General features: G+C 40.0%; 1 protein-coding gene and 1 pseudogene across 1 annotated transcript; both read left to right on the forward strand.

The window, feature by feature from the left end:
* Nucleotides 1–13,504: 13,504 nt before the first annotated feature.
* Nucleotides 13,505–45,746, forward strand: LOC118824492 (protocadherin alpha-C2-like). The gene is given in 6 exon segments (XM_036594714.1): nucleotides 13,505–15,859; nucleotides 15,862–16,208; nucleotides 16,210–16,305; nucleotides 20,127–20,185; nucleotides 28,451–28,539; nucleotides 42,364–45,746. Coding segments are annotated over 6 exon segments (2,955 nt in total). The 5' UTR covers nucleotides 13,505–13,806; the 3' UTR covers nucleotides 42,675–45,746.
* A 7,737-nt stretch (nucleotides 45,747–53,483) lies between these two features.
* LOC118824995 lies at nucleotides 53,484–57,099 on the forward strand (annotated as a pseudogene).
* Nucleotides 57,100–60,462: the final 3,363 nt, after the last annotated feature.

Consider the following 60,462-nt stretch of genomic DNA (forward strand, 5'->3'; position numbering starts at 1 on the left):
TTCTTTCTTTCTCACATGTTCTCTCTCACTCTCTCTCTCTCTCCTATTTTTATCTGTGTTCTCTGTCACATTGTTTATCATTGTTTATCATAGTAGTTCACTTGTTTTCTCTCACATTCGCTGCTTTTGCTCAGCTTCTCTCTCTCCTTCACTCCTCTTTGTCAGATGGAGTGATTAAGCAGCGTCTCAGTGTCTCTTTCAACTTTTCTCACTTCACATCCTGATAGTCTTAAATGTGCCAGACTTTTCTCCTGAGCTATTGACATTAAGTGGGAGCTTGAGCTATTTTTACTTTCTGAAATGTGAAAGTCAGCTTTTAAGTCTCTTCTCATGCAAATTTCACAGCGTGTGTTTGGAGTGGGATTTTTTTAAACCCTGTACTCAGAACTCGCTTTAAAACGTTTTTTCACATATTATTACTAAGGCATCACAAACTTACCACCACATACAGGGAGATACATAAAGTACTGTGCCAAAGTTTTAGGCATCTAAGTAAAACATACACACACACACACACACACACACACACACACACACATCATGATTTCAAACAGTTTGTTTAGGTGCACATGTGCTGTACATGTCATATATTTTATATTTTACTCATTTGAATGAAGTAAATTCGGTACATTGCTTTATCAGTTATTGGTTATTTGTATTCAAAATGCTCTCCTTGGTTTGTTTGTTGTGAACAGATTTCATGCTGGAAGCTCATTTTGGTCTCCAGCTCTCCTCACATTATAATTTCATTGACTTGAACAGATTGAGTTGGTTAAAGATCAGCCTCTGTGTTTGTTCCTCATTTGCATGTAATTTAGCTCCAGAATTGATTGTGATCCAGTATTTGACATGTTCAGCTTGTCCTCTTCTCCTCACCGTGTGGGAGTAAATGTCACACACCCTGCAGTACCTCACACGCACTCATCCATTATTCACTGCGGATGCTGAGGCTTGTGCGGCTGTACAGTCTTAAAGGGGAAGTCCACCAATGTTTCAAAATTTCTGCATAATTCCAACACTGAGACGTGAATGAAGTCATTCATGTCGTGATGCCTACAACAGAAATATAGGTGTTTCAGTTACTAGCTATTAGTGAAACAACACAAGTGATTTTGTGTAATGTAAATATGTGGTGATGATAAAATAGTTGCACATTTTGGAGAAATAAACAAATAAATAAAATTAGGGCACTGTTTCGCTTTAGAAAATCTCTCCCATGTGAATGGAATTCAAAAGGATTTTAAAAACATATTTATGTCAAAGATTTAAGCTATCATAAAACAACATCTCAGGCATCAGGCAGCATATTCATAACTAGTTCATGTAATAATTTTCTCTGAGGGAGCTTTTAGAGACGTCTGGTTCCTATCACCACCACTGTGAACAGTTCTGACTCTCTGGAACAGAGCATTTCACACCAATTCGCTCTGAATGACTTTGAAAAAATGGTGGAATTCCTCTTTTATAATGAAGGAGCCCAAAAAGGGTTTTTGACACCGACACCATACACTCTTAAAAGGAGTGATGCCACAGAAGAAACACTTTTAGTTCTTTAAATAGCCTTTTAATTGTGTGGCTCTTTAAAAAATTCACTCAACTACAAGATTAAGCTAGGGGTGCCCAAACTTGGAGGGCTGAAGTGCGATGTTTGTGATGGGCTGAAGGCCAAAAAGACAAAACAATGTACAAATAAATACAGTAGATAGTTTTCAAAGAGTGTTTTTTTTATGTATTTTATTATATTACACCATATTGTATTACAAAATTCTTCAAAATTATACATTTAAAAGGTAAATAAGAGTTGTATATAGCCCAAAAATGGTTTTGCTATAGTTAAATATCAAGCTTGTAACAAACGTATACCATATACAACACATTCTCCATCAATCTGAAGAGCCATTTTACAATGCAAAGAATGCTTAAATGCTTAAAGCATGCAAATAGACCCCCTTCACGGGCCAAATTTGGGTTCCTTTTGGATTTTTTGGAGACCTTTATTTTTAGGAGCATTAGAATGAAGAACCATTGGCCTCAGATGAATTCGACCTCAGCATTTAACTCCTCTGTGCAGTGAAACACCCACATACATGCACACTAGTGAACACACACACTAGGAGGCAGTGAGCACACCTGCCTGGAGCGGTGGTCAGCCCTATCCACAGCGCCTGGGGAGCAGTTGGGGGTGAGGTGCCTTGCTCAAGGGTACTTTAGTCACGTCCTGTCAGCTCAGATTGAGCCAGCGACCTTCCGGTCACAAGGCTGGTTCCCTAACCTCTAGCCCATGACTGCCCCACAGAACACTCGCTGTGACATGACCTGGCACTTTTAGATCCTTTATTTCATAACTTATATTGCGTTTTTTGTTCATGGGTAATGGAACAAGTTCACCTTAGGACAGGATTATGTGTAGCTGTATCAGTGTGCATGTTTTTTTTATCCATGGCTTGTCAGTCTCTGTGTTCTGAGTCAGTTTAGTTTGTAATGGCACAGTGAGTCATACTACACACAGGCAGAGGGAGTGTTTCACTGTTCTGAGGGACTGTGTGGTTAATGAAGCTGTGTGCAGGCAGAGAGGTACACAGTGTGTGTTTGTGCTCTGTGTTGGTGCCTTAGGTTTGTTTCTCTCCAGATATTAGCAGACTGAATGACCTAAGCCACTTTGTTAAGGTCAGTCTAGGACGTCTCTGCCTCAAGGTTGAATTCTGAAGCAGCATAAAAGCATCTGGATAGACAACCGTAAAGATCAAAAGTGAGAAATCGCTGTTATGGTTTTTACTTTATTTCTTGCATATGTCCATGCAGAGGATAATTACCCCACGGATCCTCATGTATCAAGCATGTGGGGATACTAATACTAACACTGTGTAACTTAACTAATCAATAGATGCCTATGAATCCTGATATTCATACTATTCCACATTTGAAATATTCTATTTTTGGTAAAAGCAGCATTCTTTGTCACAAATAAAACATATTACACTGTAATGTCTACAATAATGTACTATATTCACATCAAACCACTCTGGGTGACTTTGTGATTCAACCACAATGACTGAATTATGCAAAAAAAAAAAACAAAACTGGAAAATGGGTCGAATATACCTTAAACCCTTAACATCCCAGGCTTATTACATACTAAGCCTTATTATTCATTAACTACAAGGACTTCTGTGCAAACTAATGGAGCTTCTCCTAGGTTATAGAAGTGTGTAATACAGCTTTAGACCTGTCGGCAGGACCGTGGCTTGGTAAAATATTGTTGTGAGGGTACACTTAGAATTTTTTAACCCCAGTGAACAAAAATGTACCTTCATGGTGCTTCATTGTTTTGGTTTAGGATAATCCTAAGGCTTGTAAATATCCAATCATCACCTTTAAAAGTGGTGCTTACCGTACATGTGTTTGTAATGGGTGATGTTACTGGAGTTTTAGAGATCTGTGCTGCTTAACACAGATAATAAGATCCAGAAGGTACGATACTGTCACTGGGACAGTACCTCTCTTGTCTCTGGGGTGGTTTCCTCAAGGGTACATCTCAGTACCTTTAGTCAGGGAGCATAACTGTACTCCACACACCCCGTCTCGTCTCCAGGCTTTTATTTCACTGTTCTGTTTTAAAACATTCGGTTGTGAAAAGGTACAAATACAAACTTTTCACCTGGGAAAACTTATTTAAGGTTCACAATCAGACCTTAAAACCACTGTTGTACCTCTGAGGGAACATTTACATTGTTTGTACCTTGATGAATGAAAAATGTACCTGCACAGAACCTTTATTTCTAACAGTGCATGCTTTTTATGCTTCTTCTTCTTCTTCTTCTTCTTCTTCTTCTTCTTCTTCTCTTCTTCTTCTTCTTCTTTTTCTTCTTCTTCTTCTTTGTGACAGTGGGTGTGTAGACAGTCAGTAGATGTGCAGCATTAGGTAACTGCAGTGTGGCTTAGCAGCCTGGGCTGGGTTTTCTCTGCAGAGGGCTGCAGGTGGCAGACTGAGTCAAGCTGAGCAGAATACTGACTGAATGCAGAAAGTGGTCTACTGGCGCCCTCTTTCTGCTGCAGTGGTGGTGCAGCCTGCTTTTTTTAGCACAGGGTGTGGGATCCTCACTGCTGACTTCATTTCATGAGCTGTTCATTTCATGCTTCGGCCAGCAGAGGTCTGTCTGCCTTCTGTCTTTTGTCTGCTCTCTCTCTCTCTCTCTCTCTCTCTCTCTCTCTCTCTCTCTCTCTCTTTCTGTCACTCTGTATTACATGCAATATGCCTGCCCCTGTTTCCTCGCCTTACCTCTTTTGACTTTTTAAGAACAAGCTTTCTTTTCTAAGTCATTATGTTCTAACAATATATAACATTAAAACATACCACATACCACATAACAGTATTAACAGGATGAATGGATGTGAATTTTATATTTACCTTTTGGATACCAAACCATTAAAATGACATTTCCCCCAGTCATTCCCTTCAGTAGTAAGTGGTAATGAAATTGTTATATATGCATTTCTATGCATAAATATGCCGTTTTATCTTACAACCATATGCAAATATTTAGGTGCTACTCCTATCATTTTTTTTCTTTTCTTGATTTTCTAAGTAAAAATAAGCTGACACATATTCTATAGAAAGCATACAAATAAAATATGCCATAACTTTTGCTAGGGTCACATTTTATGTTTATTTTTTTTTTAATCTGCAAATGTTGTTAATTCATGAGATAAACAGTAAAATGTGCAGAAATATGTTCTATGTAGAGGATGTGTTTATTTGTTCTTGCTTAGAAAATCAACAAAATATGTAACTTTTGCCAATGTCTGGAAATACGAGGTTTTGTTCCAACAACAGCGATACACACACACACACACACACACACACACATATATATATATATATATATATATATATATATATATATATATATATGTGTGTGTGTGTGTGTGTGGACGGGTCTTTGGAGAACTCGGATTCTAAATGTGTGAGAAATGTTTTAAAAGACCCATAATGTATACACCAATCAGTGGTCTTTCATTCATCCATAGGTCCAAGAACTGTTGGGGAACTTTTATTTTGAAAGTGATACATGCTGATGTAATCTGAAATCATTCTTGAGATGAGCAAAAGTCAGAATATCTAATCAAAGATTACATTAAAACAAGATATGAAGACCTGATGTGAACTGCAAGACGAAAGGGTCAGTGTTGATTCCAGGTCAGCTTTAAAAGAGTGACCACAGACTCACTTTGCAGAGGAGATTCCTTAAAACTGTATATCTCGAGGAAAAGCTTTGCAGTGCGGCAGTTAGTCACAGTGTTGTTGTGGAGATGGGCATGAGGAGGCTGACCTTTGCGGATGGGTGACTCACAGCTGCGAGAGGAGGGACTGGTATGAGCTCATGTTTGGCAGCAGCTGGGTCATTGCTCAACCTATCTGATCCTGACCACTTCCAGGTCACTCCGCGGTGAGTGAAGAGAGAGATGTAGAGGGCCAGAAGGGGAGATCAGGTGGACTTTTGCATCTGTGCTTGGGGGACAGTGGGACAGCAGGTGTTGGTCCGTGATGGCAGCAGCAGCACGGCCAGACAGCTGTCAGATTGGGACAGAAATAGACAGTCTTAGATGTGCTGTTTATAAATGTGACAACTTATCTTCACTTTCACCTCCCGTCTTTACATTCTCTCACACTTTAGTGCCGAACTGGTGGACAGAGAGAGAGAGAGAGAGAGAGAGAGAGAGAGAAAGAGAGAGAGAGGAGGTAAATAGGGAGGTAAGAAATAAGCAGACAGACAGAGAGAGGAAGGGAGGGATGTAATATGTAGAGAGAGACGTGTTGTTTGCAGGAGAGCAAAGAAGGAGAAAGAAAATGAGAGAAAGAGAGAGAGAAAGATAGCATGAGAAAGGGAAGAAAAATGAGAGAAATAATGAGAGAAAGAGAAAAAAGGCAAGAGGGACAGTCACTAAAGAATAAATAAAGAAAGTGATGAGAAATGGAGAGAAAGACAGAGAGAAGGAGAGATAAAAGAGAGAGAAAGAAACAGAAATAATACAAGAGGGAAAATGGAATTATGAGGAGAAATGGAGGAGAGAGATAAAAGAGAAAGGGAAGAGAAAAGAGAGAAATGCACTAGATGGAAGGAAAGAGCTGAGGGAATGAGAGAGAGAAACTCACTAGAGGGGAGGAAAGAGGGGAAAACAGACAGAGAGAGGGCACATGAGGGAAGAAAAGGGAGAAGAGACATGGAGGGCATGAGAGAAAGAAAAAAGAAATACACTAGAAGGAAAGACAGACGAGCAGATAAAGACCAAGGGCGTAGAGTGAGAGAGGGAGTCGAAAAAAGGAAAGAAAGAGAGATATCAGATGAGGGCATAGAGAAACAGTGAGAGAAAGACAGAGCCAGAGAAAAAGACAGAGAGAGAGAGAGAGAGAGAGAGAGAGAGAGAGAGAGAGAGAGAGAGAGAGAGAGAGAGAGGGGTTTTCAGTGCACTCTGGAGTGCTCTGTGTGTGTCCTTGCTGAGGGCAGTGCCGGTGCAGGCTGTGAGCGCGGTCTCTCTCAGATGGGTGCACCTCCACTCAAATCCAGCACACTTATATAAGGCAGGCCAGAGACGGGGCGAGGCGCGAGTTCGCTCGATCAAAACCATCTTCAAACTCGGTCAGAGGCCAGAGACAGGAAACAGTGCACCAACAGGTTCGGTCAATGTAAAGAAACATACCAAAAATCAGGTCTTACTCAAAGGTGGGTTCTTCGCAGCAATGCCATAGAACTGTGGTTCAGGGTTCCCCAGATCCCCAATGCATAGGGATAGAGCAACAATGGAGGCCCAGTTTAAGAACAACTGCTATGGAAATGACCACTTTTGGTTCCTAAATAACCTTTAAACAGATGGTTCTACAAAGAGCCATTTTTGTGAGATACATGAGTGTGAAGAATAAGAAGTCTTTGGGTTTTTAGGGACAAACCATATTTTGATTTCCTAAGGAACCATTCAGTAGAAAGTTTTGTTCATCTTCAAAAAGTCCATATAAAGCAAAGATTCAATACCAATTCAAGATGGCTCCCACTGGCATATGTCCAAGCCAAAAAAAGGACAGAGGAAAAGTGGAGGTCTTCCACATTTGAGCTTTCCTCATCACCTTCACAGCAAGCAGGTATATTAAACTGCAATATTTCTGTTGCCATCCACGTAAAGTGGACTTTGAGGATGGAGTTGGCTTCCCAGTCCTTTGGGTCATCTGTTTGTGGGTCAGTTTATGTGGAACAGGGTTTTGTTTTTGAGGAGAGCCCGTGATGTCTTAATCCTCTTTCCCTGAGAGTGTGGACCAGATGGGAGTGGATGCCGCCTGATGAGATCGTTAAGAGAACGCAGCTACAGCGGAGGTAGTTAAAGATTTGGGCTGCATTCTGCACTGCAGGGGCCAGGTGTGTGGAGCCTGCTGGCCTGTGTAATTGATGGGATTACACCCATTTCCCTTTGCTATCGGATTCAAATAAACACAAACAGGTCCTGCAGATAAAACAGCCACACGTGGAAATGTCACCGATGCTCTTTTATCGCATACCAGCAGGCTCACGTTCACTGAAAACATCTCTAAAATGAGAACTTTACTGGAGAAGGAAAAAAACCTACTTTACTTTTAATGTAAGTCAATGGAACCAGACTTTTATCCCAAGTCATTTTGAGCCATTTCTTTTGGTCCATTCATCATGAAATTCACACACAATGTAAACAGTAACAGGCATTTTCACATTATGTCAAAAACTGAAAAATGACAAAAATGGAGATATGAGGTTTTCTTCCGACAACAGTGATTTACAAATAAAGGGCAAAATGCAAAGCAGCTAAGGTGATTGTTGTAATTGTGACTTTGTATGTTTATTTGTGGCTTTGGTGGACTTTGGTCAGTAGACGTTTTTGAAAGACTGAATGGCAGAATATTTTATTTTAGATATTAAATATGTACCATATTTGGGGTTTCTAGGTTGAAAGTAGTGTCAGACTCTTTTACTCTCTTTAATTTTTCATGTGTTATAGGGCAGAGAGCCAGAGGGGGTCACTGAGAGAGAGAGAGAGAGAGAGAGAGAGAGAGAGAGAGTAACGGTAAATTGCTGTCGCATTTGGTCTGTGTAGACCAGAACTTTGCACTTTATCTCTTTCATGTGTTGAAATTTAGGCCAAAACTGTGATTAGTTTCTCAACATTGAACTCAGGACAGACAGAAAATGTACTGTTGATAGACTTTTGATAGCACTTCTTTGAAGAAAAGCACAAAATAACACAGATTGCACTCTTAAAAGTAAAGATTATTGCTTAAAAATAAGCAATAAAAATAAATCACGATTATTGACTTGGATGCATGGTTCTAGGAAACTTTAATTGGTATAGAACTTTAGCAGTTCCTTATATTGTAGCATTCTGCTACTGGCTAGTGCTAAGCAGTGGACACCTCCCACCCAGCCATATGCACAGGCTCTTGGGAAGCTGTGGTAAGACAGACTTTAACATTGTAAGTGTGTATATGTGTTATTTGTGTTGTTTTGTGCTGGACTTTGGGACTGGTTAGATGAATTGGGTGTCTACTATCAAGTAGAGTTGTGTAGTTGGAGGTGACCTGCCTGCTGTGCCGGCCATTCAGCAGCCCTGGTGGTTCTCTCTGCTGCTGCGTTCAATAAAAGAGCATTCATTTGTGATACTGCTTCCCAATGCCAACACCACAATGTTTTGAAAAAGGTTCTTAACACTAATATATCTTGCTTACAAAAGTGGTTCTTCGAAGAACCACTGGGTGGCCAATCCTGGTCCTGGAGATCTACTACCCTAGAGAATTCAGATCCAACACACCTGACTCTAATATCAGATGCCTTCGGAAGGCCTTTGTTACCCGAATCAGGTGTGCTAGATTTGGATCGGAGCTATGGACCAAGTCTACAGGACCAGAAGTGAGCACCCTTGTTCTATGGCATCACTCTAAAGAACACTTTCTGATGCCATTTTTTTTTTTATAAGCAAGCATTTTAAATCAACTGTATTGCAAGTATATAGCTTAGATGGAAGTCATTGTGATACTGAAAGCAGGATATGTCTCTCAAATATAATCTGTCTAAACATCTAAACATTTTAGCAGAAGCCTAAAAGCTTCAGATCAGCCTGTTAATCAGTGTCTATTGTAAACCGAATGTGTAAAAGAAGATATCATGTAATCTGTAAGAGAATAATGTAAAACATCACTGCTTTTTCTTATGGACTGGTTATTTCTTGCAATAAGCAATACAAGCAAAGGACCCCTCAACTACCAGGGGTCTATAAATATGTAGTTTTTGTGTTTTGTTTGATTTTTTTAGATGTGTAGAATTCTATGGACCTGGCTCTGTCACGTTTAGCAGGCTGATGGTTATCCAGAAGGGGGCACTGTTAGCAATCCAGCTGTATAATGTCATAAGAGTGGTGCTTCGTTTCAGAGCGTTTTATTTAAAAGCATTTGGAGATAAAGTGTAACGATTCCAGTATTTCATTTTTCTTATTTTCTTTCTTAAAATGATTCTTTGTTTTATTCTCAAATGCAAAATGATATGATTAGGGTGTCCCCCGGCTAAGATGCTCATAAAGACGATTTAGTAGAAGCACACACATTAGGCTTGAGCTTTTGAACTGAGATGCTAATGATAATATTATTTTTTTTTCCCCGAACAGAACATGAGAACATCACATTTGTGTCTGATTTAATGAGTTAATGAATGATGCTCATTTGTCTACAATGTATGATTTACAAAGAACAAATTAGCCATTCTGTGGCCTTTATTTCCCCTTTCTTTCCGACTTTCTTTATTATGATGATCAGTAAAAATCAAAGAACAATGCTCCAGCGTACAAAAATGATAAGTTGTCAAAAACACTGAACACAAATCACACAAAAGAGAGAGCGAGTGCTCCATTTCTCTGATCAGAGGGTTGTGTTTCACAATCAAATGTCCTCAGTACATTTATACAAAGAAATAATTAATATTTAAGTAGGAAATGATTGCTGGTAGGGAATTACAGGCACTTTGTAGACTTACGCTTTACATTACACTGTTAGTTTGTATTATGGTGTCTTGTTTATAACATTTCAGTATATGCTGTATGACTTATAATTGAATAACACTTTTGAAAGATATTGCAAACCCACAAATGAATGCTATATGATTTTGCTTTAATACTAAGTGAATGTTTGTGAGTTCAGACCATGCCTTCATGGTGGTAGTATGAGGGAAGACTGATTGAGGAAGGGGGAGAACTCTGAGAACTCAGGCTGGAGTTCTGGGCAGCTTCTGCCTGTAGCTAGAAGGCAGAACCCCTTCATAGTTGTTGTAGGACTGAGAAACATGGAGGAGATGGGGTGGCGGTGGGGATTGTGAACGCTTTGTCACGGTAACGGAAGGTGAGGATGTGAATTTATAGGGTGTTAGATTGAAAGAAGGAGGGGTTTCAGGCGTGCTCCTGCCCCCCAAACTTCAGTTATAACATAACTACATAACATGAATCATTTATGAATGTACAGCATTGTTTTCACCAATACTGATCATTAAATCTATGATCATTATAATTTATTAGTAGTTGAACTCATTTTTTAATTATTTTGTTCCAGTTCTATTGTGATGTGTTGAGGGATTAACTGAGTGCAGACTTCAGTTTATGTCATCAGTTTCAGAGTGACAAATGAACTCACTGTGCTGATAGAGTCTGACTGGAGTCAAAGCATCGACATGATGATGATGATGATGATGGGGTTGGGGATGGCGATGATTGTAGGAAATGGGGGATTCCTTTGTGATTAATAACTTTTGACACACTTATTTGGGCTGTCACTCATTGGGACAACTGACAATGATATCCATGTTTGAGATGATAGTGGCTGACAAGGCAATAGAAGGGGTGCCTGTATGGTGCAAAAACCCACTTTACTTTTAATGTAAGTCAGTGGAACCAGACTCTTTTCCCAAAGTCCTTTTGAGTTTCTTTGAAATTTGAAAATGCCTCTTGCTCTTTACACTGTGTGTAAATGAAGAATGGACAAAAAGAAAAGGCCCAAAATGACAAAATGACTTGGAAAAAAGTCTGGTTCCATTGACTTACATCAACCCTTTAATGTTCTGCACAACCATTTGGTAGAGCACATTTTGAGTCACTATACGTGCCACAAAGTGCCATCTTAAAAATTGTGGGGTCAAAAAAACGGGGGAAAAAAATAAATAAAAAATCGTTTTTATTCTTGCCCCAAATAAATAAAAAATACAAAATATGAAATTCCATTGCTTTATTCTTGGTGAGGACATTAAAGGGTTAAAAGTAAAGTAGGATTTTTCCTTTTCCTGTAAAGTTATCATTTTGGAGATACAAGGTTTTCTTCTGACAACAGCAGCACTGTCAAACGCCAAAAATGTACAAAAATATTGTAGCATCCCTCGGCTGGTTTGCACTGTGGTGGGAGCGCAGGGAAGCGTGTCCATGCAGAGCGGCCACTCATGGAGGCTCTTAGTAGGCACCATGCTTTTTGTAGGAGAGACATCAAAAATGTGGAGTAGTTGTGTCTGTGTGACTACCATGAATGGACAATGTATGGCTAGAAGTGACCTTCCTGCTGCCTTGGCCATTTCGGTAGTGCTTAGCCGCAGCTGCCCCTTGCTGTCTGTTCAATAAAAGAGCATTCGTTTTGTTTCCCATGTCTTGTTCTACATCATTGCCATGGTATTTTGATACGACACCAAAGGAACTGATTCCACTTTTTTTGTGAAGAAAATAAAGGTGCAAAACTTGTCTTATCATCTTTGTTTCATGGCCACAGTGGTGGCAGCTTTGGGCAACTCTATGAGCCTTTCTGAGTGTCCTCTGCTGACTTCCTTTGTGACTTTACTATATTGATTGACTTCTGTGGATGGAAAAGCCAGGAAATTGCTAGGTTTTGTTACAATATGACCAATGATCTTCGGTTATCATTTGCCTTGCAGATATAATTGCATGGTGTAATATTTACGGCTGTAGTTCCAATATTTGGATGAAATCCTGCGACCAGAATGCACAATGTAAACAAATCCAAGGAAATGGATCCCAGCTGCTGCTGTGACCATGAAATGATGCTGTGCCAAATAAGGGAAAATGCAATGAACGCATTTCAGTTTCAGCGATAACGCATTAAGAGGTCAAGCCACTTCCCTTTTCGTGCCATATTTGATGGATACTGTGTTAATGAGGGTAAAGCATTAAGAAAAGCCACTGAGTCATAAATCTTTGTTGAAGGTGTTGGGAAGAAAACAGAAGGCCTCATTTGAGCAGGCTGCTCTAGAGCTTTATAAGAGCAGAGTGATGAGGAAGAGAGAGGTAGACAATAAAGGGAAGAAGAGAGAGAAAGCAAAGAGAAAGAGAAGAAAGTAGGGATGGGAGGAAGGAGAGTGATAAAGAATGAGAGAAAAGAAAGGAGAGAGAGGGATGGGTGGAAACAAAGAAATAAAAATGAAAAGAAGGAGGGGGAGAGAAAGAAAGAGATAGATGAGGCAAAGAGAAAGAAGAGTAAGATGGAAGGAAAAAGAAAGAAAGAGAGAGGGAGAGAGAAGAATGACAGAAAGGGAAAAGAGGAAGAGAGAGAGAAGGAGTGATCAAAGGAGGAAAAGAGGGAGGGTGTGTGAGACAGAACGAGAAAGAAAGAGAGAAAATGAAGAAAAAGGGAGAAAGGTGAGAGAAGAAGAAAAACAATGGGAAGGAGAGAAGAGAGTAGTGACTGTGAGAGAAAGAAAATGATAGAAAAAGAAGAAGAGAGTGGCAGAGAGAGAGAAAGAGGGAGAGAAGTGGAGGGGAAGGGGAGGGAGAGAGAGAGAGAGATAAAGGGAAAGAGAAAGGGAGAGAGAGAGATGGCGGGAAGGGAAAAAAAAACAGACAGGCAAGTGAGAAAGCGGGAATGAGAGAAAAAAAAGGAGAGAGAGAAGGAGAAGAAGAGAGAAAATAGAGGGAAAAAGGAAGAAAAAAGAATGAGAGAAGGGAGCAGTGATAAAGAGAATTACAGAAAAAGAAGAGAAGAGAGAGTGAGAAAGAAGGAGAAAGAGTAAGAGATGGGGAGGGGAAAGAGAGAGAGGAGGGGAAGAGGAGGAGAAGAGAGAAAGAGGGGTGAGAGGGGTGAGGAAGGAGTGGAAGAGAGAGAGAGAGGGGGTGATGGGAAGGAGAGAGAGAAAAGGCGATCGGAAAGAGGAGAGAAGGAGAGAGAAAAAGAAAATAGAAGAAGGAAAAAAAATGGAAAGGAGAGAAGAGAGCAGTGACAGTGATAAAGAGGGAATGGCAGAAAAAGGAGAGAGAGAGAGATGCAGAGGGTAAGGGGAGAGAGAGAGGAGGAGGAGAAGAAGAATATATAGGAATGGAAAGGGGTGAGAGAGAGAGAGAGAGAGAGAGAGAGAGAGAGGAGAAGAAAAATATAAAGGAAGGGAAAGGGGTGAGAGAGAGAGAGAGAGAGGGGGGGGCGGAGGGAGAGAGGGAGAGAGGGAGAAAGGGGAGGGGAGGGTGGTCGAGCGCGCGCACGGTGAGACGCAGCAGCACCAGTGGAAACACACCCGTCAGCGGCGCGCAGAGGGAAAAAAAAATAGAAAGAACGGAAGAGAGCGCGGACAAAGGAAACATGGACGCATCCAAGGAATATCCGCGCACATCTGAAACGGCGTTTACGAGCAGAAGCGTCGCGCACATGAGCGCGGAAAACAACAACTAGCCCCACGTTGATGCCGCGGAGGGAGGCGCGATATACTGCAGATGAAAAAGACGGAGAGCTGCTTCTAATCCGCCTGCGGATCCCATGATCTTGCGATGGCTCTCGCGGGGAAATGTAACTGCCCGGGGAGAAACGTGCCTATTTCGTTTTTGGTGATCCTATGCTGTGGCCTTGCACTCGGACAAATCCGATATTCCATTCCGGAGGAGCTGGACAACGGGGCGATTGTAGGTGACATTGTGCAGGATCTGGGGCTGGACATCAGAAAGCTCCCCGCCCGCAAGATCAAGGTAACGTCTGATGGAGGCAAACGGTACGTGGACGTGAACCCAAAGAACGGAAAGCTGTTCGTGAACGAGAGAATCGACAGGGAGGCGTTGTGCGACGCGAGCAGCTGCGTTTTGAATCTCGAGGCGCGTCTGGAAAACCCCTCCGAGGCGCACAGCGTCGAGGTGGAGGTGGTGGACGCGAATGACAACGCGCCCCAGTTCCCCAGGGACGAGTACCAGCTGGAAATCAGCGAGTCTGAGATCCCGGGAGCGCGCTATCCCATCGAGCACGCGCAGGATCCGGACGCTGGCACCAATTCAGTCCGGGTTTACCGGCTCAGTCCGAACGAGCATTTCGCGCTCGACTCCAACAAGCCGGCGTCTAACAGCAAGCACATCGAGCTCGTGCTCAAAAAGCCGCTGGATCGCGAGCAAACGCCGCATCATCAGCTGATCCTGACGGCGACGGATGGCGGCACGCCGGCCCTTACCGGAAGCACCACGATCAACGTGCGCGTTCTGGACTCGAACGACAACAACCCGGTGTTTGATAGCTCCGTGTATAAAGTGAAACTGCTCGAAAATTCGCCTAAGGACACGCTCGTGATTAAATTGAACGCCACCGATCAAGACGAGGGCACTAATGGAGAGGTATTTTATTCATTCAGCAGCTACACCCCTGAACGGGTCAGGCAGATGTTCAGCATGGACACCAACACTGGAGAAATCCGCGTCAGGAGCAACGTGGACTATGAGGACACCAACTCATATGAAATGTATATCCAAGCCATGGACAAAGGGCCAGCTGCAGTTGCAGCCCACTGCAAAGTGGTGGTGGAGGTGGTGGATGTTAACGACAACGTTCCGGAGATTGTGCTCTCTTCTTTGTCGAGCCCGGTGCGAGAAGATGCCCGTGCTGACACCGTGGTGGCCTTGATCAGCGTCACGGACCGGGACTCCGGCCCAAACAAGCAGGTATCCCTGGAGATCCCACCTGGCCTCCCTTTCAAAATCAAGTCTTTCAGGAACTACTACACGCTAGTGACCTCTGCCTTCTTGGATCGCGAGACCGTATCAGCCTATAACGTCACCCTCAGTGCCACTGATGGTGGCACCCCTCCCCTCTCCTCCCAGAAGACCATTCAGATAGATGTGGCAGATGTTAATGACAACCCACCACGCTTCGAGCAGACGTCTTACACTGTGTATGTAATGGAGAACAACGCACCTGGAGCATCTCTTTGCACCGTCAAGGCTCAGGATGCAGATGTGAACGAGAACGCCCGCATCACCTACACTGTCCTGAATGACAACAACCATGGCATTCCCGTCACTTCCTATGTGTCGATCAAGCCAGACACAGGTGTGGCCTATGCCCTCCGTTCCTTCGATTACGAGTCTCTGCGAGAATTTCACTTCCAGGTAAAAGCTCAGGATGGTGGCATTCCACCTCTTAGTCGTGTAGCCACAGTCTACATCTACGTGATGGACCAAAACGACCACCCACCAGAGATTGTGAGCCCTCCAGCTAATGGGACACGTTCTACAGAAACGGTGCTGAAGAATGCCGAAGCAGGTGCACTAGTTAGCAAGGTGGTAGCCTATGATGCGGATGCTGGGCAGAATGCCTGGCTTATCTATGTGCTGGACCAGTCCACTGATCCTGACCTGTTCAAAGTGCATGAACACACCGGGGAGATTCGCACCACGCGCCGGGTCCTGGAAGACAACTCCACCTCATTCAGTCTCACCGTGCTTGTGAAGGACCATGGTGAGCCACCACTGTCTTCCACTGCCACAATCAACATTGCAGTGATGGAGGTCCCTCCCAAGGTCACGCCAGACCCCAAGAGGATCATCAGGCCCTCACAGCACGCTGCTGTTTCTCCAATGTAACCCTCTACCTGATTGTAGCACTCAGCGCCACCACCTTTGTCTTCCTGGTCACTGTGGTGGTCCTGGCCATCGTGCGTTGCCATGCCTACTGCACTCAGCCTGGTTCATGTTCGCCCTGCTGCGTATCACAGAAGAGCTCGCAGGAGGGTGGTTCTGGAGGAGGTGGCGGTGGAGGGTCTCAACCCAACAACAATGTGGTTCTCCGCCGTGATCTCAAAGTTGAACCACACTACATTGAGGTCCGTGGAAATGGCTCTCTGACCAAAACCTACTGCTACAAAACCTGTCTGACTGCCACATCCGGCAGCGACACGTTCATGTTCTACAACACAGGGTCGGCCCATAAGCGGCACCTGGGGCTCGGAGCGCTTCTTCACGGGCGGCAGCGGCTTTGTGCGCAGACTCAGCATGCCAGATGCAGCACTACAGGTGTGTTTCACCTCAGTGTCTGTCTTTCTGTGATGGAAGGATGTAGCATACAGTGTCCTCTGCATGCAACGAGCCAAATGTTGAATCAAATCTTTATGGGTTAGAGCATATTATCCCTGTCTAATGGTTCTAGTCTCAGAGACGTGAATACCTTACTCAACTTGTAGGACCTGTCGGCAGTACTTTATAATAGATAGGAGCCTGTGTGGAGGCTTTTGACCTTGTTCTTTTCCTCTTGCAGTCTCCAACTGTGCTTTTCAGCACTCATACCGCATTAGTGTCAAATGCTAAGACTTTCTGGAGACGTGCCTCATTTCTGATGAATAAGGGATTTGCTTTTGCATTTGAACTTGTCATCAAATTTCTCTGTTGAGCTGGTTCTCTCTGCTGCCTCTCTGCCACCCAGACCTGTCTCTCTCTATTCTACTCATTCTGTCATTGTCAGTCGGTCTTTGTGTTGTATTATTATAATTCTGTTGTATTATTTGCATCCACAAAAAGGGTTCTTCGAGGATTCTTTAGTAAAGAAAATGGTTCTATATAGAACCACAAACGCTTTGCATGATCAAGGCGTTCTTTGGATCATGAAAGGTTCATCAGATTGAGGGAGAATGCGTTGTAGATGCTTGTCTATAGCACACAAAAAGGGTTCTGCTATTGTTATAAGCTTGACATTGTCACAATAGAAGAACCCTTTTTAAAATGGTTCTATATAGAACCATCTACAACACATTATCTATCAATCCGAAGAACCCTTTCATGATGCAAAGAACTCTTTAAACATAAAGGGTTCTTTGAGTGTCCATGGCTCTATGTAGAACCATTTTCTTTACTAAAGAACCATGGAAGAACCATCTTTTTTGGGAGTGTATTTTTACATGTTCTAGCTATGCTTTAATTATTTCTTGGGTTATGTACATATGCTTTAGTCTGTGCATTCTCTGTATAGGCACATTTATTGGATCTCAAGGGAGCATTAGGTAGGAACCAAATGTATTGGCACTAATTCAGAAGCTGTAAACATACTGGCATCTATATGGACAAAATATTGCCATGGATTTATATGAAACTATTGAAAGCACATAAACAACCAAGACATCAAAAAACCCTCTAATATCTGCTTTTAGCTCTCTTTTTTAGGTCTGGTTCATTGCCAGCAGTTGTAAAAGTTAAAAAAAGCGGTGCCCTAAATAGAACAGCAAGCACAGTTGTACCTTGGCAGGCAGCATTTCCGGACTGGCCTACAACAGAATGCTTTTTGTTGCACACTCATGCACACTTAAAGGGAATGTTGGTGCTGTGCTCTGCGTTTGTGTTCATCTGATACGTTTTTGTCCTTGTCTGATTGCCGTGAAGTCATTTTCAGTGGAACAGGCAGGGATACAGGAGGCCTGTTCTAACTGGCCCTTGACCCATGGAAGGTTTACATAAGGCAAAGTCTTGACAGTATTGCAGTATTAGGATAAAGAATGCACAGTCAAGGGACCAGGCTGGAGTTAAAACCACCAGTCTATAAGTAATTGTGCACTGAATCCATTGGGTAAGGCAGAAGCTTTAAGACCAGAAGCCGTCTGCCTCAGATAAGAAATTAACCTCCAGCCCTTGATTCTCTGCCTGGCAAATTAGATTGTGCGGGAGAAGGCAGTCTCTGCGCAAGCTCCCTCCCCTCTGAATTCACCTGATTAAAGAACATTATTTACCCAATTTATCTGGGGCACTCACTAAAGCCTCAGCCCAGCACATATTCCCCAACCCAGTTCTTTACTAGGACGGATAAAAAAAGACTGGCTGGATCTCCCTTATAGTCCTAGCATTGCTTGCCTGTTGCTGAAGTAATATCTAGTAATGTAATATCAAGACCTCATAAAATCTTTTCTATTTGTATTGTTTATGCTATTCAAAATGCCAGTTGACCAATAGAAATCAGGGATGCATGATGATATCACAGTCATATCAGTGCTGATTCCCAAAAAAAAGACATCCACAGCAGATTTGACTGGTGTTTTAAATTGATATTTGATGCTTATTGTCCAAAAATATCTACATTTTATTCATTTTTTCTACCATTTTAAACATGCGTTCCATTTATCTGTAATGCTAATCCAGGTGAAATGTTATAAATATTAATCAGCATCTGCAGTTATGCTCATGAAAAATACTGGATACCAGCCCACAATTCCCATAATAGATGTTGATCCAAAATATCTTGGAAAGACTTTGTGCTACAATAATTTACAGCAAAGTTTCTTCCTCCTCTTATGAAGTAACCTTTTTATAAGTGTTCTTATAACCATAACAATAATTTGTATAAGTTTGTGCACATTATGATAATGAAATGTGTTTATAGATATTTTGGACTTCAGTTCTGCCAAGAGCAGTTCAGTTCTCTACATGCTCAGTTCCTGTAAGGTCCATCGATGCTCTATGCAGTTTATTACATTATGTTAGCCCGCAGATGAAAAAGGAGTGAATTCTCACCTCACAGCTTCATAGTGGGGATGCAGTGTTGGGTTGCAGGACAAAATGCTCCTATCTGACCAGTGCCGAGTGTGGTTTCACTGGTTTCGATTGGTGGGATAGAGGATGCTAATATCACATTACAAGGGATCAGCTGGTTTCTTAAGATGATGTCATTCCATTAAGAGGGGAGTGGGGTGGCTGTTGGGTAAAGGAAGGGGGGGCTTAAAGAGCATTGTTTAGGTTGATGCTCAGATGAAGAGCAGCTTGGAAAGAGAGTGAAGAGTGGGTCATGGTGTAGGGGGGTAATAAAATATATTGGTTTTATATCTTTTAGTGTATATATATATATATATATATATATATATATATATATATAGTATATAGAGAGAGAGAGAGAGAGAGGGAGAGAGAGAGAGAGAGACAGATAGACAGAGAGAGAATGAATATCTTTAAAAACAACAAAGCAAAGGGGTTCTTGAGCATAGCAATACAACAGTGGTTTTCAAACTAGTCCTCAAGGATCCCCAAATGGTCCACATTTTTTGCTTGATCTCAACTCCTGTGGACGTCTAATAACACAAGGATTGAGGAAAAATGTGGATCATCCTGTGGTCCCTGAGAACCAGTCATAAAACCACCACCATAAAAAAATCAGTATTGGCTCTCTTAAATGTCTGGCTCTTCATGATATTGAAAGAGGAGGAATATGGCAAAAGGTGCTGGCTGGAGACAGGTTATTGTCTTGGAAGGCCCCTAGGCACAAGAGTATTTGGAGGCCCCCCTCCTATGCTATCGTATCTATGTTATAACTGTTTTGTGTAAGATTTTTTAATATTTACATATTCAAAAACCATTTGTTCATCTCACGTTTTCCACTGACCTCAGCCTTTGGGGTTTATGGCCACTGGGCACAGACCCCAAAGGCTCGGTCAATAATCCATCCCTGGCTAGAGTTAATCTGGTCCTGGCGCACAGGAGGCAGTGAAATAGATGGAGGTTAAGGATTGGATGGGTGTAAAAGGGAGGGCAGAGTAAGTGTGGAAAGAGTGGGTGATTGACTATTGGAGGTTTCAGCCCCACAAACCTCATCTGCTGGGTGACTGATGTGGCAGTTATTCACCAGAACAGCCTCTAGCTCCTTCATGAGTTTATGAGCTCTCAACACAAACACATTAACAGCAGCTCTCAGAGTCAGGGAGCACGGCTCAGAGCCTATCACCGGCTTGAGACCCCGATAGCTGCAGCTCATATCAGAATGCAGGGAGCACAGACTCACAGAGAACTCCATGATTTATTGATGAGAACCTATCTAACCCTGTCCCACCTCCCTCTCTCTCTCCCTCTCTCTCTGTCTCTCTCAGCCCAAGGGACCGAATGCTGACTGGCGGTACTCTGCATCTCTGAGGGCAGGAGTGCAAAGGTAAGCACTTTTGCTCTTCTTAGTCTTCTAAAACGGCTTCAGTCTGTACCTCCCCAGTTCTTAAACTGTATATACTTCATATCATCACTGTCAGGTAAAAAACTTTTTTAAAAATTATGGAAAAATGCTGGAAAATGCCAGCATTTAATGACTGAAAAACAATAGAGTTAATGAATGGACCAATGGAAATGAAAAAGAAGATGATAGAAATGCTTTAGGTAAGAGAGAGAGAGAGAGAGAGAGAGAGAGAGAGAGAGAGAGAGAGAGAGAGAGTAAGAGAGAGGCTAAGAGAGAGAGATAAGAGGAAGGTGGAGAGATGTTTAGTTGGCAGAGAAGATGCAGACACTGTTACCACCAGTAGCCTCGTCACATCTGCATGACCTCTATCTCCATGTGAGCCAACTGTGCTCTGTCTGTCTTCATCACACATTCTCGCATACATTGCACACACACACACACACACACGCACGCACACACACATGCTAACACAGACATCAACAACAAATTGTCAATTGTGTCAAAATGAAAAAAATGAGTATTTGTAAGTATCTACATACAATGATAATAATGTCCTACATGTATTTTCATATATATATATATATATATATATATATATATATATATACAGACTATAAGTATATATACATGTGGGACATATATATATATATATATATATATATATATATATATATATATATATATATATATATGTATCAACTAATAATTTTTTAAGCCTATGCCTAATTCTAGCCTTAACTTCAGAACCAAAAAGAAATTATTTTGCTCTTTCAGTTTTAAAAATTCAAAACATGGAGCTTTTGTTAGTAGAGTATTGGCTAATTGTCAGTTTACAGAAATCCATCCCACTGCCTGTCTCTCTATTTTGCTGCTCCTTTTTTCTGGATTTCCTATGATGTCAGGATATTTTTTTGTGCTGAAAATGCATGAAAGCAGTCACACACAAACCCATGCACACACTGGAGCATGTCCGGTAGCTAAAGGCCTCTTCCCTTCTCGGCAGTGTGGATATCTGCAGTGATGTGGTGGATATAGGTCATCAGCATTCCCTGCACCAGATACACAGTCCTTCAGCACTGAGCATGAAGGACAAGTCAGCTGATGAACTGCACACACACACATGCACACTCTCTCACACGCACATGCACAAAACACACACACACACACTTTAAAAAAGGAAGCCTATTTGAATAAACACACACTCCCAGCTCAAGTGTGCACTCTGAGAGCCCATTTAAATGCATAAATTCTCATGAAATTAGTCATCAGAGCCTCAAAATAGACCTTCGCTCCTTCCACATCACCTATACTCCACTCCTGCATCTGTGTGGGAACATACACACTAACTCAAGGGCAGAAAACTGTGTGTTAACATTGTACCTGGGCTTAGCTAACATCAATGTGTGCAAACAAGGAGAGCACTACTAACACACATATAGAAATCGAAAGAGGTCAGAGGCATATATATATATATATATATATATATATATATATATATATATATGTAGCACCACATTTTTAATAGAAAATTGCACAGATCTCCCAACAACTAAATATAATATCAGTCTTGTCCACCCTTTGCCTTCATCACAGCTTTCATCATTTTCAGGAGAATTGCTTTTTTAAGAAATTTGCTGAAATAATTTTCCACACCTTTGCTGAAATATTTTTCCACAAGAGTTCAGTCTTAGAAGTTGGTTTTGCATTTTCTTCTTCTTACAATCAAAGTAATCCCAAACAAATTCAGTGATGTTCAGCTCTGGACTTGGCCTTTTGGAGTGTGGAAATTTTTTGCCCATTCAGTCAAAAGAGCATTTGTGAGGTCACTGATGTTGGACAAGAAAGCCTGGCTCACAATCCATGTTCTAATTCATCCCAAAGGCATTCAGTGAGTTAAGTTTAGGGCTCTGTGCAGGCCATTGGACTTCCTCCACACCGAACTGGTCAAACCATGTCTTTATAGAGCTCGCTTTGTGCACAGGGGCTCAGTCATGCTGGAACAGGAAAGGATCTTCCCCAAACTGCTGCCACAAATTTGAAAACATTTAATTGTCTAAAATGTCTTTGACCCTTTGTAGCAAGCAGTTAATATGGCCATTCATTCTGGAGGTTATTACACTGGGCTAGATGTAAGCGCATGAGAAAACACAGCACAGAATGAACCTTGATGTGGCAGCAATACAGGCTCGTAATAAAATTAGCATTCAGTTTATTAAGACTGTAGCTAATCATGCAAACTGTCCATAGGACCTCCTACTAACTGCATGTACTTGTGACTCACATGGTGCGAAAGCAAAAAGAGTGAAGTTCAGTGAAGAAACAGATAACAGTGTTAATAAATCCTACAGGATTTAGGGTGTTTTTCTACTCCAGCTGAAAAACAACATTTTGAGCTGCGCCTAATCCTTTCTGTGTATCTGAAATGTGTTGAGTAGTGTTATTCTGTTAAATCCTGTAAATATTCTTTCAGTACATTTTTGAGGTTTGAGTCTCCTTCTAGCTGCTGTGTCTGCTGCTATTTAAAGTTAGGTTTCCCAACAATATACTTTTAGGGCACTACTGATAATTTATGCCCCGTTTTAACCATTTAATGTTCTCTTCAACCATTTGGCAGAGCACATTTTGAGTCACTATATTTGCCACAAAGTGCCATCTCAACCGTATGGTAGACATGGATATTTTTAAAATTGTGGGGTCAAAAAAACAAACAAAAAAAAAAAGCACCAATTGTTTTTATTATTGCCCCAAACAAATAGAAAATACAAAATATGAAAGTCCATTGCTTTTTTCTTGGTGAGGACATTAAAGGGTTAAGGTGGAAACTCCATTCAATAGTGGCTACCGCTAATCAACTTTAAATCAAGCGGAATATTTTATTCAGCCACTTTTTTAAATCTCTCCATGAATTTTTGGGTGCGTATTTAGGACTTTTCCATGCATTTTGCTTGGCCAGTTCTGTGCACAACATCCACCAGTTTCATACACAACATACAGTGGTGCTTAAAAGTTTGTGAGCCCTTTCAAATTTTCTATATTTCTGCGTGAATTTGACCTAAAACTTCATCAGATGTTCATCAGAAGTCCTAATCGTAGATAACGAGAACCAAACTTAAAACATGACACAAAAATATTAGACCTGAAAATGATCCAATATTACACATCTGTGGGTGGCAAAAGTATGGGAACCTTTTAGATTAGCAGGTCTGTCTCGCAGTGGCCATCAGGAGTCCACCATCAGGAGAACACTGAACAACAATGGTGTGCATGGCAGAGTTGTAAGGAGAAAGCCACTGCTCTTTGCTAAGGATCACATGGAAAAGCCAGAGGGCTATTGGAACAATGTTTTGTGGACAGATGAAAACAAAATAGATCTTTTCGGTTTAAATGAGAAGCGTTATATTTGGAGAACGGAAAACACTGCATTCCAGCATACCAAAACCTATCCTATCTGTGAAACATGGTGGTGGTAGTATCATGGTTTGGGCCTGTTTTGCTGCATCTGGCCCAGGATGGCTTGTCGTCATTAATGGAACAATGAACTCTGAATAATACCTGCAAATTCTAAAGGAAAATGACGGAGCATCTGTCAGTAAGATGAAACTTAGGAGACCATGGGTCATGAAGCAAGACATCGACCCTAAGCACACAGGTCATTCTACCAAAGACGGGTTAAAGAAGAATAAAGTTAATGTTTTGGAATGGCCAAGTCAAAGTCCTGACCTTAATCCTATAGAAATGTTGTGGAAAGACTTGAAGCAGCAGTTCATGGGAGGAAACCCACCAACATAACAGAGTTGAAGCTGTTTTGTACGGAGGGCTAAAATTCCACCAAGCTGATGCGCAGAACTAATCAATAGCTACTGGAAATGTTTGACAGTTATTGCTGCACAAGCAGGTCACATCAGATACTAAAAGCAAAGGTTCACATACTTTTGCCACTCACAGATTTGTAATATTGGATCTTTTTCAATAAATAAATGAGAAAGTCTCATTTTGTCTCATTTGTTTAATTTCATTCTCTTTATCTACTATTAGGACTTGTGTGAAAATCTGATGAAGGTTTAGGTCGAATTTATGCAGAACTATAGAAAGTTCCAAAGAGTTCACAAACTTTCAAGCACCACTGTAGCTTTTCCTGCACATAATACTTAAATCAATTAAATCTGAATTATTTGGTCTAAATAAAGGTACTGAATTTTAACGTAGTCATAGAGTTTCAAAACAATCTTATGCACTTACGGGCATAATTAGGCTAAAACCTCCATATGACCCATTATCTCTCAGACCATGTTCTTCCCTGTTGTTTTCAAACTGTGTCTGACTAATTTATAATTCAGTACCATTATTTAGACCTAATTATTTAGATTGAATTCACTACATAATCTGATTTGTTTGAAGAATTGAGTTTTTACCTTTAACAACTTCCTATTCTATGGCCAGATTTTATTTGTGCCACTGCAGAGTAGAGGCTAATTTCCAGCTTCAAATGATTTGCCGAAATCTATCCCACTCCCGATCTCTCTGTCTCGCACATACACACAGAGCATGGGGTGCTGGACACACCCTGTGCTGCATTGCAGATGCCCTGCTATACCCACTGCCTCATAGCTGCACATGTCTTACATTCATTATGGATGTATGGAACACTATGGCAGAACCCAGCGCCTGGCAGTCGTACGGGTGCTTGTCTAGATTGTGGTTGCCATGGCAATCAGCACTGAGGCTGTTTGAGGACTGAAGGCCTTTGCTGTCATGCGCATGGAGAAAGCAAAAAGACCTTCCTTATAAAGCTGCGTTTAATGTGCTGCACTGGAGTGGCGCGTATATCATTCGTTTTGCAATGGTTTTATGTGAATGCTCAGTTTTATAGGTGTTTATAGTGCTTCTACTGGGATAAAATAGAAACGAGAAGAAGAAGAAGCAAGAGTTACAAGGCTGAATAAGGCAGCAGAGGAAAATAAGATAGTAAACCGATGAGAAGTAATATGATGGCTTTTAGGGTGGGCTATTTGAACATATAGTGTATATGATAAATTACAGCCAGGCTTCCAGTTTAAGCCATAAATGTCAAAACTCTGTCGAAAACAAAAACATCTCTGTGATAATGCAAATTTTTGCTAGCACCTGTATGGAGTTTCTAATAATATGTCAGCACTAAAATAACTGAACATGTTTTGATCATTCTAGACTAAACATGGTCATTTGAATCTTGTGAAAGACATTCCATGTTTTAGTTCAAACCTCTTATCAGATATTGTGCTGTTATTATATATTTTACTTTATATGTTGCGGTTTTCTTCAGTAAAGTGTCCTGAAATTGAGCTGCCGCTGTTTTCAGTTTTTAACGGTTGACTGAAACTTGGTAAGACTAGCGCACATATTCAGTCAGTGATGTATCTAGAACATACAGAAGTCCAAAGATGAACTCTCAAAATTGGTCCGCCCCCATGTAAATCTGAACATGATTATTTGATTATTTTCTACTGCCACTTCCTAATTATGGTGGTAGTTAATCTATCAAATAAGATCTTCAGTTCAGCTCCTGAAGTCCTAACCAATGGGAGAACTCACTTGGCTGTATCTACCCTGATAACCCAGTAAATAAACTGACTGGGCAATTTTCATTTCAATTTGGACGTTTCAAGATTTAAGCCCTTTTAATTCCAAAAAATTAAACAAAGAAATAAGACAAAAATTATTTGAAGGACTAGGAGGCTCTGAAGATTCCCCACTGCAATTATGCACTTTTCTGAGTATATCAAGGGCATCGCCAGTAGCTCTACGTTCTTAAAAAGGCGATTCTGCAAAGGTTCTTTAGTAAAGGGAACAGTTCTATTTAGAACCATGATATTCTATTTAGAATGATTTTGTGCCTAAATGGTTGTTTGAATGGTGAAATTGTTCTTCAGGTTGATGGAGAATGTGTTGTATACGGTTCTATATAGCACCAAAAAGAGTTATATTGTTAATCTTGACATCGTAAGAATAGAAACCTTTTTGGTGCTATATAGAGCCATTTTCGAAAAGGCTCTACATAGAACCATATACAACACATTCTCCATCAAAGAACCATTTCACCATGCAAAGAGCCATTGAAGCGTGAACTCATGGTTCTAAATAGAACCATTTACTTTACTAAAGAACCCTTAAAGAGCCATCTTTTTAAGTGTGTAGTACTCAGAATATTCAGTTGTTCAGCTTCTGTGTAATTTTCTGTTAAATGCATGTTTTCTTGAATAACATAATAGATGTTTTGGCTGGAAATTAAATAAATGAACTATGATCTTTGACTTTTGCACAGAACTATACTTACTTCACATAAATCCACACAATGTTATGTTTCAGTTTAGTTACTGTTGGCAATAGTTGTGTTATGGGAAAATATAATAAGCAAGTGGAAATGAATTTGAATCAGTTGAACAGTTGAATCAAGTAAATTCAGTGTGTTACATTTTCAGTGTTAGTTTTCCATTTCATTGCCTTCGCTTGCTGTTTCCCATCAGCACTTCTTCCCTGTTTTATCACACCCTCTCTGTCTGTCTCCTCCTATTCCGGTCTCTCCGTGTCTATTAGCCGTCTCCTCTGTCACTCCGCGTTCACTTCAACGCACCTCGCAGGAACGAAAGTGCCACAAAAACAGACCATAATAACCCACGGCAACTCTGCGTGCCATCTCATACACACTGCAGACGCATCAGATCATACACAGTCTGACATGCACCTTCAAGAGCCACACACACACACACACACTACCACACTGAGCGACCCAAACACACGAACATACATACAAATGCCAGCCGATGCAGAATAATTAAGGCATAGCACACGTACATGCAGATACACACACACACACTCAAAGAGCATAAACATATAGTGCTGTGCAAAAGTCAGAGACCACCTTTCATTGTATAATTTCCAGTCAAATCAGATGTTATCACAGGTTATTCATTTTCAAACAAGCAGGGAAATTACACAAAAACCTCAATGACCGTATATATATATATATATATATATATATATATATATATATATATATATATATATAAATATATACCTACTGTCCTTTATATTTCATGACGAATGGCCCAAAAGTATGTGAAAAAAAAAAAATATGGTTCCATTGACTTACATCAACAGTAAAGTATGTTCCTTCTCCAGCACTGCTGTGTCTGATCCACTCGTACCAGCACAACACACACTAACACACCACCACCACATCAGTGGTACTGCAGTGCTGAGAATGACCCACCACACAAATAGTACCTGCTCTGTGAGGGTCCATGGGGGGTCCTGACCACTGAAGAACAGGGTAAAAGGGGGCTAACAAAGTATGCAGAGAAACAGATGGACTACAGTCTGTAACTGTAGAACTACAAAGTGCACCTATATAGTAAGTGGAGCTGATAAAATGGACAATGAGCATAGAAACAAGGAGGTGGTCATATTGTTATGCCTGACTGGTATATATATATATACTTTGCTGCTGTTGGACCAAAACCTTGTATCTCCAAAACGGTAACTTTACAGGAGAAGGAAAAAACCATACTTTACTTTTAATGTAAATCAATGGAACCATAATTTTTCCCATGTAATTTTGGGCCATTTCTTGTGGTTCATTTGTCATGAAATTTACACACAATAAAAAGGCTAGAAAAAAAAAAAAAAAAAAAAAAAAAAAAAAAAAAATATAATATATATATATATATATATATATATATATACTGCTTCCGTTCTTTTTAGGAGGCTTATTTTCATTGAAATCTGTAGCCACACCTCCAAAGTTCAGTCTTAGAAGTTGGTTGCATTTCATGATTCTCATGATCCTGGTAATCTCTAACTCATTATGGGGACAGTTTTGTTGGTCTACCAGGTCTTCCAGGTGGTTGTTAGGAGTATCTTTCAGAGTATCTTTCAATCATTTTTTGAACACCCCACCCCCCCCTTTTTTTAACTTCTGCTTTTTCACTTATTTTTGTTCTTTATCTTACAGTTTATCTTGTCATAAATATCTGTTAAAAAATGAATAACTTGTACTTAATTATCATTTCAACCAGTAAGTAAATCAATGAAATGTGGTCTCTGACTTTTGCACAGTCCTGTATATTCCTGGTCTATAGCATATTGTACTTAAATCTGAACTAGGGGCCTGTGCATTTATTTAGATGATTACTCTTCCAAGTGTTTACTGTTTTGAACCATGACCAGTTATCAGTGGATGACGTTTGTTGTTTGTTTGTTGTTTCACAGTTCTGTTCACATGGAAGAGTCCTCAGCAGTGATGCAGGGAGCGCAGGGCGTGCTGGTGCAGAACTGGCCAACCGTGTCCAGTGCTGCAGGTGAGACCACGCTTCTTCCCAAATGGAGTCAGCTTTGAGTGTGTTTCACAGTGGCGTATCCACAGGCAGGGCAGGCCAGGCAGTGACAGTGAAAATGTGACACGTAAACAGTGTCAGAGTTTTAAAACATTTGGTTCACTTAAAAAAAAAAAGCGGAAATAGGGAAAATAGCCTGTTTCAAAAACACTAGTTCATCGTTATTCTGTTGTTACAAAAGCAAGCACTTTTACACAAATCAGTGTATTACATCAGTTTAGACCCCAAACAATTCACTATGAAGTTATAAGGGGTGTTGCAACTCCGAATGCTTTTTGAATGAGGATACAGGGCAGCCAATCAGAACAGAACAGAACCGAATCTTACAGAGTCTTAAAGGCACAGTAACAAAAACATCTTGTTTGTTTCTGTGGGATGAAAAAGGTTGGAACATGGTCATGTAAAAATTGTGAATGGTTGTTTTAGTAAATAAACACATACAAATGTCATGAGTGGACTTTTATTGGGTATTAGATCTTTTACACCACTGGTAATGCACATAATATGTATGAAAATGGTTAAAAAAAAAACTGAAGATAAAGGGGTAATACTGCAGTGACAGACATATGCTGATGAATGGAGGCACAGAATGATGAGAGGAGCTGCAGAAGAATATTAAATAATTTAGAAAGTTATAACAAAAGTGAAGAGCAAATCTCAAAGCAGATTACTTGACAAAAATGACTGTAAATAAATAATTACAGTATATTATTTAGCATTTAATAACTTCTTATATACTTATATAATTCCAGAAATATTGAAGAAAACAATTTAAAAATACCACTTGTAATATTTCAATTTGCACTGTATAAGTTGATGGACTGGTGACCCTGTCCAGGGTGTTTTCCGCCTTCTACCCAATGACCACTGAGATAGGCTCCAGCATCCAGGAGGATAAGGGGACTTGTGTGTGTGTGTGTGTAAAAGTTGTAGTTATATATAAAATATCAACAATTGTTAATATGGCAAGTGATTGCACAGTAGTATTTATTTGTTTTATTTGTGTTTGTTTGTTTGTTTAAACATAACATATTTCATTTTGAAAATGTTTGAAAATCCCCCAACTTTCTTTTAGCCAAACCAAGACTGGCTTTGGTCTACCTTTCTTTTTAAACATAACCAGTGTGGAAAACACCATATTCATGTTATTCACAACCATCTGAGGGGGAGTTGGGGTGGGGGGGGTGTTTGGTGCATGCTCTGCACATATGAATATCTCAGGTGAAAAGTGCAGGAGACCTTGTGTGTCTGTATTATGTACAGACTGAGGTGGATTAAGGCTGAAATGAGGTTAAAACGCATCTGAGACACAGATTTTCCAGGCCTCAGTGACTTGGTTTAAAAGGACAGCAGCTTGGTGAGGCAACTATGAGTCTCAGATTCAATCCGAGAAATGATACGCAGTCATAGATTTCAGCCAACGGAACACTCAGGGGTCATGACCGAAGGGTCTTCCCATGTATGCTTTCACCGAAAGAATTTCCTGTGTAATTTAGTGTTGTGTTTATCAAGTATACCCTTCAGTCCAAGTCGACAACAAAACACATAATTAACTCCCAGATGTGCCTCATTATTAACTGACACTGTAATTTAGTTTATTTTGGAAGAGGAGAGCATGGACAGTCTCCCGCTGAGTTATCAACACCACATTTAAATAAACCTTAACTTTCTATTGGCTCTTTTGAGCCCTGTGTCCATGTTCCACCCACAGTTGCATTCTTTCATAGCAACTGTTGTGAACTTGGATGCGGGAAGCGGAGGTCCAGAGGGTGCTGCAGCAACCCCTAGATTTCAGGACTGGAACCGATAAAATAATAATAATCATAAAAATATTCTGAATAATAATTCTCATAATTCTCATAATAATATAATAATTTGAGCACAGTAAAGACCCATGTGTGCTTGTTTTAGAGTGGAGTTTGTATTGTTATGTTTCATTTATAGCCATTACTCTTTCAGTTAATGCTGCATTTTCATTACAGTGAGCTGAATTGGTTTCCTTGACAAATGTTGTCTTCTTTGGGGGCAGGTCTCTAAAACAGACGCAGGTCGAGGGCACGTGTTTGACGTGTATAACTCTCTTCTAATGTACTAATAACATGTAGATCAACCATTATAACCCGCTCAGTGTGTGTTCCAATGTTAATCTCAGTGTGTGACTGTGGACATGGCGCAGTCGGTTACCGTGCCACACATCAACAATCTGATTGGTCGTCGATCTGATCATTTGCATAAAGTTTGTCCAAAGAAAAGTACGGAAAGTCAGTGTGCCTCAGTGTTCTGATGTGCCTGGTATATGCTGTCATCTCTGGCCTCATCGTAGCACGCTATGAAACATTCTGTTTGATGCAAATTATCACATTTTTTTTATTAGGTTGAATGGATAACTGGCTCTAAATGTAGGTATTGTGATATAACTGAGTCTGTTCTACAGTTTCTCATTAGGCTGAATGAATAACTGACTCTAAATGTAGGTATTGTGATATAAACTGAGCCTGTTCTACAGTTTCTCATTAGGTTGAATTAATAACTGACTCTAAATGTAGTTATTGTGTTATAAACTGAGCCTGTTCTACAGTTTCTCATTAGGTTGAATTAATAACTGACTCTAAATGTAGTTATTGTGTTATAAACTGAGCCTGTTCTACAGTTTCTCATTAGGTTGAATTAATAACTGACTCTAAATGTAGGTATTGTGATATGAACTGTGTCTGGTCTACAGGCTCTAAATGTAGGTATTGTGATATGAACTGTGTCTGTTCTACAGGCTCTAAATGTAGGTATTGTGATATAAACTGTGTCTGGTCTACAGGCTCTAAATGTAGGTATTGTGATATAAACTGTGTCTGTTCTACAGGCTCTAAATGTAGGTATTGTAATATAAAAAAGCTATGAAAGAGCACATATGTAGGTGGAGCAATGAGAAGTCAACTGTATTATAGTTGTGACTGGTGGGTATTTAATCCTCTGTCTGTAATTGCTCATCTTTTTTGTGACATTTTCCCCTAATAACAAGCCTGACTACCTCTTAGCAGTCTAATTTGTACAAAGGCAGGTCAAACACTGCCTCACCTTCTGCCAAAGAAGCAGGTGAGATGGAGCAGGCCATTAATTTTCAGCCATTTAATGACCTTGTCACAAATAAATTGTGTATTCTAATTAACGTTGGGATTATTAGGGATTTGGGAGCCTAGCAGAGTAATAATGGAAACAGAGCAGTTTTTTTTTTTTTCCCTCCTGTGAGATTTGAATGTCATGGTGCAGGACTGAGGATGGGTCAGTGAGTGCACAGCGTTCATATTCAGTAGTCCTCACAGATATGGATAGACAGAGGGAGATCGATCTGCTGTCCCATTAGAGAGAATAGACAGAAGCCGTGGATCTCCTGGGTGGTAAATGACTGAAATATCGACAGTCTGATTAAGCACAGCTGGAATGGACAGTGAGGTAGATAGACAAGGAAGGGCGGAAATCTATTAAGTTGATGTACCTGGTTGCCGCTACCCTTAGAAGTCTTTTGTTGAAGTTATTGCTGCTGATAACAAAAGCATGTTGCTTTGTTGTATGAATTATTGGTTACTCTTTGCACATTGCAAATTCTTTTGAAGGTGCAGATTCTAAACTTTCAGTCCACATTTGTGTTTGTAAATAGAAGATGTGATATTTTATAGTGATTTTCATTTTCTTAAATGTTATGTTTTGTGCTGTGTGGTCAGAGGCCACCCTTCATTTACATGATTTCCATTCAAACACCCATTAAGTTATTCATTTTTCAATGTGAGGTGTCCATGTTTTGCCCATATCACAGCCTTCATCTTTTTGTTAGATTTGCTTTCAGTTTTGCACAAAAAAATATATATATATTTTTTTTTTTCACTACAAAGTTCAGTCTTAGAAGTTGGTTACCTTTTCTACTTTTCATGATTCAATAATGCAGAGGTATCGTATTGTTTTTGGCCATTTCCTAATCTTAGTATGGGCTTTCTGACAGCCTTTACAGACCCATAGCATTAAGTTGTCTTCTCATAGTGGATTTTTCAGATCTGAAACAAGAATATAGCTTGTTTTTCTCTGAAAAATGAAAGCATTCCAGGCTTATTACATGCTAAAGCTTATTATTCAGTAACTACAAGGACTTCAATGCAAACAAATTGAGCTTTTCTTAGGGTATAGAAGTGTGTAATAAAACTTTGGGCCTGCAAATGGACCCAGGGCTTGGCAAGAGGTTCAAATACTTAACAAAATTGTTTTGGTGGTCTATGAGGTCTTGCAGGTGGTTGTTGGGAGTCCCATTTTTTCTGTCTTTTAATGATTTCTGAACAGTTTTGGAAACTCTTGATTTTTTGCTTATTTTATTTTGACTTTCCCCTTCCTTGTGTAAGTTGACAATCTCATATCTAATCTTCTCAGAAATATCAATGAATGAAAATATAATGAAACCTAAGGGCTGTTTAAATTGGAAACTAACTAAATGAAGGGTAGATTCTGACCTTTGCACAATATTGTACATAGTCTTGTTTTGTAGAAAGATAGATACTGTACATTTTTACCCTGATCTAATTTCTTAACATCAGTTTCATTTGACTAGTAAAGCCAAAACGAACTGGTAGCTCTCAACATCTAAAGACTAAAGACTCGTCCTCATCCTCATCCCTTCAAGAGAACCTGATACACATATGCACTTCTTTATTCTCTGCTTTGTGTTGGGCTCACTAGGGTGATTAGTGCCAAGCTGGTATTGACTTGGTGCAGATGTGTTGTGTAAGCATTGCTTTGCTTTAGTCTACACTGGATGGTAATATATTCAGCTCAATACTCCTGTGCAGTGAGGGAAAACAGAGCCACGGAGGAGAAGAGAGGAGAGAAAAAGACTGAGATGCACAAGCATAGGAGATGGATAGATGAGGATGCTACACAGTGAGGTATATGAAGGATGAAGAGAGGGCGAGAAGGGGGATGTGGGGGGTTGGAGATGCACAGTTCAGGATTGGCAGGCCCCTGCGGTGGTCTTGTTGCTAGGGAACACTGTGTGACTTGTTGCCAGGCAACAGCGCTGAACTCTGAGAGATACGGCTGCTGCGGCAGGGAGTAGGCGAGCGAGGGATGGGGGAGGCAGTTTCCTTGGCAACCATTCATACTCGGAAGGAGAGAAAGAATCGGGGAGGTAGGGTGAAGGGAGGAAAGAGATGGATCAGGGAACAAAAGAAAGAGAGGAAAGACAGGCAAGGTGGATGAGAAAAGGGGGCAGGAGGCTAAAGATAGAAATGAAGCTGAGGTGTGCGCATTGTGAAAATTTCATCACGAGTGTAGGGTACGTGTTCAAGAAATGTGGGCAGTGCCCCCCACCACCACCACCACTACCACCACTGTGTTGATACCAGTAGTGGGAAGAGATGAAAGAAATATGATAATGTAGGCCATCTGAATGTAAAAATTGGGCTATCATCACTTAGAAACGCCCCCCCAGACATCTGGGTACCATGGTAACCTCCTTATTGGGAGCTATGGGTGGCAGCTCAGCGAGCTGTAGCAATCCATGCTCAAAAATAAAGCAGCCAAAAAAGGTTCTTTGGAGCGACGCCATAGAGGCACAACTATTGATTTCCTAAAGTGTTGCTCAAATGAATGATTTCAATTGAGTTTTTAAAGGAATATCAATTGAATAGTTCTTTAGGAACCCAAAAATGGTTCTTGAATGGCATCGCTCCCAAAGAACCCTTCTGGGCACCTTTACTTTTAAGAGCATGGAGGAGAAGTTGCATGGGGAAGTGCAGAAAGCTGTCTGAGGCTGACATATTCATGGGAGCGTGTTCTAAATAAAGCTCAGGAACTTGGCGTATCTTTATCTGTCTTAACAGAGTCGTCTGCTGCTGTTGGAACTGTCTCGCACCTGAATGCAGATGAGGAGCGAGTTCACACTAAATGAGAACAGGCCAGAGTACAAAGCAGGCAGATAGAGACAGAATGAGAGACGTGTTACAAAGAGAAAGGATGTCAGCAAATGGAGAGAAGAGAATGTAAAAGATAGAAAAAGACGTTGGTTTGCTTGGCAGTGGAGCTAAAAGTGGAGGGCCTGCAGGGATGTGGTCCTGTACTGCCAAAGTTTCCTCATGGCTGCACTGTAAATAAAGGAAAGTTAGCAAAAATGGTCAATACTCTACGTTTGAATATTCAAGTAAAATACTGTTTGTTATTAACTAACATTCAGCAAAAAATTGTATGAATACAACTGATCTACAGTTTGAATTTAATGAATGTAATGGATTCTAATAAATCCTGTTCATAGCCTAAAGGTACATAAAGGGGGTTCTTCAAGAGTTCTTTAGTAAAGAAAATGGTTCTATATAGTGCTTTGCATCATGAAAGGGTTCTTCAGATTGATGGAGATCGAGCTGTAGATTTTTTGAAAAAAAGGTTCTATATAGAACCAAAAAGGGTTCCACCATTGTTACAAACCAAATAACCATTTTTGGTACTATATAGAATGATTTTCTTTAAGAGTGTAACCTTAAATTCAGCTCAAAACTTGCACCTAATCCTAAACATAATCCTAAAGCCTAAAATTGTTGATAATCACCAGAGTTTCACCAGATAGCTTGTGCAATTTGAGCATCTATAGAAAATCCATGGAGTACTCTCAAAATAAAGTGTAACCATCAGTTGAAATGTAATCATTTCGTCCTCCCGACTTATTTCAGACTTGGAATCGGGACACTCTGAGATCCTGTGCACCTGTGTTGTTACGCCGTTGCTAAATTAGCCATCACGATTCATATGCAGTTTTAAAAAAGGGTTCCTTGGAGCGATGCCATAGAAGAACCACTTTTGGTTCCCCTAGAAAAGCCTTTTAATTCAGTGGTTCTTTAAAGAAGACTTATAAATCAAAACCCACTCAACAGCAAGATTTTCAGGTCAATCAAAAATGATTCTTCCATAGCACTCCAAATCTTGTTTGGCACCTTTCTTTTTAAGAGTGTACTTACTCTTTTTACACTGTGATTTACAGCCTTCATTCAAGGTCTGAATGGAATTGAATTGTAGTAGAGATCTTCTTGATGTCCTGCTCCTGTTTTGGTCCACCACTGTCACCACCACCATTCCATTTACTACTTTTTAATGTATTGTGATATTATTTTTATCACAATTAGTTTTTTTTACGCTGAAGAGAGCATTCGTCCTACATTTATACACTTTCAACTTTATTTATTGATCTTTATTGTAAATAGAAGTCTATTCGTCTTGTGTGCCAAAGAAATGAGGCTGCCACCAATGGTATTATTTTGTCTTTTGGACTTCTTACTTTGCAACTGTGTTTTGTCCCAAATCTTGCAGTTTTAAAATTTTACTACAAAACCAGGCTTTTGGTCACATTTTCTTCACTGTGAACATTCAAACAAAAATGCCATCGCTGTCATGGCTGATGAAAAGGTTGTATTAGTGAAATAACAAACTTTGGTTTTACTATAGCAATGAAACAGCTCATTTGTACAAAAGCAGTCATAACAGACCCAAAATACTCCTATTTTGTACTGTACAAAATAATTGGTGAACAGATATGGCTTGGAGTATCACCCAATAGCAAGTACACAGCACATCTCCAGCTCTTTTACCCACATTATCCATTTCCACATTCTTTTGAGTTTGCAAGGTAACTTAACAAGAACATACTTCCCAAGAACTCATGTCCGTTCTTCTTTTTCTGACACTGATTTCAGTAGTGGTCAGCATAAGCAGGAAGTTAACAGACAAAAAATGAAAGAGCTGCTTTCTTTGAATAGGCTGGACTGAAAAAGGTGCATAGACTTTACAGTTTACAGACATCTTGTGCCAACATATAAGACATGATTTGAAATGGAGCGCGTGCCACTTTTTTATTCAAATGTCTGCATTATACAGACCCCTGGTTCTCATGAGGAAACAGGAAGTCAGCTTAGCTTTCTTACTCAGACATGCAACACACACGCACACACACACACACACACACACACACACACACACACACACACACACACACACACAGATACCCCTGCCATAATGGGGGCCGGGGGAAATGAAGTGAGGGGTGAATAACTCGTGAACACATGGGTCACTCTCACCAGAGATGAGAGGTTTCATTTGGTTCCTCTCCGTGAAAACACTACCACTCCATGCTGCCATATCTGACCTTCTCAGCCAAATTAGATCCACTAAGCCCAAGGGGAAATGTGGAATGGCCATGTCTGCGTATGAGAGAGAGAGAGAGAGAGAGAGAGAGAGAGAGCTGATGTTCTGCCATCTGTAGTATGAGAGTGTCATATGTGAATGGTATGATATGTTATTGAATGACAGAATGTGCAGAATAATACTAAATGACAGCCTCAACATGGAACTGGCTGGCATGTGTTATGGGAATGATTGGCAAAACATTAAAAAGCTATAGTTTCAAAAAATGGAGTAAGAAATAAAAATGATCAACTCTCAGCTTTCTGATTTTCCTTTTATTTTATTTTATTTTCCCATGTTTTCTTCTTCTCCCTTCTGCTTTGTTTGTCCTCTTGCTTTGTTGGGGGGGGGGTTGTCAGAAGGATGCCTCTGCTGTCAAGGACCAACAAACTTAAGCTCCTACAGTTTGCCAAACGTTATTGAAACTTTCAGTGAGACCATGTTCTGTGGTCAGATGAGACCAAAATAGAGCTTTTTGGCAACAAACACCAGAAGTGAGTTTGGCGTGGACACAAAGATAGCTATGCAGAAAAGAACTCCACTGTGAAGTATCTGAGATGTCACAGTCTCCATGAAAGATTAGGCAAAAATACATTCGAAACCTGACTGCATCAACCTCTTCCAGCAGGACAGTGATCCAAAACACACCTAAAAATCAACACAGAAATGGTTTACTGACCACAGAATGAAGGTTTTGCCATAGCCACTCCAGTCCACTGAACTAAACCCCGTAGAAAACTTGTGGGTGAACTAAAAAAGGAGAGTCTCAAGGATCTGGAGAGGTTGACTATGGAGGAACTCTCAGATCCTGTGCCTTGTGTTCTCCAGTCTCATTAAGTGTTATAGGAGAAGACTCAAAGCAGTTATCTTTGCAAACGGAGGCTGCACAAAGTATTAAATGATAGATTTTAGGTTAGAAGAAAAACCAAAAGGATAAGCACTAAAGAATGTTATTTACAGCCTGTTTTGCTTATGCTTACCAGGGCTGTATACCGTTGTTTTTGGAAGAAAACCTTGTATCTCCAAAATGACAACTTTATAGGAGAAGGAAAAAAAAGTCAATGATTTTTTTCCAAGTAATTTTGGGCTGTTTCTTTGGGTCCATTCATCATAAAATTTCCACACAATGTAAAGGGCAACAGGCATTTTCAAATTATGCCAAAAACTGAAAAATGAACATATATATATTTGTGTGTGTGTGTGTGTGTGTGTGTGTGTGTGTGTGTGTGTGTGTGTGTTGTGTTTGTGTTTTCCAGTGTCTTTTTTAAAATATTTTTAATTTTTTTTTAACCGGTTGTTCCCACCTTAACAGATAGTAGTAATGTTCAGTGCTCTTGATTCCTCACACAATCAATTAATTCTGGTCAAGAAGTCAATTATTTTTATGCTACGCTTTTGTGAGAGTTCACCCTACTGACCCAGAATTTAACAGTGTGCCAACCAGCCCCCGTGCCAACTAGCCCCATTCTCCCCTTTGTGCATATACCAGTTGCGTGCAGTTTGGCTGCCCCAGTCAATTTACATATTTTGTTGATTTTCTAATTGAAAATAAATGAACACATCCTCTACAGAGCACTCTGCATATTTTAATGCACACTGTTTATTTGCTGAATTTAACACGTTGGGGGAAAAAAATAAAACATAAAATGTGGCCTGTTATATATTTCATGTTTTATGCAGAAAATGCTATTTTCAAGTTTGTTCCTCATATGGACAAAATATATTCACCTGAAAAATCAACATTTCACTTGATTTGATGTTTATTCTAGAGCTGTATACACACATGCACACACACACACACACACACACACACACACACATACTGGCACACATACACACTAAAGCAGATGAGTTCATGGAGCTCACAAGGGGATATTATGATAGATAATCCCTGCTAGCTTATGCATTTATTAAAATAGGCTGTGTGCAGCGCTTTCAGAATGAACCTACAGATGAAAAACAAACAGATTCTCTTTTTAGGGCCAGAGTTTGATCTAAATAAAACACAGAGAGGAAAGTAGGTCAAAGCAGAGTAACTGGTGTGAAGCTCAGAGCAGAGAGCTCTGCTTCTGCAGGGAAAGTAGTGCACAACGCTATCTCTCTCTCTCTCTCTCTCTCTCTCTCTCTCTCTCTCTCTCTCTCTCTGTGTGTGTGTGCTGTTCTGTCTTCCTCATGAGGATACACATTCTAAATCATGAAGATTGTATGAAAGTGCGTTCTCTGCTGGTGCTCAGTGTGACACGCTGTGTTGATTTCAACAAATCCGCTCGTTTTCTGATGCCAGTTCCTGTGGCCACGCTTTGTCAAGCCTCTCTTGATTCAGGAGGTCAGCCCTTTCAACTGTGACCTCATATGTTCCCTGCATCCCTTCTGTCAAATATGAGCCCAATCCCATGAGTCTCTGAGCATATCTCTGAAGTGAATTTAGTCCTTTGCTGCTCCTTCAGAGCCCCTCTTTTCATCTGCTATGTTCTCTAAAATGTTCCCCCATTGGGGCTTATATGAAGGAAATGCTAATGGTGACATCAAACATTCTATTATAATGACTTTCTAGGATAACTGGCTCTCCACAATGGTTATTGGCCTGGATGCATGGCTGTAGGAAAAAAAATCTTTTTAGTTGGTATAGAACGTTTACATGGTGGAGGTTCTTTAAACTCATGATGGAGGTACTTATTTACAAAAAATGGTTCTTCCATACTTAGCATTTCACTGGTGATACATTAACTGTCTTTGCTCCCTTTAACTCATTACAGTCTGAACACCAATAGGCAGCTGTGCAACTGTTGTGGCCCTTCGTTCTTGTATTTTGCACTTCAGAATGCTCTACATGTTTTCAAACAGAGACAGGTCTGGACTGCAGGCTGTCCAGCACCCGCACTCTTTGATCATGCAGCCATGCTGTAAGAATGTAGCTGGTTAAAATAGGCATGGATGTCCCCGACATCATCTAAACAGGCAGCACAAGTTTATTTTTTTTTATTTATTTATTTATTTTTTTTTCCTGAAATGTGTATATCTTTCAGCGTTAATGGTGCCTTGACACATGTATAAGTTGCCCACTAGTACACTCTAATACTATGACAGATCCTAGCTTTTGAACTTTATGCTGGTAATAAGCTGGTTGGCCTTTTCTTCTTTGGCCTGAAGAACACAACTTCCATTATTTCCATAATCTTTGTGAAATGTCGTCACATCAGACCACAACACACATTTCCACTGTACCTCAGTCCATTTCAGATGGGCTTGAGCCCAGAGAAGTCGGCGGTGTTTTTTTGGATGTGGTTGGCATATGGCTTCTGCTGTGCATTGAACAGCCTTAACTTGCATTTGTGGAGGCAGTGATGTATGGTGTATGATGTTTATTGACATAGGTGCCCATAGGATGATATCCATCACAGAAGCATCCTGGTTTATAATCTGGTACCACATAAGAGATCAAAGGTCACAGGCGTTCAGTTGTGGTTGCCCTTATGCTGAGATTTCTCCAGATTTTCTGAATCTTTTGATGATGAGGAATGTCAGTCTTAAACTGTTGAATTATTTGCTGGCGCAAAGCAGTGAGCCTCGACTCATTCTTTCCTAGATGGTCCTTTAAAGATGAGATGCTTTGCTGACATGATAACATGTTAACGTGCTTGCACTTCCATTCTGGTTGAGAGTACACTGAGCGCATTGTGACTGCTGCTTCTCTCCGGCGTCTTCTGCTTTTTTGGTGTTTTTGTTTTACTTTCTTCCCCTGGACTCTGACTTTTCTGGATTTTTGGATCTCTGATGTTTGTTTTTTGCTGGAACTGTGGAACTTTGGCTTATGGACTTAAATCTTTCTATTGTTGATTGGACACCCTGACTGCAGCACTGGTTGCTGGCCACCCCGAGCCCTCTCCCGCCCTTCCCTCACAGAGCAGGTACTGCTTGGGTGGTGGATCATTCTCAGCACTGCAGTAACACTGACGTGGTGGTGATGTGTTAGTGTGTGTTGCGCTGGTCTGAGTGGATCAGACACAGCAGTGCTGCTGGAGTTTTTAAACACCTCAGTGTCACTGCTGGACTGAGAATAGTCCACCAACCAAAAATATCCAGCCAACAAGCAGCAGATGAGCTATTGTCTCTGACTTTACATCTACCTGGTGGACTTACAAGGTAGGAGTGTCTAATAGAGTGGACAGTGAGTGGACATAGTGTTTAAAAACTCAAGCAGCACTGCTGTGTCTGATCCACTCATACCAACACAACACACACTAACACACCACCACCACGTTAGTGTCACTGCAGTGCTGAGAATGATCCACCACCCAAATAGTACCTGCTCTGTGAGGGTTCATGGGGGTCCTGACCACTGAAGAACAGGGTAAAAGGGGGCTAACAAAGTATGCAGAGAAACAGATGGACTACAGTCTGTAACTGTAGAACTACAAAGTGCACCTATATAGTAAGTGGAGCTGATAAAATGGACAATGAGTGTAGAAACAAGGAGGTGTTATGCCTGATCGGTGTATACTAGACTTGTTTTGTTCCACTGGTCTCAAAAATATTTCTGTTACTAGTTCTTTTGTTGTTTTTTTGTTATCTCAGGGTGCCCACTACTAAACCTTTTGTGAAAAACACTATCTCTTTCTGTGACATTGACTCTGTTGACCTTCATCTGTTTTCCAAATCTCTTCACACTTCACTTCTTTCTGACTTTTCTGATCGCCCCTCTCCTGATGCCATGGTTTCTCTTTACAATGACGCTATTTCTAACATATTTACCTTTCATGCTCCTCTAAACTGGTTCCTTCTTCTCGTACCTCCTCATGGTTTACCCCTGAGCTCAGAGCCATGCAAACTAATGGAAGGCGTCTTGAGCATCTGCACAAGAAAACTGGGCTTACTGTTCATCTCTTGCTTTTTTAGGGAGCACATCTGTAGGTACATGGATGCCCTAAATGCTGCCCGCTCTGCCTACTATTCAAATATTATAAATGGTGGCAGCTCTAGGCCCAAAAGCCTGTTTAGGACCATACATAAACTTCTCCAACCCCCACGTCGTCTAATCCCTGTTCCCCTGCTCAGTGTCAGGCTTTTCAGGATTTCTTTAGAGATAAAAATCAACAGCATCTACCAGCAGTTTCCCACTGAAGAACAGTCCTCTTTCTCTGAAATTACTTCACTAAATTACTTCAGTGTGTTGACCGTTTTATCTGCTTTCACCCCTGTTGATTCATCTACAGTCATAGAGATCATTTCTAGGTCTTCTTCCTCTTCTTGTCAGCTTGACCCTGCTGCTCTTCTTAAATCCTTTCTCCCTGCTATTTCTTCTCCTATAGCTCATCTTGATGGAAAGAGTTTTTGGCCTTGATGGAAAGAGTTGTGGCCTATCAGCTTCAGGATTTTCTGAGCCTTTCCAGTCTGGCTTTTGCAACTTGCACAGTACTGAGACTACCCTGTAAAGAGTGGCTGATGATCTTTTAATGTCTGCTGATGCTGGTTTTCTTAATATCCTCATCCTCCTTGACCTCACTGCAGCCTTTGACATGGTGAATCATGATATACTTAAATGACCCTCTCTCTTTCTCTCTCTCTTTCTCTTCTTCTCTCTTCTAGATGGTGAAGGTGAGGGACAACTCTCTCCTCCTGTCGGAGCTGGGATCAACAGTAACAGCTGGAGCTTCCGTTATGGGGCAGGTCCAGGTTACGGCCCCCCACCGGCCCTAAAGCCAGGGGAGATCCCTCCTGAAGCCTTTATCATCCCTGGCTCCCCTGCCATCATCTCCATCCGCCAAGATCCAGGAGCCTTGGATGACAAGGGCGACTTCATCACCTTCGGCAAGAAAGAGGAGGCCAAGAAGAAGAAAAAGAAGAAGAAGGACAAGAAGGACAAGAAGGAGAAAGGAAAAGACGATGGAGAAGAGTAGAGGAGAAAGGGCTGTGTCAGAAGGAGCTTTCAACTGAAGTTGGTAGCTAAAACTCACAGAAAGAGAAAAACCAAAAAAGAGAAAAAAATGTGAGTATAGAGAGGAGAGCCTTTTAAAGCCTAGCTCTCAATATGGGAAGCCCTGTCCAGTGCTGACCAGAAGAGACCCTTCTCTCTGTACCCATCTACAAATTATGCCCTGCGTGTATGTTGTAAGGGCTACCAGGAGGCATTAATTGGCTATCACACTATTTAGGTATGCATCTTAGATGAACGATTCTCAGTCCACATGTTTCTAAGAAGCTGGTAGCAATCTAAAACCCATCAGAAGTCAGGGCAGTGTGCATTATGAACCATGATCACATACCCTCCATAAATCCAAAGGTCTAAAATACATGAGGAGCCTCTTATTCCTCATGCCTTCCTCACAACCAGGACTCTAAAGAGGAGAAAACGAAGGCATGATCTTCAGAATGATTTGAAATGCATCAAGAAATTTGTATTTAAACTAGGCACAAAAAGTGTCTGTGTAAAATATGATGATCTGGTCAGAAATATCTCTGTGTGAGATCGAAGCTGATCAAACTAAACCACTTCAGGGGTAGAACAGTAGCAGTGTGTTATGCTTATAGTGCTCACAGAGCCCCCTGCTGACTCACATGGACAAGAGCGCTTCAGTCTGTGCTGCAGAGAAACACAGGTTAAAGAATACCGTTCAAAGTGATGCGTACAGACAAAAGTTTAGATACACAAAGACACGGACACGAACAGGATGGTGCAAAAGTCAGAGACCATGCGCTTATTTATTTTATTTCCAGTTTCCACTTAATGGCTTAATTTCTAGCTGTTGTGTACAGGTTATATATTTTTCTGACTGCAGCCTATATATATATTCCACCCCACGACCCTGGAGGATAAGCGGATTGGATGAGTGTATGTGTGTGTATACTGCAATAGTGTATATTGTAATTTTAGGCTGTTTCTTTTGGTCCATTGATCTTGAAATTTAAAGACAATACAAAGGACAGTAGACTTTTTCAAATTATGTAAAAAAAAAGTGATATATATATATTCAAAAAACAAGTATCTCCAAAATAGTAACTCTACAGGAGAGGGTAAAAACTTTTAATGTAAGTTAACGGAAAAAGAAATTATTCTCAGCCATTTTGGATCATTTCTGTTGGTCCAATCATCACGAAATATGGATAGTATTGTTTCGTTGAAGGGGAACACAATGTCAGTGCCCCCATTTGGGAACACATTTTGAGAACTCACTAGTTACTAGACTGAAAAGACAGACGAGTTAAAGTGGCAGGAAGATGCACAGAAGCAGAGTGGACAAAATGGACAAATTAAATACTGTTGGTCTGATATCATACTTGTGTGTATATTATGTTAAATATGTCTCTTGCTTTTTCCCTTACGCTGAAAAAAGAATACTTTTTACTTAGTAGCTCTTTTGACTGGAAACCAAATAAAAGGCTTGTCTCTGACTTGCACTGGAAACATGCAAACCCCATATGTTCCATATGCTTCTTTCATGCTAGACCCAATATAGTAGAATACATTCCAGTACAGTAGAGCCAGTGTGGACCCCCATACGCAGTCTGTCCATACATTGTATAGCTACATCAAAGCCAGCACAGGATTGAGGTGCTGCAGCCTCTTGGGAGTCTGTAATATAGGCAGGAATGGTGCTTGTTGCTTCATGTCAAATCAAGCCTGATCCCTTTGCCTCTGTTTTGAATGTTCGGTAGTTGTTCTTTAAGCTCTCTCCCTCTCCCTGCTGACTCTTTGCCTTTCAATGCTTGTAAGATTTGCTCATTTGTCCCTCTCACTCGTAGCTGTCCACTGGGGGACCGCAGCCAAAACTGCCCCCTAGTGACTATACTGCATACCATGGCAGGATGGACTGAATCAGAGACCTGTACGTTCTCTTACCTGTAACCCCCTCACTTCAACTGAGCCTCAGCACTGTTACTGGAACTCCCAGCTCCAAAACTCTTCCCCAGGGAATATACGCAAGCATATGTGCCATTTCTTTCCATCCACAAGCAAGTGGGCTAACAACAGGATGTGGGCAACAGAGACTTTCTCTTTTGTGGAGGTAAAGAGTTATGTAGATAGACCTATATTTTCAATTTAATTCAAGGAGCTTGATTTGGAATACAGGGTGATCCATATATGACATATATAAGGCTAGTTACAGAAGTGTCTGTAAAACGGAGAGATTAAGGACTGATGCAGCATTTCTTCTTTTAGTTGTCTACAATACAACACTTTACTGAAGGGTGCCATTCATAATGCTACACAACTGCATAAGCCTTTCATAATAACCGACATACACCTATACAGCCATTTATAAAGGCTTATTCCAACAAGCATTCGAATTGGTGACAACAGAACTGACTTTGTATGAAAACCAACAGCCTTTATAAATGTTTCTGTAGGTTAATGTCAGTTGTCATGTAGGCGTCATGTAGACTTACAAATGTTGAGTTAAACAATAGCAGTGAGCACTGATAGCTGTTCATTCAGGCCATCCAAACCACAAGAAGGTTTAACGTCTGTAAGGTTTGCTTTTCTCGTTCTAGAGTGTTTCGCCACCCCTCTGTTTTTATTTCCCCTTCTTTCTTTTGGCTGTAGGACTATTATTCAAGGTATGGGAGAGACGTTAGCGCTGCTATAAGACTGCATTCGCACCACACACATGCAAACACACATCACACACACTCACAGCCTCCTTCAGGTGTGGTTTAGTGCTGTCAGATCACTAAGTGGCTGTTTGCATGTAATACGCAGAAGAAACAGAAACTATATATAGATATATATAGATAGATATGTTTTTCATAATTATTTTCAACCATTTCTTCTCGAACCGGAGACGTGTATTGTCTCCTCTGAAGTACTTAGACATATTTCTAATTATTCATTCAGTTTCTAATGTACAAGCACATACATACATACAGATATACCAATATACACTTTGCAGACATGCGAACACCCAGAAATGACATTAACCATAACATTCTAGATATATGTAATGATGTAGTGTTATGCTCTGACTTTTTTATACCCCTTCATATATATATATATATATATATATATATATATATATATATATATATATATATATATATATATATATATATATATATGAGAATGTATTATTATTATGTTGCGGCTAATGTGAACTCATATTCATTTAACCCCTCTACTATATAAACCCCTTTTTCCATTAAAAACCACAAAAATCCTGATAAAAAATTCAAAATGATAAAACTGAAGATAAAAAGTGTCTATGTACTCTGCTTGTGTGTAGTGAATGTCTATTAAGTCATTCAGTGCCAAAGTGGCACTATGCTCTTGACTTTGACAGTGCAAATCTGTTCAACAACCTTTTTGTACACCTGCTCATCAGTGTAATGGTGAAATAGTGTTTTTTTTTTCTTTTTTCTTTTTTTTTCCCTTATCTTTTTCATTTTTTATTACTTTATGAAATCTGGTAACGTGTTTTGTTTATAAATCACAAATAAAGTTTCTTTCATAAGGATCTGAGATTCGTTTATACATTTTTTTTCCTGTTTTTGAATTTATAACAGTCTTTGGTCAGGCAGGTCGCTATGGTAAGTGCTATGGTTATAAAAAATTCAAAGTTTGACATCAGATGACATTAGGTTGCCAATCTGTTATTTGTCAACTAGTAGTGATTACAATATCCAGGACCAGTAACTGGATTAAAATCTAGATTTGAAAACCTCTGTCTGTCTAATATGCATTTTAAATGTAGCTAATTAAACATGGTTTCTGGGTCTTTAACTTAGCTATGGTTAATTTGAGTTCAAGTGGTTTTCGCACGTAAACCAGAACTTACAGCAAACAGATTTTGAGCTGTTAGCATTACTACTACAGAGTGCTGATTGGTTAGCATTAGTGCTACTAAGTGCCGATTGGTTAGCATCATAGCTACTGAGTGCTGACTGGTTAGCATTACTGCTGCTGAGTGCTGACTTTGCACAGTTACAAAGTCCTATAACTGGAGTTCAAAAGCAGCCAGAAATATAACAGCAGTGTTAAATGTTTTATTCTGTTCTTTATTCAGGAAATTAATGCACTTCTCTACAAACAAACAAACAAACAAACAAATAAATAAATAAATTTTAAGCATTTACAAGCTATAATGCTCAAATCTGCTCATATCCTCGATATTAACCCATTTATTTTGGAGCGCCCTCTACTGTTTGATCAACCCGGAAAATATTACTGAGTGGCACTTCTCTTCTAATGCAGAGGAGGTGAACACAGGGTGAGTTTTTATTATTTATTTATTTATTTATTTGTTTGTTTGTTTGTTTGTTTATGCATTTATTTATTTTTTACAAAATAGAAAAACAGGCTAAAAATACATAATCATGAGTCAAAAAGTAGGCACACTCACAGGAAGAGGTCGACAAAACAATCAGGCAGACTGAGCTGAAAACGTTAGCTAATAAGTGAAAACCAGATAATCAATCAAAATTCATAATCAGTGCAAAAACAAAACTGATGAAACGATTCAGAATTAAACACAAACACCAGACTTCACAACGACTGAATGAACTCCAGAAGCTGAATGCATTCTTTATTACTTTATGAAATCTGGCAATGTGTTTTGTTTATAAATTACAAATAAAGTTTCCTTCATAAGGATCTGAGATTCGTTTATACAATCTGTTTTTATATTCATAACAGCCCAGTCTTAGGTCAGGCAGATCGCTATGGTTAGTGCTATGGTTAAAAACATATAAATAAATAATAATAATAAAAACAAATAAATAAATAAATAAATAAATAAATAAATAAATAAACATTAGGCAGCCAATCAGTTAGTTGTCAACTAGTAGTGATTACAATATCCAGCACTGGAACGGTCCTGTACTGGAAACTGCATTAAAGCTCTGGACTTAAAAACCTCTGGCTGTCGTTTATGCATTTTCAGTGTAACTAATTAAACAGTGTTTCTGGGAATTTAACTAAGCTATGGTTAATTTGAGTTCAAGTGGTTTTAGCACGTAAATCAAAACTTTAGTAAAGCAATCTGCTGCAGTCCACGTGCACAATCATTCAACATTCAAAGGAAACTCCATGGATCAGCACAATGGATTAGAGATACTACCATACAGGTGAGTTATTATTCTCAGAATTTCTTCCTTGAGACATACAGTATTACAAGACATATGATAATGAAGTGTCCTAAGTATTTTATGATAATTTGTTGCACATTAACGTTACTTTAGCCAGGCAGGCTAGCCCATGTTAGCCCGGAAAACATTACTGAGTGGCAATTCTCTGCTAATGCAGAGGAGGTGAACACAGGGTGAGTTTTTAAATTTTTTATTTATTTATTTATTTATTTATTTATGCATTTATGCATTTATTTATGCAAAATAGAAAAACGGGCTAAATATACATAATCATGAGTCAAAAAGTAGGCAAACTCACAGGAAGAGGTCGACAAAACAATCAGGCAGACTGAGCTGAAAACGTTAGCTAATAAGTGAAAACCAGATAATCAATCAAAATTCATAATCAGTGCAAAAACAAAACTGATAAACGATTCAGAATTAAACACAAACACCAGACTTCACAACGACTGAATGAACTCCAGAAGCTGAATGCAGGCAGTGATGGGGGTCAGTTGAGCAGGTTGTCATGGAAACGGGAGCAGTGGGCGTGTTTAGACAGGCTTTTCGTGCATTAGGGTCATTCTACAGAAACGTCCATTTTTGTGCCCCCGGTGTTTACAGATATATTGCACTTGAAAAACATGCTAGGGTTACAATTTATATATATTTTAAAATAAAACAATAAGTTATTTTAACAATTAAACCTTTATTATTAGATTTTAAATCAATTATCTAGAATTCCAAGCACCACAGAAGTGCTTGTCCCCAGAGGCCATATTTTGAAGGGAAAACACCTTTTCCTGCAATTTTAACTGCAATCATCTATACATGACTATGGAATATATGAATTAAATGACATAAAGAAAACAAATGCCAAATAAACATAAAACATGTAATGAAAATTGTGGTCCCCAGGAGTCGTGTCACTGGTGTTACTGCGTAACAAAAAATCTCTTATGTTGTAATAAAAATCACACTGATGACATCACTTGACTTCCTTTTACCTATTTTCTGAGGATCTATGAAGAAAAGCACGAGTCCACTGTGTCTTTCAGTTATCAGAGATTTGCTCATTTAGCTTTTAGCTGAACTCACTGGTGTGACCTTTCTTATGTGGAACACCAGTGAGGATCAGTAACACCAGTGACTCCTATGGAGAGATAGAAAAGTGGAAGTTTCTCTAGAGCGACCCGTTATTAGTTTCATAAAACAGCGACAACATGCGATATGATCAAATACACAAATGTACAATATACATTTTAACCCATTGTCAATAATAATTGTAACAAAACAATTGTGAATTTGCTAAATAATGATTGAAATGTTTCTCAGCCAGTCGCAGCCGTCTCTAAACACTAAACCTAGACCAAGAGTGGCAGTAAGTGATTTATCAGTAAATGAGTTATTGGGCTGAGATGGTGGAAATATTGTGGCATCAGATGACGTCTGGGTTCTCTCTAGTAAAATAAATAAATAAATAAATAATAATAATAATAATAATAATAATAATAATAATAATAATAATTTTATGTTTTTTTATTTTATTTATTTATTTATTTTTTTAACGTTGTGTGTTCTACATTTATTTATTAGGTCTGTTCTGCCGTGGACTCTAATTCTGGAGGGCGGGGCTAGGCGTGGTGTGAAGTAAGCAGCCACAGTGAGCTAAGATAGAGCTGTAAGCCAGGCTGAGAGCTGTTTTTCCCTGTTGTTTTCTGTTTGCCAGGTCAAGTTTAAAAAGCTGTGTTATGGGCACGAACTCCCAGTTGTCCAGCGCTGCGTTCAGCCCCGACACAACGTGACAAAACGTTTATTTAAAGGGAAACAGTGGTGAATTAAACACTCTGCTCCGTTACGCAAGCGTTGCAAGTATGATTGAGGAAGACTTAATGCGGCTCTCCGCTGATTTAACGTGAACGTCACCATGTCACATGACGTTAAAATCTCGCGGGAACAGACTTCAGCTTCAGCTTTTGAAATCAGGCGCTGCGGTTTCTCTCCATCCGCTGCACGAGCTACAACACGCCTTCGTGACGTCAGAGAATCACCCTCCTTGGCTGGATTTTCCGGTGACAAATATGACGTGTCACGTATGTTACCTTTTTTATTCTAAGAGCTTCAGATCTCATCTACACCATGGAGGGATGCCATCCCTGCTGAAAAGGATCATTAGATTAAAGGACCGTTGGATTAAAACATAATGGTTTTCCTTTCTAAAGGGAACTGGCTTTATTGTTTTCAATAGGGACCACTAGTGTCCTTGACGTTGTGAAATCAAACAATTTAAAAAAAAAGACAAAACACATCACAAAAAAAAATAAATAAATAAATAAAAAAAAAATAAAAAAATCAGGAACCAACAGAAACTATCTATCTATCTATCTATCTATCTATCTATCTATCTATCTATCTATCTATCAGCAGGGATTTTTTTTCCATCAATAATAATAATAATAATAATAATAATAATAATAATAATAATTTTAAAAGATGCAAAAACAGTTATTTAGATTTCATTTTATGTGTATAAAAAGTCAAATGTAAACTTTCAAGCAATATGATTTTGTCTGCAACAGAAAAGGGAAACACCACGAGATCAGCCATATGTCAATACTTTAATATTCATCTTCATCTTCGATTGATGCGTATACCAGTTTATATATACTGTCAATGCTTTTAACCCGGAAACCGTAGCAAAACAGTGCACAGTGTTTTGAGATTGAACACACCCCAAGCTTCTTCTGAGAAGCCCCCATGTCACAATATGTTTCTGGGGAACAGACCCTTGCTTATAATCTGAGCAAAAATGTTAAAAGTTGCACCACATATATGCATCATATGAGGCTAATATGGCATATAAGCCTGCAAAATCAAAGATATGGAAACTCTTATTATGTAATTAAAGTTTTTAACTTTTAAATGAATGAATTTAATGCATCAAGAATTCAGCTGCTCATGTGATTATCTAGTTAGCATGAGCGATGATGCAAAAACAGTTACTTAACTACAATTAGGTATTAGCATTTTATCTGCTTATCTTCTACTGTACACTGTTGATACATGATATATATATATTGTCTATATATTTATTGTCTATATCTTCATTGCTGTGGACCTTTAAGAACACCAAACTTTACCATAATAATCTTTCACCGATTACTATACACACCTACAAATAAAGATGGCTCTTCAAAGGTTCTTTAGTAAAGACAATGGTTCTATATAGAACCTTGAACAGTCAAAGAACTCTTTCCATACTTTAATGGTTCTTTGCATGGTGAAATGATTCTAGTCTAGTCTAGAACTCTACATCTTCATCCTCATCATCATTAGCCTAGCCTTCCGTTTCTGAGTTGTTAACACTCTCAGTTAAGTGAAGCACTTCAAGTGCTGTGTTCTCTGTAGAATACATGTTTTTTGTTATTATACACCAAATATTATGCAATATATGCCCTGTCCACTGTAACAGAAAATAAGATTTAGAACACATTTATGTAGAAGGTTGCTATGCTATTATTGTTATTGGACTTCTTTTCTCACAAGCCATCATTTAACAATATAACAAACACATAGCATGTGGAGAAAAACTGTTCTAAGTAAGATAAAAATGAGCCCTTTTTCTATTCTGATGCACAGCAGGTGTCAATTAGTATTATGTACAGCAAAGCTTAAAATGAAGAATAATGACATGTGATGTCCATTGCATTGGACACAGGGTCTGAAAGGGATTTTTATTTTAGGGCTGTTTATGCTCTGCTGTTGTCCCACTAGAGTATGATACACCTGATTCAGTGCCTCTAAATCACACTGAATGTTGTTCAAACTTGATGTCTCTTGATAACTGTTTTTATGCTTTATGCTGCTCCATTTTAATTGTACCTAATCATGCTAAAAAAAAGTAAGAATTATAGGGAATTTAATAAATACAGAGGAAACACATAGTTATACATGGTTATTGTGCTTGATTTGAAGTGAGGAATGTACAGTGGAAAAAACAAAACAAAATGTTTTTTAGCAACACATGCATTACTGATCAGCTGGGAGAATGTGCTGTTTTAGAACTTAATTTTGGTTACATGATGGCCCTGTGATAAATGGCTTTGTGAAGCCAATGATTTGGAGTTTGGGACAGTGGTGGACAAAGTACACAAACCATGTACTTGAGATAAAGTAGAGATACCCAAGGTAAAATATTACTCCAGTGAAAGTAGAAGTTCCTCCCTTTAGACCTCCACTTGAGTAAAAGAACAAAAGTATTTGCCTTCAAATGTACTTAAGTATCGAAAGTAAAAGTACTAAAAGATTAATTATGACTCTGATGTTCCTTTTACCATTTTTGTAACAAGACTCGCTTCATTAACTCATTTTAGGTGAAAATACTCCAGTGTCACTCTTGGTAAACCAGTCTTTTAATAGAATGTCATTAATTAGTGACGCTGATGTCTATTAAAATGATCATGAGCACAAAACACTGAAGGTAAACAGTTTCCATTGGGTAGAACTGAGTGGCTATGAAATAACTACAAACAAGCAAAGTTTCAGTTTAAGATTTATTTGCAACTTAGTTACAAGTTTAAGTTTAATAAAAACTTTAAACTCAGGTTCACAAATGAGTTTTTCTTTACTAAACTGCATCTGTAGGTCTCTATTCATAAACATAAACTAGACAAAACAAAATTACTATAAAATGAAATGTGTTTGTATAAATTCAGAAAAAGGAAACATGCCAGTCACAACTGCATATATGTACATATTTCTATATTGTGGTCTATTTACACAAAGTTAGTTAATTCATCATTTATGTTGGAATAGACAATCCCAAAATTCGGTATGTCCAACAGGTCAAAAAAAGCTCAAAACAAAGTGTGCCCTGTTCCCTGATTGGTGTGCTGCTTTGTGCTTCTTTTGTTTTGACATGTTATATTTTTCTACACACAAAAGCCAAAAGGAATGACAGATTTCGCAAAATATAGTGGAGTAAAAAGTAAAATATTTGACTTTGAAATTTATTGGAGTGAAAGTAATAAGTCATCCAAAATGGAAATACTTCAGTAAAGTACAGATACGCAAAAACTACTACTTACGTACAGTAATGAATTACATTTACTTAGTTACTGTCCATCACTGGTTTGTGGTGTAGTCTAACTGAAAGAGATCATTCATCCACAGTTCTTTTGTTCCAAAATAGCATTTCCCTAATTGGAATAAACGATTGCAGTAAATCGTGTGAAATTTTGAATATTTATTCTATAGAATTCTCTAATATATCAACACATAGAAGGTTCCCCAGGTTTGGTTTGTTCTCTAATGGAGAAGCATGTTGTTTTTGAGCAGCGCTGTCCGTGGTGCTGAATAAGCAGCTTGTATAAAATAATGTTCATATAGGAAAATAATAACGATTTTAAATGCATGTTTTGATTTGTAGCATTTGTTAGTTTTATTTAAAAACAATCTCTTTCGCTTATTCATTTATTTATTTATTTATTTTTAAATAAAGTTTTGGCTATTAGCTGTTGAGATAATCTTGCAGTCCCCTTGCATGTTCTCACTTCACCACACCGCGTCGCTCTTCACCAGTTCTGAAATCTCAGGCAGGGAAACACACCCATTCTGCGCTTTGATTGATTTATTTATTTATTTCCTTTCACAAAGAGCAAGCAGTGATTTGTGCGCATTCGCGTAAGAAGAGTTCCAGTATCGATGCTTTGGCGAATAGATTGACTGAAATATCTCATATTGAAGTATCAATACAAGGATTTACTCACTGGATCTGGAAATATGTGGAATTCGCTGGCATCGTTCGCCTACAAATGGCGAATTGGGGCAGTTATACTTGTATCATTGCTCTTCCGGATCGCTGTCGCAGACCTTCGTTATTCTGTCCCGGAGGAAACCAGAACAAAACACACGATTGGAAGCCTGAGCAAGGACCTCAATCTGGATGCGAAAGGTTTGAGATCCCGCAAGGCCAGGCTGGATTATCAAGGAGACAGACGGTACTGTGGAGTAGACTTGGATTCAGGAAATATGTTTGTTTTGGAGAGAATCGACCGAGAGGCTCTGTGCGGAACGACCTCCAGCTGCCTTCTGCATTTCGAATTTATTCTCGAAAACCCTCTGGAGCTTCACAACGTGATTTTAGAGGTGCAGGACGTCAACGACAACGCGCCAGCATTCCCGAAAGATTCAATCAAGCTTGAGATCAGCGAGACGGCGCCGCCTGGAAGCAAATTTCAAATAGCTCGCGCACGAGACCTGGATGTTGGCGTGAATTCAGTTCAGAGTTATATTCTCAGCCAAAACAAGCACTTTGACATCGATGCCAGGTCGAGTAAAGACAGGTATGTGGACGTAGTTCTGAAAAGCAACCTCGATCGAGAAGCAGAAGGGGAGCATTCTTTGGTGCTGACCGCTGTGGATGGAGGGAATCCACCTCGATCTGGTACGGTGGTTATACAGGTGATCGTTATAGATGTTCAATGATAATACCCCAGTGTTCGCTCAGTCTGTATATAAGGCTCAATTATATGAAAATTCCGCGCCTGGAACATCCGTTATCCAAATTAAAGCCACGGATATGGATGAAGGTGCGAATGGACAGATAGCGTATTATATTAACCACCTCTCAGATGGTACCAGTCACCTGTTTCAAATTGATGAAAAAAGTGGGGAAATCTTGGTCACTGGACAACTTGACCACGAACACGCCTCCTCATATGAGATGGAGATACAAGCAGAGGATGGAGGCGGTCAGACTAGCCATTGTAAAGTCATAATTGATATAATTGATGTTAATGACAATGCGCCAGTAATAACAGTGAAATCTCTTACGAACCCTATCCCAGAAAACATTGCGATTGGCTCAGAAGTTGCCATATTAAACGTGAAGGACCAAGACTCTGGGGAAAACAGTCGAGTCAGTTGTTCTATCCCAGCCAACCTACCTTTCAAATTACAGCCATCTATTAAGAACTATTTTACCCTAATTACTACCACTTTGCTCGATCGCGAACAGGTTGCTGAGTATAATGTCACAATAACAGCAAATGATGGAGGTACACCTTCCCTGTTCTCAACTACAACTCTGAATATACAAGTGGCTGATATAAATGACAACCCTCCTGTATTTGGACAACAATCCTTCAGTGCATATATTGCTGAGAACAACAAACCAGGCACCTCTATCTGCTCTGTTACTGCGAGAGACCCAGACTGGAGGCAGAACGGCACAGTGCTGTATTCTCTGGTGTCCAGTGAGGTCAACAGTGTTCCAGTGTCCTCATTTTTATCCATCAATGCCGACACGGGGGTGATCCATGCTGTGAGGTCATTTGACTACGAGCAGTTCAGAAACTTCAAAGTCCAGGTTGTGGCCAGAGACAATGGCTCTCCTCCCCTCAGCAGCAACGCGACTGTGAGTGTGTTCATAACAGATGAGAATGATAACTCTCCACAGATATTATACCCTGCTCCAGAGGGGAAGTCTTTAATGACTGAGATGGTCCCTAAAGCTGCTCTGTCCGGCTCTCTGGTCTCCAAGGTGATCGCTGTGGATGCTGACTCTGGACAGAACGCGTGGCTGTCCTATCACATTGTAAAGTCCACCGATCCGGGACTTTTCAGCATCGGTCTCCATAGTGGAGAGATCAGGGCGCAGCGGGACATCAGTGAATCTGACAGCATGAAGCAGAACCTTGTTATCTCAGTGAAAGATAACGGACAGCCCCCTCTCTCTACAAGCTGCTCTGTCTATCTGCTTATTTCTGATAACCTGGCTGAAGTTCCAGAACTTAAAGACATGACTTATGAGGAGAGCAGCTCCAAACTGACCTCATATTTGATCATCGCGCTTGTGTCCGTGTCCACCTTCTTTCTGACTTTCATCATCCTGATCCTGGCTGTGAGGTTTTGCCGCAGGAGGAAGCCCAGACTGTTGTTTGATGGAGCAGTGGCCATTCCCAGCGCGTACCTCCCTCCCAACTATGCAGAGGTTGAGGGAGCTGGAACTCTCCGCAGTTCCTACAATTATGACGCGTATCTGACAACAGGATCCCACACCAGTGACTTCAAGTTCATCAGATCCTACAATGATAACACACTTCCTGCTGGTGGTACTCTGAGGAAGAGCCCGGATGATTGTAATATCATCAGTTTCTCCGAGGCAGGTGAAGCAGTCGAGGTAAGATTTCTATTTCTAGGGCTTGTGTTTATGATTGATAATTGTCATTTTTCATGCAGAATAACATCGTTTTGCTTCAATTCATGGCAGTTTAGCTTTGATAAGTTACTAAACAATATAACTGCGATAATGTGTGTTTACTGTTGTATCACAATAATGAGAAGTTGACGTAAGAATTTCAGGGATGCAGATTTGGTCTGACAAATGAGGGGACATCTTCACGACAAACATTTCATCCTTGGTTTAATATTTTTCATTGACATCATGATAGTAACAAATAGTAACTGCTATTCGAAACAATTTCATTTGTAAAATACAGGCAAGGAAAGCTTACGTGTATTTATTTATTTGTTTATGTATGTATGTATTTTTATTTATTTATTTATTATTATTATTTTATTATTATTATTATTATTATTATTATTTATTTTGCATTATTGCATATGAAGATTCCAGTGATTGAAAAAAAAAGCAACAACAAGCGTAACAGATCAGGACTGCAAGATTATCTCAACAGACTTTTTTTTTCTTTTTTCTGAATAGCTCTACTTTAAAACCATAATGTGGAAAAACAAGTTTCCGCATGATGTAAACTAAGTTCCTGCTTGATATTGTCTGCTTCTACTTACGAGGTGATTTTTTTTTTCTTTTTTTGTGGCACAGATAGACAAATCATGTAATCTTGAATCAATTAAAAGGTACTGCGTTTCGGCTGTTTTGCCAGGCGCTGATTTACACGTTCAATGATTTTTTTTAATCTCACGTCGCTACTTCATCTTGCAAAGACAGTGTTTTGTCATTAATGTGATAAACTAGTCTGAAACACGTGTTAGCAAGGATGCAAAACATGCAGGTTTCAAAAACTTTCCGGCAACCCTCCAAAATGACACTTTCAAGAAGGAATGGGGTATGAAGTTTCTAATGTTGCGCGAATTCGGCGAATATTTTCATTCATTGTAATTAATTTCGCAAAAATCCATACTTTGCTTTTTCCAACTGATTCTTGTTATGTTCACAGGGTATACATTTCCGCTATATTGTTTTAGTTCAGCACCACAGCCGTGGACAGCGGCCTCATATGATGTTTTCATTATAATCGGTGGCTTCAGAATTTTTAAATATTTCTTCCTTGGTTGGTTTCTTTGCTATTTGTTTTCCGTACATTTCTGGCAAGACTTAGAACAGCGGGAAGATGCTGTGTAGACAAAGAGCCTTTTTGAGTGCAGTTTATGAACACATCACACTGCGTCGCTGTTCACCAGCCTAGAACGGAGGAAATAATCTGTCCTCCCACTGTTTTAATATGCAATGAGAGGAGTGGTGGAAACTGGTGCAGGAGGCAGCGCCATTGAACCTTTGTGGGGTTATTTTCATGAGAGCTATGTAGGATATTTATCGACGCATTTCTTAAATACATTGGTTCTTTGCACATTCTGCTACAAAATTGGATTTAATCGCTGGCTGTACTGGGAGCTCCAGGGTTGGGAAGCTTGATATGGAATACAGTGGATTTACTGCTCGGTCTTTTTTGTTTGGCGTGACGTCCATTCTCCTCTTGCTGTCGACGGTAAATGGAGATGTGAGCTATTCTACTCCAGAGGAGAGGAAGATTGGGTCTGTGATTGGGAATCTGGCAAAGGATCTTGGAATAAATGCGAAAACGTTTTTACTGCGTAAAGCGCGTCTGGATGTGGATGATGGCAGCAAACGTTACTGTGACATAGACATGAACACTGGAGATCTGATTGTAGCCGAGAGAATCGACAGAGAGCAACTGTGTGGATTCATGACTGACTGTGCGTTGAAATTTGAAGTGATCCTCGAAAATCCTCTGGAATTACATCGCATTGTGGTAGAAATCACAGATATTAATGACAACTCGCCAACATTTCCAAATGATATTGTTAAATTAGAGATCAGAGAATCAGCCGATAAAGGCGCTCGCTATGCTGTGAATGAAGCCCATGACGCAGACATAGGAGTGAATGCAGTGCAGAGCTACAAATTACAGGATAATCGATACTTTTCTTTCCTTTTCCATAATAATCCCGGTCAGGAAAAATATGGCGAGCTGGTTTTAGAAAAGGAGCTGGACCGTGAACAGGAGCGGGAGGTGAGGTTAATGCTGACCGCTATCGATGGAGGTAATCCGCCTCGATCTGCCTCTATAGTTATACATGTTACTGTACTCGATGCTAATGATAATTCTCCAGTCTTCAGTCAGCCAGTTTATAAAGTTAGTCTGCGTGAAGATTCAACAGTTGGTACCACAATAACAACAGTGAGTGCTACTGACGCTGATGAAGGCGCTAATGGGCAGGTGACTTACCAGTTTGGCCGCCTCTCTGGTGACATGCTTAAATTATTTACCCTTGACTCTGGAACAGGACGTTTAATTATAAGTGGAAACCTGGATTACGAAAAGCAAACGATGTATGAATTAAGGATTGAAGCTAAAGATGGCTCAGGATTGGCTTCTTTCGCTAAAGTTATTATTGATGTAGTGGATGTTAACGACAATGCACCCACCATACAACTAAAATCATTTAGCAATCCGATTCCAGAAAACACGTCACCTGGAACTGAGGTCGGCATTATTAATGTACAAGACAAAGACTCTGAGAAAAATCGTCAGATTCGCTGCAGCATTCAGGGAAACGTTCCTTTTAAATTAACACCATCTATTAAAAATTATTTCTCCATTTCTACATCTGGTCCACTTGACCGCGAACTCACCTCAGAGTACAACATTACAGTTATCGCAGTGGATGAAGGCAGCCCACCTTTATCCTCCTCTAAAACCTTTCAGTTATCTGTGGCAGATGTGAATGACAACTCACCTGTATTTGAAGAGCAGTTCTACAAAGCTTATGTAGCTGAGAATAACAAACCAGGCACCTCTATTTGCTCTGTTACTGCGAGAGACCCAGACTGGAGGCAGAACGGCACAGTGCTGTATTCTCTGGTGTCCAGTGAGGTCAACGGTGTTCCAGTGTCCTCATTTTTATCCATCAATGCAGACACGGGGCTGATCCATGCTGTGAGGTCATTTGACTACGAGCAGTTCAGAAACTTCAAAGTCCAGGTTGTGGCCAGAGACAATGGCTCTCCTCCCCTCAGCAGCAACGCGACTGTGAGTGTGTTCATAACAGATGAGAATGATAACTCTCCACAGATATTATACCCTGCTCCAGAGGGGAAGTCTTTAATGACTGAGATGGTCCCTAAAGCTGCTCTGTCCGGCTCTCTGGTCTCCAAGGTGATCGCTGTGGATGCTGACTCTGGACAGAACGCGTGGCTGTCCTACCACATTGTAAAGTCCACCGATCCGGGACTTTTCAGCATCGGTCTCCATAGTGGAGAGATCAGGGCGCAGCGGGACATCAGTGAATCTGACAGCATGAAGCAGAACCTTGTTATCTCAGTGAAAGATAACGGACAGCCCCCTCTCTCTACAAGCTGCTCTGTCTATCTGCTTATTTCTGATAACCTCGCTGAAGTTCCAGAACTTAAAGACATGACTTATGAGGAGAGCAGCTCCAAACTGACCTCATATTTGATCATCGCGCTTGTGTCCGTGTCCACCTTCTTTCTGACTTTCATAATCCTGATCCTGGCTGTGAGGTTTTGCCGCAGGAGGAAGCCCAGACTGTTGTTTGATGGAGCAGTGGCCATTCCCAGCGCGTACCTCCCTCCCAACTATGCAGAGGTTGAGGGAGCTGGAACTCTCCGCAGTTCTTACAATTATGACGCGTATCTGACAACAGGATCCCACACCAGTGACTTCAAGTTCATCAGATCCTACAATGACAACACACTTCCTGCTGGTGGTACTCTGAGGAAGAGCCCGGATGATTGTAACATCATCAGTTTCTCCGAGGCAGCTGAAACAATCGAGGTAAGATTTTTATTTCCAGGTCTTGCGTTTAAAGTTGATAATTTTGGTCTGTTTCATGCAGAGTAAGAAAAATGTTCTGCCTGATTTCAAGAGGTTTTGGTTTGAGAAGTTTCTAATTGCGGCAGTAGTTGTTCACTGTTGTAACCCAGTAAGGTGGAGTTGATGTAAGACCTTTGGTGGAGTTTCAGGGTTGCAAATGTGGTCGGACAAGTGAGGAAGCATCTCCTGGACATACAAAATTCTCATACAGCAATTTTAACATAAACACATATAAAACCAGGTAAATTATTTCATCAATACGCTCACATATTTTACTCCCATAACGACCGTGAAAAGTAAATGCACGTGAAAAACAGCTTAATTTGCAGGCACAAAGTCTGTTTTGTCTTTCTTTTTTTGATCGTTTTGTTACATTATTGCTTATAAACCCTCATTGAAGAACTTCGTTATTGCACGAATCAACACATTACTGACTACCTAATCTGCATAACTAGACTAACTGACGACAAAACCGCCTACTAGGATTTTTAATGTAGTAAAAATTGAA

This window comes from Colossoma macropomum, unplaced genomic scaffold, assembly GCF_904425465.1.
Source record: "Colossoma macropomum unplaced genomic scaffold, Colossoma_macropomum, whole genome shotgun sequence".
Lineage (NCBI taxonomy): Eukaryota > Metazoa > Chordata > Actinopteri > Characiformes > Serrasalmidae > Colossoma > Colossoma macropomum.